The sequence below is a fragment of the Lycium barbarum genome, chromosome 5 (genome assembly GCF_019175385.1).
Source record: "Lycium barbarum isolate Lr01 chromosome 5, ASM1917538v2, whole genome shotgun sequence".
Classification (NCBI taxonomy): Eukaryota; Viridiplantae; Streptophyta; class Magnoliopsida; order Solanales; family Solanaceae; genus Lycium; species Lycium barbarum.
This window is the reverse complement of record NC_083341.1, coordinates 109,567,065-109,639,153: the sequence shown is the minus strand read 5'-3', so window position 1 is coordinate 109,639,153 and position 72,089 is coordinate 109,567,065. Positions and strand designations below refer to the sequence as shown.

The window sequence follows — 72,089 nt, the reverse complement described above, 5'->3', positions numbered from 1 at the left end:
AATGAAATTTGTTGAAGAATATGTGGATTTGATCTACAGATTGGCCTCTAATATTTAGTATTCTATTATGATGAATGAGATCATATATGGGTTCTTTCCCTCCACCATAGGACTGAAACAATGGGACCTTCTATCCCCAACTTTGTTTATTATTGTTGCTGAATCTCTTACAAAAGTTCTCAACCATCTCCATGATAAGGAGGGCTATAGAGGCTTATTTATGAATCAAGTAGGTCCTCATACCAATCACCGTGTTATGTTGATGACCTGGTCATCCTTAGTTCTGGTGACAAGAATTCCCTAAAAATGATCACGTTGAAACTGAATCAGTATGAAGCAGTTTCTGGTCAAGAAATCAACATAGATAAAAACTTTTTCTTAACTCTGCCATGCCTCAAAATCCACCCTAGGCGTAACATGCATCTGATGCTATGAACTACACCGGAAACACCTTATAAAATTAATAAAACGTCAAATCTCTTTCGATAATCTTTTAATAAATACGAAAACCATCATTAATAAATTAGATGAAAGAATGATCATACTTTGAGATAACCCAGCGGAAGTCAAATCAAATATTCAGTAAATAAATGTGGCAAAATGCCCAATAAGTCACACAAGACTCCAACACACTACCCACAATCTGACAACTGTCTATGGAGCTTCTAAGATAATAAAGAGTGCCTGAAAAAATTGGGACGCAGCCCGAAACTAAAATACGAAAAGTAAATATAGAATGGTGCCCCACGAATAATCATGTGGTCTCACCGAATAGTCTCGAAAGCAGCAAGTTCTCGTAGGTCGTAGGCGTATCACGAACCTGCTCCTCAACGATACATAACATACCATAAAAAACAACAATGGTATGCCTAAGTACTGAGTACTCAATGAGTGTCTAAGGGGCAATAGTTAGCAAAACAAGATATGATAAATAAAAATCAATAAAATGATATTAATGAAAATCACAGTTCAAACAAAGGAATAAAGTAAGTCAGCAACATTAAAGAGTCATCAAAGAATCCAACAACGAAGGACACATTAACTTAACTCCTTACCATTTACCAGGCCAAGTATTTCACTTACGGATTCACTATCACCGCAAGCCACTCACAGGTAACAAGATACGAAACAAGCCACTCACAGGCTAATCAAAGTACCAAACAAGCCACTCACAAGAAAATCAATCAATCGATACTCCAGGTTAGGAAACCACGGAGGCTAATCGTCCTCTGGACTAGCACAATAATATATACTCCAACGGAGGCTAATCATCCTGTGGACTAGCACAGCAACAAATCCACCGGGCGACATACCTCGAAGGTCAATCATCCTCTATACTGACACAACAATAGATACTCCGGGCTAGGAGGCAACAGAGGTCAATCGTCCTCTGGATTGACACAGCAATACTAGTATCGATACGTTAGGATCCATAATGGTTAACCGTCCTCTGGACTAGCACAGCTTTCCCATACAGGCCCAACACACAAACAAAATACAAATCATAGCATATTATTAAATCATCAATCATGGCTTAGAGCCAAATCTCACTTCTCAAGTCAACATCTCAAAATAGAGGCATTTCAAGTCATAGTCGATTTAGAATCTTATTTAAATCTCTTATTCAATCTTTAAGTTCAATAGATCCATTCAACAGCAAAACAAGTTTTAAGGTCCAACCTTTAGAAAAGTGAGTTCAATCATCCAATAATGAATAAAACGAGTTTCACAAAGTAGTACAGTTCGTACAAGGTTCGATGCGGGCTTGACCCTACACACGCATGACCTTGTTTAAAAGAAATAATCTTTAATTCCAAAATAACTTCAACCACACAAGAGTTATAATCATGTTCATATTCCAAAGGAATATTTCAAGTCACAAACAATCATCCACACGTTTCAACAAGATAACATACTTCAAAGAAGGGTTTTGAAAAGTAGACATACTTCAAGAAAGATTTTTTAAAATCTAGACATACCTAAAATCCTGCACAAATGCACTTTTCTAGATTCAATAATCACACTACAATGGTTTTAGATGATAGATATTAGAACTTGAATAGTTTCGTGAAGTTTTCTTGGAATTTCGAAAACTAGGGTTTTTCGCAAGCCTTAAATATTGTTCTTGAATCTTATGGAAATCATTGGTGGATTATAACCTCTTTGTTTATTCTATACTAGTTCAAACATCAATAATAAACTCATAAAATTAAGATTCTTACCTTTTGATGGAATGCCACACGCCTCTCTTCTTCCTCTTCTTGAAGTTTTCAAGAACCTAGGGTTTGGAGAGATGATTTATGATCAAGAAGAGATGAACTTTGGTGTATGATTGATGGAGATTGAGTATAGACTCACCTTAGGGTTAGACAGACGTTTTCTAGGGTTCTTTTCCTCAGAAAATAGGTTTAAAACGAAGTGGGAAATAACACAACGAAGTAGGACTTAAAGTGTTATATCCCGTATTTTTGAACCTCGGAGCATCTGCTGGGGTGGGGCCCACATACCGAGATTTTTTTTTGGAACATCTGAAAAGTCATATGAATCACATATGTAAAGTTAAACACAACTCATGAAGTACCTTTGGACCAAATCAAAGTGGAAACCCTCCAAACGAATATTTTTAAGAAAACGTTTTCGGGTGACCTGACTTTGGGGGGCAAAAACTGTATTGTAAGTTTGGAATTTCGAAACTACCTTGAAATAGAAGTTGTAGATAATTGAATTAGCTTTCCATCCATAGGTCGTGGGTTCCCAGGTGACGTCGGTACAAGGAGATATGAACGTTTTAAGGTCGAAAGGTCAGTGGGCTAGGCCCAACTCGGGACCAACCGAGTTGGCCCAAAAAAATGAAAAAAAAAAATATTCAGGCCCAAGTGAGGATCCATTCGGCCATGGTCCATAAAAAGGATCCAAGCCCATGAAATTAAGTCATGTGGTCAATGAATAAAAGACCACTTAATCATCCAAATTCCATAGAACTTTCAAGAGAAAGAATAGGAGGAAAAACAAGAGAAAAACAAGAACAAAAAGAGGGCATTTTGGGTTTGGCCATAGAAAAATCACCCCTCAAAATCTTGCCTCTAAAATTATTTTCTTGTTGAATTCCTACTAAATTAAGTGTCCTCTACAACTTGGTGTAATTGTTTTGGAAGAAGGAGCACTTATTTCTTCAAGTTGACAACTTGTTCAAGTGAAGAAGTTTGTAGAAAAAGGTAAGAATCAATTCCTTTTTCTTATGTTATGAAGGTTTGTTTATGTTGTGGTATGTGGAAATGAGTAGAAATTATGGAAATAAGGAAGTTTGCAAAGTGGGTATGTATATATATATGTAGCCATGGGTGTATATATGTTGTATACATATATGAGTTGAATTTTATGTTGCATTCTAGTTGTGGTTATGATGGAAATTATATTGGGAATGAAAGTTGAATGAATTTTGGTTGAAGTTGGAATGTAGATGATTATGTCACTTTAGAATAATTTTGTGATATTATGGAAATGAAGTTGTTAAGATGTGAATTGTGATTATGGTTGATGAATTTGGAAGTTGGAAACTTGTTATGAAGTTGTATGCCAAAGATTTGATGTTTTGCATAAGTTATGATTTTGGCGGAAGATTGTATATCATGTATATCGAGTGTATATCTTAAGGAAAACGATATGAAATGTTTCTAGAACTATATGGTGATGATCATGATGGTTGTTGAATATGAAATTATTGATCTTAGTTGAAAGTTGGGTTGAATTGAAGATTATGTCAACTTGTGAGAAAAATGACTAGTTGAAGGATATTTGTGTTTTTAATGTTCATTGTTGATATTGTTGTTGTCGTTTGGGTTGTTGTTGATGATTTATAGCCGAGTTGAATTCTCGGGGTGTCATATGTATAGGGGAAGTGCTGCCGAAATTTCGGTAGCCAAATATGCTTAAAGTTGAAATAATGGCATTAATAATTCACAATTGGTAAACTTGACCAATTGCAGTTTTTCGACGAAACGGGAAGTGAGTTTGGAAAGGCTTAAGGAGCGCGAAAGGTATGTAAAGCAACCCCAATTCTTCCCTTGGCATGCCCCTAGTGTGTTAGGGTCGGATCCGGGCCTCGAAGGACCTCTTGGCCCTCGGAATCCGCAAGACAAAATTTCAGTTTTTCCTTCAGTAGAATTGAACCATTTTGATACGCTTTTTCTGAAATTATGCAATTTTGCTCTAAATTATTCAGAAAGTCATAGAATGTTTGTATAACCTTTTTAGGTGATACTATATGCTTAGAGGGCACAATTTGAGCCCGCCGCATTGTTTGTCCCAAGGCGGGCCCGCTATTTACGGTTTTGCCCCTAATGTGTTAAAGCTTCCTTTTTAAGCGATTTTTGAAAGAAATGTTTTAATTACCCTACTAATCGCTTAACGAATATTATTTTAAATATTCTGTTAAATATTATAAATTATTTTGACACTCGGAATGACTTCGGGAAAGTTATACTTCTGTAATTTATTATGATATCCGAAATACATTTATTATGATTCCGTCCGACCCCATTGGATTTGTTTGTCTTTGATACGCTTCATCGAGTCTTTGAAAACATTTATTATATTTTTAAATTGCATTAGTCTCTCACTACTCCATTCGTGGATGTCCCAATGTTTCCCACACTGAGCCCGGGCCAGGATATGTTGTCAAGCGTAATTCTCTGCATTGTTCGCCGCGTCCCGGTGTGAGGGGGCAGGTATACGCGTACATGGGTCTGTGGAGTATGATGTGTCATGTCCGCCTATTCTGATCTGATCTGTATGGCCATTTTGATATGACATTATATGATACGGGGCCACGCCCCTTTTTCTGATTCCTCTGTATAGTGGCACCAGCGTCGGGAGGGTGGCCACATTCTGTCTGCCGAGTCCCGTGTCAGGGACCGGATATGATATGATATGATATGACATATGTTTCTCTACGCATTCTGTCTGTTTTGGAAATATGCATTTGACACTCTGGATTCTGTACTCATTTTCTGTAACCATTATGATTTGACTTCTGTGATTCCGCTTTACATATTCAGTACATATTTCGTACTGACCCCCTTTCTTCGGGGGCTGCGTTTTCATGCCGCGCAGGTACAGACGACAGGTTTGCTGATCCACACGTTTAGGATCCTATTTCTGCTATTTGGGGCGCTCTCTTCTACAGGGCCCATCTTTTGGTACAGTCTGTCACTGCTATCTGGATATGTACTTTGTTCAGGGTATGACGGGGCCCTGTCCCGTCTTATGATTATGATATGTTCTGTAGAGGTCTGTGGATACATCTGTGTGGGTTCTGTACATATGTTTGGGATATTCTGTTCTGTGATGGCCTTATCGGCCTATGTGTGCCAAGTCTGCTTTTCTGCTAAGTTCTATAGCGACCACTAATATTATTATTATATTATTATTCTGTTAATATGCTAATTTGGGGTATCGGGTACGTATAGGTGCCCAGCTCGGGCACTGGTCGCGGCCCACGGGGTTGGGTCGTGACAAAAGTGGTATCAGAGCGGTTCGTCCTCGGAATGTCCACAGACCGTGTCTAGTAGAGTCTTGTTTATCGGTGTGTTGTGCACCACACCTATAAACAGGAGGCTACAGGGCATTTAGGATACTACCCTTCTTTCTGTCTTAGATCGTGCGATAGAGCTGTGTTATCAGGATAACCCCTTCATAACGAGTGGCTATATTAGCAGATATGCCTCCAAAAAAAGCGACAGCGGCCCAAAAGGCCAAGTCAGTTGCCGTAGGAGAGACTAGCCGGGTCCAGAGGACTACCAGGGCCCAGGTATATATTGCTCCGGAGACTTTGCCCCAGACAGAGGCTTCCTCTACACCGCCACTCGTGGAGGAGATTGGGGCAGCCGTAGCTGCAGATCGGGGGACGGCTCCACTGCCAGCTCCCGCAGTTCCAGTACCTGAGCCTCCAGCTCCACGGCCAGGCACTGAGGATCAGTCTATGAGGGAGGCAGTCCAGTTGCTGACTAGACTTGTGGCAGGGCAGGTTCAGGGGCATGGACTGGGAGGTGACCGGGCAGTCAGGCGTGATAGTTCGAGAGCCCGTGAGTTTTTGACTTGTAACCCTCCAGAGTTCTTCGGGACAAAGCCCGAGGAGGATCCTGAGGAGTTTATTAGGAAGATGCGACGCACTCTAGATTTGATTAATACTTCCGAGACAGAGTCAGTCGCGTTAGCTTCGTACCGGTTATATGATGTGGCAGCAAACTGGTACGAGTCATGGGGGCTATCCAGGGGGGACGGCGCTCCTCCAGCAGTTTGGGGCGATTTTTCTCAGGCATTTATTGGACATTTTCTGCCCCCAGAGTTGCGACGAGCCAGATCTGATAGATTCTTATTATTGAGGCAGAAGGGCCGCAGTATCCGGGACTACAGTTTGGAGTTTGATTCCTTGGCCCGATATGCACCTACTGTGGTGGCTACTATGGCGGACCGGATGCACAGATATATTATGGGGCTGGATCGGTATTTTGTTGATAGCTGCTTAGTATTGGCTGCTCAGCCCGGTATGGACATTACCCGTATCCAGGCCCATGCCCAGGGCATGGAGGATCGGGGCAGAGGAGGACACCAGCCTGACAGGGGCCAGGATCGGAGACAGCCCAAGAGGGCCAGGTCATCTGGAGATTTTCGGGGCAGACAGCCCCAACAGCCGCAGCAGCCTAGCAGATTTTCATCTCAGCCGGCGCAGAGCGCGCCTCGCCAGCCTATAGGTCGCAGGTTCGAGAGCCCAGGGTATTCAGGAGCAGGCCAGAGCTCCAGGGCTTCAGGTTCGCGGACAGATAGGGGTTCTGGTCAGATGAGGCCACCCAGGGTTCAGTGTTCTTTTTGCGGCAGATACCATACGGGAGAGTGCTACAGAGCCACCGGTGCATGCTTTTCTTGTGGTCGTCAGGGCCATTCTGTGAGATATTGCCCGTATAAGGGTAGTTCGGGTGGTGCAGCGCAGCCTACCGGATCAGCCGCTGGGTCTTCATCTTCGTCAGTGGCTATGCGCCCTACGGGGCAGGGTATTTCGGCACCAGCGGGTCGCGGCAGAGGCCGTGGTGGAGCTTCTGGTATTAGCGGTCCTTCGAACCGTATTTATGCTTTGGCCAGCCGCCAGGATCAGGAGGCATCTCCTAATGTCGTTACAGGTACTTTATTGGTCTTCTCTCGGTCTGTGTATGCATTAATTGATCCAGGTTCGACTTTATCATATATTTCACCCCTTGTTGCTGGAAAAATTGGTATTATGTCTGAACCTATAGAGCCATTTGAGGTAGCCACACCGATAGGGGACTTTATTATAGCGAAACAGGTTTATAAAGACTGTTCTGTGATTGTATGTGGCCGTGATACTAAGGCAGATCTGGTAGAGTTAGATATGACTGAATTTGATGTTATTATGGGTATGGACTGGCTAGCTTCCTGTTATGCTAATGTTGACTGCCAGAATAAGGTGGTTCGCTTCCAGTTTCCCGGGGAGCCAGTTTTAGATTGGGCTGGAAATACAGCATCGCCGAAAGGTAAGTTTATTTCATACATTAAGGCAAAGAAAATGATTAGAAAGGGTTATATCTATCATCTGGTACGGGTGCAAGACTTGGACGCAGAGACGCCGACACTTCAGTCAGTCCCCGTGGTTAATGAGTTTCCAGATGTTTTTCCCGACGAGCTTCCAGGTCTTCCTCCAGAGCGGGAGATAGATTTCTCTATTGACTTACTCCCAGACACTCAGCCTATCTCTATTCCTCCGTATAGAATGGCGCCTGCAGAATTAAAGGAGTTGAAGGAGCAGCTGAAAGATTTGTTGGATAAGGGCTTCATCAGACCTAGTACTTCGCCTTGGGGAGCCCCGGTATTATTTGTGCGTAAGAAGGACGGGTCGCTGCGTATGTGTATTGATTATCGGCAGCTGAATAAGGTAACTATAAAGAATAAATACCCCCTCCCCAGGATTGATGATTTGTTTGATCAGCTGCAGGGCGCTAAGTGTTTTTCGAAGATAGATCTTCGATCCGGTTACCACCAGGTGCGAGTACGAGAGGCCGATATCCCTAAGACAGCTTTCCGGACCCGATATGGGCATTACGAGTTCAGGGTTATGTCTTTTGGGCTGACAAATGCTCCCGCAGTATTCATAGATTTGATGAACCGGGTATTCAGGCCATTCTTGGATATGTTTGTAATTGTATTCATTGATGATATCCTGGTTTATTCTCGGTCTGAGGCGGAGCACGCAGATCATCTGACATCGGTATTAGGGGTACTCCGGCATCAGAAGTTATATGCGAAATTTTCTAAGTGCGAATTCTGGCTGTCTTCAGTGGCTTTCTTGGGGCATGTTATTGCAGCTGATGGTGTCCGGGTGGACACACAAAAGATTGAGGCCGTGAAGAATTGGCCCAGAGCTACGACGCCCACAGAGGTACGCAGTTTCCTGGGGTTAGCAGGCTATTACAGGAGATTTGTGGAGAAGTTTGCTTCGATTTCAGCGCCTTTGACAAGGCTGACTCAGAAGGGAGCTAAGTTCCTGTGGTCTGACGCTTGTGAACGGAGCTTCCAGTTGCTGAAGGAGAAGCTGACTACAGCCCCAGTTCTGACTCTTCCAGAGGGACCGGACGGGTATGTTATTTATTGTGACGCTTCTGGCATGGGGTTGGGCTGTGTATTGATGCAACATGGCAGAGTTATAGCGTATGCTTCCCGGCAGCTCAAGCAGCATGAGAAGAATTATCCTACCCACGATCTGGAGCTCGCAGCGGTAATTCATGCTCTGAAGATATGGAGACACTATTTATATGGCGTTCATGTAGATATCTATACTGATCATAAGAGTCTCCAGTATATTTTCAGGCAGAGAGAGCTTAATTTGCGACAGCGGAGGTGGCTGGAGCTTCTGAAAGATTATGACGTGGATATTCTGTATCATCCGGGTAAGGCTAATGTTGTTGCCGATGCGCTCAGTCGGAAGTCTATGGGCAGTTTGGCCGATTTACAGCCAGACAGGAGAGAGATAGCCCGTGATATTCAGCAGTTGGCTAGTCTCGGGGTTCGTCTGGCCGATTCTGGAGATACACGGATTTCTGTTCGAGGGGTTTCTGAGTCATCCCTCAGGGACGATATTAAGCGGCGTCAATACGAAGATCCTGTCTTAGCTCAGTACAGGGACACAGCCTATGATAAGGAGAGGACTCCGTTCGAGTTTTCACCGGACGGTACTTTGTTATACAGAGGCAGGTTGTGTGTACCTGATATTGCAGGCCTTTGGCAGCAGGTTATGAGCGAGGCACATTATGCTCGCTATTCGGTCCATCCTGGGTCTACGAAGATGTACCATGATCTCCGATGCTTATACTGGTGGGACGGCATGAAGCGGGATATTGCAGAGTTCGTCGCCCAGTGCCCTAATTGTCAGCAGGTCAAGATTGAGCATCAGAAGCCGGGTGGACTGTTGCAGGAGATGGAAATCCTGACTTGGAAGTGGGAGGTTATTAATATGGACTTCATTACAGGTTTGCCTCGCACTCCACGGAAGTATGATTCCATCTGGGTCGTTGTTGATAGGCTGACGAAATCAGCCCATTTTCTTTCCGTCAGGACTACTTATTCCGCCGAGGATTATGCCAGGCTCTATATTAGAGAGATTGTGAAGCTTCACGGAGTTCCTATATCTATTATTTCTGACAGAGGCGCCCAGTTTACGGCGCGTTTCTGGAGGTCGTTTCAGGAGGGTCTAGGGACTCAGGTGAGTCTGAGCACAACCTTTCATCCTCAGAGCGACGGACAGGCCGAGCGCACTATACAGACGCTGGGGGATATGTTGCGGGCCTGCGTTATTGATTTCAGAGGCAGCTGGGATGATCACTTGCCATTGATTGAGTTTGCATATAATAACAGTTACCATTCCAGCATCCAGATGGCTCCGTACGAGGCTCTATATGGCAGGAAATGCAGATCGCCAATTGGCTGGTTTGATATTGGCGAGTCAGAGTTGATTGGCCCAGATATGGTCCAGCAGGCCGTGGACAAGGTAAAACTTATTCGGGAGCGACTGTTGGCAGCCCAGAGTCGACAGAAGTCATACGCGGATAAACGGCGTCGACCGTTGGAGTTTCAGGTAGGCGATTGGGTATTCCTGAAGGTATCGCCTATGAAAGGCGTGATGCGGTTCGGCAGAAAGGGTAAGCTCAGTCCGCATTATATTGGGCCTTATCAGATTGTTCGAAAAACTGGAAATGTCGCCTATGAGCTAGATTTGCCATCTGATTTGGAAGCGGTACATTCGGTATTTCATGTCTCTATGCTTCGTAAATGCGTCGGTGACCCTTCTAGAATATTTCCTGCTGATGATATTCAGGTGACGGAGCAACTATCGTACGAGGAGCAGCCCGTATCTATTTTGGATCGTCAGGTAAGGAGGCTTCGGAATAAAGATGTAGCCTCTGTTAAGGTACTGTGGCGGAACGATAATAGAGAGGAAATGACATGGGAGGCCGAAGAGGAAATGAAGAAGAAATATCCTCATTTGTTCTCTATACCCACAGGTAACCTTAAATCCCTGCTTTAATTTATTCCAATATCAATCGTGTGTCATATGTGATGTCTGTAAACATGAACTCCCCCAAAGTATTTTCAAACCCTATGAGATTAATTTAACATTCGAGGACGAATGTTCTAAAGGGGGGGAGGATGTTATATCCCGTATTTTTGAACCTCGGAGCATCTGCTGGGGTGGGGCCCACATACCGAGATTTTTTTTTGGAACATCTGAAAAGTCATATGAATCACATATGTAAAGTTAAACACAACTCATGAAGTACCTTTGGACCAAATCAAAGTGGAAACCCTCCAAACGAATATTTTTAAGAAAACGTTTTCGGGTGACCTGACTTTGGGGGGCAAAAACTGTATTGTAAGTTTGGAATTTCGAAACTACCTTGAAATAGAAGTTGTAGATAATTGAATTAGCTTTCCATCCATAGGTCGTGGGTTCCCAGGTGACGTCGATACAAGGAGATATGAACGTTTTAAGGTCGAAAGGTCAGTGGGCTAGGCCCAACTCGGGACCAACCGAGTTGGCCCAAAAAAATGAAAAAAAAAATATTCAGGCCCAAGTGAGGAGCCATTCGGCCATGGTCCATAAAAAGGATCCAAGCCCATGAAATTAAGTCATGTGGTCAATGAATAAAAGACCACTTAATCATCCAAATTCCATAGAACTTTCAAGAGAAAGAATAGGAGGAAAAACAAGAGAAAAACAAGAACAAAAAGAGGGCATTTTGGGTTTGGCCATAGAAAAATCACCCCTCAAAATCTTGCCTCTAAAATTATTTTCTTGTTGAATTCCTACTAAATTAAGTGTCCTCTACAACTTGGTGTAATTGTTTTGGAAGAAGGAGCACTTATTTCTTCAAGTTGACAACTTGTTCAAGTGAAGAAGTTTGTAGAAAAAGGTAAGAATCAATTCCTTTTTCTTATGTTATGAAGGTTTGTTTATGTTGTGGTATGTGGAAATGAGTAGAAATTATGGAAATAAGGAAGTTTGCAAAGTGGGTATGTATATATATATATGTAGCCATGGGTGTATATATGTTGTATACATATATGAGTTGAATTTTATGTTGCATTCTAGTTGTGGTTATGATGGAAATTATATTGGGAATGAAAGTTGAATGAATTTTGGTTGAAGTTGGAATGTAGATGATTATGTCACTTTAGAATAATTTTGTGATATTATGGAAATGAAGTTGTTAAGATGTGAATTGTGATTATGGTTGATGAATTTGGAAGTTGGAAACTTGTTATGAAGTTGTATGCCAAAGATTTGATGTTTTGCATAAGTTATGATTTTGGCGGAAGATTGTATATCATGTATATCGAGTGTATATCTTAAGGAAAACGATATGAAATGTTTCTAGAACTATATGGTGATGATCATGATGGTTGTTGAATATGAAATTATTGATCTTAGTTGAAAGTTGGGTTGAATTGAAGATTATGTCAACTTGTGAGAAAAATGACTAGTTGAAGGATATTTGTGTTTTTAATGTTCATTGTTGATATTGTTGTTGTCGTTTGGGTTGTTGTTGATGATTTATAGCCGAGTTGAATTCTCGGGGTGTCATATGTATAGGGGAAGTGCTGCCGAAATTTCGGTAGCCAAATATGCTTAAAGTTGAAATAATGACATTAATAATTCACAATTGGTAAACTTGACCAATTGCAGTTTTTCGACGAAACGGGAAGTGAGTTTGGAAAGGCTTAAGGAGCGCGAAAGGTATGTAAAGCAACCCCAATTCTTCCCTTGGCATGCCCCTAGTGTGTTAGGGTCGGATCCGGGCCTCGAAGGACCTCTTGGCCCTCGGAATCCGCAAGACAAAATTTCAGTTTTTCCTTCAGTAGAATTGAACCATTTTGATACGCTTTTTCTGAAATTATGCAATTTTGCTCTAAATTATTCAGAAAGTCATAGAATGTTTGTATAACCTTTTTAGGTGATACTATATGCTTAGAGGGCACAATTTGAGCCCGCCGCATTGTTTGTCCCAAGGCGGGCCCGCTATTTACGGTTTTGCCCCTAATGTGTTAAAGCTTCCTTTTTAAGCGATTTTTGAAAGAAATGTTTTAATTACCCTACTAATCGCTTAACGAATATTATTTTAAATATTCTGTTAAATATTATAAATTATTTTGACACTCGGAATGACTTCGGGAAAGTTATACTTCTGTAATTTATTATGATATCCGAAATACATTTATTATGATTCCGTCCGACCCCATTGGATTTGTTTGTCTTTGATACGCTTCATCGAGTCTTTGAAAACATTTATTATATTTTTAAATTGCATTAGTCTCTCACTACTCCATTCGTGGATGTCCCAATGTTTCCCACACTGAGCCCGGGCCAGGATATGTTGTCAAGCGTAATTCTCTGCATTGTTCGCCGCGTCCCGGTGTGAGGGGGCAGGTATACGCGTATATGGGTCTGTGGAGTATGATGTGCCATGTCCGCCTATTCTGATCTGATCTGTATGGCCATTTTGATATGACATTATATGATACGGGGCCACGCCCCTTTTTCTGATTCCTCTGTATAGTGGCACCAGCGTCGGGAGGGTGGCCACATTCTGTCTGCCGAGTCCCGTGTCAGGGACCGGATATGATATGATATGATATGACATATGTTTCTCTACGCATTCTGTCTGTTTTGGAAATATGCATTTGACACTCTGGATTCTGTACTCATTTTCTGTAACCATTATGATTTGACTTCTGTGATTCCGCTTTACATATTCAGTACATATTTCGTACTGACCCCCTTTCTTCGGGGGCTGCGTTTTCATGCCGCGCAGGTACAGACGACAGGTTTGCTGATCCACACGTTTAGGATCCTATTTCTGCTATTTGGGGCGCTCTCTTCTACAGGGCCCATCTTTTGGTACAGTCTGTCACTGCTATCTGGATATGTACTTTGTTCAGGGTATGACGGGGCCCTGTCCCGTCTTATGATTATGATATGTTCTGTAGAGGTCTGTGGATACATCTGTGTGGGTTCTGTACATATGTTTGGGATATTCTGTTCTGTGATGGCCTTATCGGCCTATGTGTGCCAAGTCTGCTTTTCTGCTAAGTTCTATAGCGACCACTAATATTATTATTATATTATTATTCTGTTAATATGCTAATTTGGGGTATCGGGTACGTATAGGTGCCCAGCTCGGGCACTGGTCGCGGCCCACGGGGTTGGGTCGTGACATAAAGAAAATTCAGAACCAGAAAAATAACCCTATCCATGTTGATCCGCCGTTACGGATCCAGCACCTAATCATGTTGGTTTGCAGCTATATTTTTGCGTGCTGGGTCTGCAACGCACGCCTAGCACATATTTTCGACAATCGACATTTGCTCAGTAAAACGATCATATATCCCTGTACGTAGATCCGTTTGAGCCCCACTTTACATGGTTGGAAAGGTATTTCAGAGACCTACAACTTTTATGTTTTAAGTTTTCTCAAATTCCCAATGAAAATACCCTAAAACTTGCCATAAGTGCACACTATCTCTGATTTAGACGAAAAAAGCCCTTAAGAACTCTACTTTTTGGTTTGACTTCAAAAAGACAGTTTATCACCCGAATTCATCCCGAATGGATTCATATAACTAACATATCAACTTCATACTGGTTCTTTATACATTCACACTTAACTCGGATTTACGGGGTGTTACAAACTCCCACTTATGCAGTTGAACATAGAAGAAGAAAAAAAGGAGAAGAATGATTAAAATATTACTGGATTCAAACATAATCATGAAAGTACCTAGTCGCCTATTTATCAGGGAAGAAAGGGGATTTCTTATTTTTCAGACATTGCTAAATCAGTGGTGAATATGATCAAAGGCTAGCAAGGTAATCTACTGTGTAGTGGAGGTATATCAACCTTAATCAATCATGTTATTCAATCCCAGACCGTTCATATTGTGGCTGTAATATCCCCTTTGAAAATTGTTTCGGTTCACTTGGAGAAATATTTCCCAGATTTCTTTTGGAGACAGTGATATGCTAAATACATATATCACTGGAGCTCTTGGATAAGTATGTACTATCCTACAGGAGAAGGAGGTGCTGGGATTCAAAAACCTTACAGATATTTGCTTATCATTTAGTGCTAAAAGATGGTGGAGGTTTAAAGGAGATGACAACGTTTGGTCTCTATTTCCCAAATCCAAATACTGTTGGAGAAAGCATGTGGAGAGAATGATTCAACTAGGCTAATCAGCTGCTTGGAGGGATCTCATGAGAATGAAAAAAGAGATTGAGCCTCACATTCTACGGAAGATTAATAAAGAAAGTATTTCTTTTTGGTGGGACTATTGGATTAATGTTGGTCCTTTTGTCAACATCCTTAATATCCAAAACTGTCCAGGAAAACAACTTGTAAAAGGTTGCATGAAGAAAAATGAGTGGGATAGAAATTTCATTAATAATCTGGATCCCGCTCATATTGCTCAAATTATTCTGAAGGTTCCTATTGGGAATATCAACAAGAAGGATAAAATTATATGAAACCTACCACTACTGGTAGTTTTTTGTGTACTAGCGGTTGGGAGATCTTGAGACAATCGAAGGTGCCTCACTTTATATGGACTAACCTCCGGAGTAAGGGTGTTCTTTTTAAAGCTTTCTTTGTTGCATGGAGAATTGTGAAAAGAAAGGTGTCATTGGATGACATAATTAGCAATTTTGGTATCATTGTAGGCATCAAATGATGTTATTGTAGAATCTAGTTGATGAAACTATTGAACATGCTTTCATTTTTGGTAAAGTTGTTGCCACAATTTCGCTGGTCCTCTTGGAGTCAATACAACAACCTATAATGTGACTGAGATGATCCACAATTGGAGAAATACCACCATCAAGAACTTTCAACAAAAACTTCTGATCCAGATTACTCCCATATACATCTTATGGGAACTTTGGAAATATGGAAATGCTACTAGATATGGCACTAAGAAGCAGTCCATTTCTTGGACTTATAAGGAAATTTTAAGGCAGATCCAAAGCTTTATGAGGAAGAGAGGCATTCTCTTTGACTATACATGGAGCTAGAGAGAGATTTGTAATGAAGTTGAAGATAGGAAACCTACCTTTACTAACAAAATGGTGATTTGAGAAAAACCACCTGATGACTGGTTAAAAATTAACACTGATGAAAGCAACAACAGTAGAATGAATACAAATGGTATTGGTGGGGTTGTTAGTAACAGAAATGGTGAGATCTCGATGGAATTTGTCAATTCTCTATTGTTCTGCACTAACAATATGGCAGAAGTGGAAGCTGCAGATCATGCAATCCAGTGGTGCATAGAGAGCAGAAGGGATAAGTTTATCCTGGAACAGGACTCCATGACTGTGGTAAACATGCTCAAGGAAACTTGTCTCCTCCTTGAAACTTATAGGACAAGATAATGAAGATGAGGAAGGACTTAGAACCAAAGCACTGCATTATTCAACACTGTTTCAGAGAGGCTAACCAAATAGCTGATGCTCTAGCCAAGCTTGGTGCAACTTTCTGTCTCAATCAAAGAGTCACAGTGTACAATAATCTCAAAAGTTTTCCTAAACATGCCATTGGACCCAACAAAATGGGCTCAATTGGAATGCCTAGCTTCATAATCAGGCAAACCAAAAGAAACAACAACAATTGTCCAAATGTTTAATATTATGCTGCATCATATGATTAGGGAAGTTCAGTCCCACTTTTTGCTATATAATGTATTATTTGTATATAATGTAACTTAAGGTCCTAACTAGAAAACTGTAAGGATGATACAGTACGAGACTTTAGTAAGCTTAATTTTTGTATAGGAATTTTCTTGACAAATTCTAACATAGGATCACAGGAGGTAATGTGACATGTCCCCCTCCTTCATGATTTTATCTATTGGATTCTATTATACAAGGTAGCCAAACCCCCCAGCTCTATCAGATGTACTTAATTTGAGGTGAATCTAGTTTAAATAAAATAAAAAATTATTTTCCGGTGAAAATTACCTCAAAATTTCCTACTCTAATTAAAATATAATTTTAAAACTTTTAAAGACCCAATTAACCTATCAATGACCTGATCCCACCGACAACTTAATTTTTTATAAACAAACTGTTAAAAACCTCCTCCCCATTACCATTTTTGTTTGCGATATTATGTTCTCCTCTCTTATTTTGATTTTTAGTAACAAGAGATATTTAAAGAATATATGTTGTATATTACCTCAAAAAATTCCTTTTGTGGCTTTTATTTAAGTACTAATTTTTGTAACACAAACTTCTCTTAGAAGAAAAGAGAAATAAGAAAATTAAAATGAAAAAAGTAGAATGTACGTAGGAGATTGGATTGCTCATTTGTCGTAGCAAACCAAATCGAATAGGAAAAAAAAAGAGAAGGGAATCAATGTGACAAATTAATGTGCACTTCCAAATATATTCATTTTTTCAGTTAGCATATGTCTTCTTTTATCTTATTTGTTTTGTAAAATAATTACATAAAATCTACTTATGAGATTCAAATTTCTATTTATAAAAAGTAAAAAAAAACGGGATCAGGTCGGAGCATGATACTTTATATAGTTGGGCACTTTTTAAAATTTTTAATTATAATAAGAACTGTTCGGTTAAAATAAACGAAGGTGACGTTGTCTAATTGGCCGAACGGAAGATCGACATTTTCATCGGGAAATGGTCAAAATGACCTTTTATGAAAATTAGTATAGTTGAGCCACTTATGATTAGAAATATTTTTGAAGACTTTCGATGCAATAATACTATAAACTCAATGGGCTTATGTAAAACTAATCCCACTTCTTACAAAAAAAACTCATTTGAGATCTCCAAAACTTCTAACAAAAGATTGTGCTCAACTTTGGTGTGTGTATCACATTTAGGGGAAACGTGAAAGAAAGGCTAGTTTCTTGTCATGTGAAAAGACAAACGTTAATTAGTTGGGGAAACTTAGATTTATATATATATATATATATTTTTTTTTTAAGCAAAACCAATCAGCAGACTGCTGTTGGTGTTTTATTCCAAAATAAATCAAGTATTTACAGAAAAGAAATAAAGAAAAATACTATATATATGTGTGTACTCCGCAACCATAAACTTGTTGCTTGAAAAAGGGGGAAAGAAGTTCCGAGTTAAAGAATTCGGATTGTCTAACTCAGGAAACCAATTTTTGCAAAGTGATGGACACAAATTAAAAGTCCTAAAATCAGTTACCTAAAATGGACTAAAAGGAAAGACAATAATTAAAGCAAAAGTAGTAGTAGATGCATGTGGAAGGAATTGAAGCCTTAGTACAAATGTCAAAACCATGAAATTAGTTAAACAGCTGTGACAATGACACAACAAATCAAGTCTAAAAACAATGTCATTATCAACTTTCTATTATGGTTTGTTAGGCATGCTGTTTCGTAGTTTTGTAATGTAATGAGTGTTGGGATTATAAATCAAGCAACAAACAAAAACATGTTGGGTTTTGATATTGGTGAATGGAAAATGATGGGATGAAAAGTGAAGGGAATGTAAAAGATCCCTGTTGCTTTGGGAATGTAAAAGGTTTCTTTTGCTTTGGTTAAAACATTTGTCTCACATAGGAAAAAGAGAGGAAAAGAGAGGTGTATATATTACATTACACCTTCTCTAGCCCCTAAAAGGGTTGAGGGGGCAAGGACCCCTCGCGCCATCGTCGCTCGCTCGGCTCGGCTTCGGCTTCGTCAAAGATTGATCGATTATCTTTTTGGACAAACTTTTCTTTAATTATTTAATTATTTATTTATTTATTTAATTAATTAATTAATTAATCCAATGCGGATCGACCCTGACCCGCGACTTGTGACCGACCCGGTCCGTTTTTTCTCTTCCTGGATATTTTCGAATTTCCCTCCAAAAACCTGGTGACTGATCTGAATGGTTGCAAACATTCAGAATTAGTACCTCCAACTGCTATAAATTCCTGTTTTGTTCCAGAATTCAGTACGTATTTTTCTGCGCTCAAAAAAATAAAATAAAACCTTTCTCTCCAAAACTCTCTTGTTTTATTCTGTGTGATACACTGCCGTTAAGTGGTTCGCCGCTACCGAAATTTGGAGTACTACTATTCTGGTAAAATAATCGTTCTATCCTGGGAGGGGATATTCCATCAACCTCGAGTACTATGAGGGGAATAATTTCCTTAAGGACACACTTTGAACTAAGTGGGCTCGATTATATTCTGAAAATATTTTTTATTTTTCCAACACTGTTTCTGTTCATTTTCCAGTTTCTGTAGTTTACTGGTTTTAAGTATTTTACTGTTAAGTATTTTATACTGTGTAATCTGTTTTACTAAGTGTTTTACAGATTGTGTTGAAACGTTATTTAAACCTATACAGATTATTTTGCGAACAAAACATACTAAAAAAGACATAATATTCTAGTTATATGGTTGGATCAATTGATCTACATATGAAAACTAATCTAAAAGCATAAAAACTATTTGAGAGAAAAATCTCCCCTATACAAAACTTTTTAAACGACTACATTGTGGGTGTTATGGTGTTCTCTAGTTGTTAGAAGGAGGTCTTCAATTTATAGATGTCCAAAACTTTTCCTCCAAGAAAAGGATTACTCAAATATAGAAGATTTATATTTTCCTTTTGAAAAAAGTAAAATCAATTATAGTAAACTCTTTGTCCTTCCTTTAAGAAAGGGTAAAATCCAAATATGGTAAGAAAAGTAGGGCAAAACCCTAACAAATCTCCCCTTTTGGCCTGGATTTTCTTGACAAAACTTGATCCGCCTTCTTCACGTAATCTTCATTACTGCTGCTTTCCACGGTTAAAAATAAGATTAAAAATACTATGGGTTAAAAATTGGTTTAAAAATATTTTGCTTAATTTTTAAAGATGCAGCAACAGTGATATTGAAATTGTGATTGAAATTCATCTTCACATATAGTACTCCTGGATAAAATCTTCATTATCGTGAAATTGGTTGCTCTTGATTTGAAACCGCTTTGAACCTGTCTTGAATCTCAAACCATTGGCTCTGATGTCACTTGTTGGGATCAAAATAGTAGGGACAACATGCGGAAGCTAACAATTTCAAACCTTCAACAACGATAAATCAGGTGACAAAGAAAAACATACTAAAAAAGACATAATATTTTAGTTATATGGTTTGATCAATTGATCTACATATGAAAACTAATCTAAAAGCATAAAAACTATTTGAGAGAAAAATCTCCCCCTAAACAAAACTCTTTAAACGACCGCATTGTGTATGCTATGGTATTGTCTAGTTGTCAGAAGGAGGTCTTCAATTTATAGATGTCTAAAACTTTTGCTCCAAGAAAAGGGTTACTCAAATATGGAAAATTTATAATTTCCTTTTGAAAAAAGTAAAATCAATTATGGTAAACTCTTTGCCCTTCATTTAAAAAAAGGTAAAATTCAAATATGATAAGAAAATCATGATAAAACCCTAACAATGAGAGTTTCGGAAAAAAGATCGTCGAAGAATGTGGACTGGCCCTGATTTCGTCGGTGGGATATTGTTACTTGTCTTTGTTGAAGATCAAAGATCTACTGAGTGAGTGTAAAGAATCTCTAAATTAATTACTTTCTAATAGTAATGTGTAGAAATAAAACAGACACGCCATAAACTAATCAGAATATTTTATTTAGACACTCAAATTAAGTCATGTTCCAGTTGAACACGTCAACTCCCTAATAAAGTGTTTCTATTAGACTCTTTCAGTTCAAATTTTGAACTTTTTTTTTTTGCTTGTATTTTGATTTGTCTATTAGGTAGTTAAGTTAACCATATAAAATATGTCATCTCCATTAATTATAGGTATTCTCCTCATAAACCGTAAAATCCATGCATTTTTTACTTGAGGTTGATGCACATAATTAAAGAAAACGGCATATTTTATATGGTTAACTTAACTACCTAATAGACAAATCAAAATATAAACAAGAAAACTTTTAAAGTTTGAACCGAAAGTGTCTAATTGCAACACTTTATTAGGACTTGAGGTGTTTAATTGAAACGGAATTTAGTTTGAGTGTCTAATGAAATATCCTGATAATTAAGTTTAAAGAGTTGGTTGTGTATTTAAAATTGGTCTCTCTCTCTCACACACATTAACGTCCCTTTTGACCCAATAAATCTCATAAATTTGGTCTATATGATTATCAAGTATTTCCTCCAATCCAAAATAATTGAGGTTTTAGACTTGAGTACATGAATTATGGAATTCACTCACTCCTAAAATTTAAGAGGTGCACTGACTAAAATACTCCTAATTAAGAGAGGCTTTGAAACTAGAATAAGCATTAAATTTGTTTACTGAATTAAGAATGTGGCAAAGCTAAATTTCGAAAAAGAATGATATACCTTTTTGATAGACAAACCTAGATTATTTTGGACCAGCTTTTAAAGGCTAAATCCTCAATTATTTTGGACTGAAGAGAGTATAAAAAGATGTATACTATCTAAACTCCAACTTTATCTGATATAATAAGCCTTTAACTTTTCCCTCCATTTTCGGTGTAAAATTCGTCCAAAATGGCATTTGAACTTTGTAGGAAATGTTTGAAGTGCACATGCCCAATACTGTTAAGGAGGAGGCCCAACAAAAGCCTCCTTGATGCCTGCGGATCAAGTTTTATTTAGGAAAATTTACTTGTCATAACTATCTCTAAGACCTATTTATGAATAATAACTACCTTTTATTTTATTTATTTTTCGTGGCTAAAATATTTTCTTAAATTACCAATCGTAACTAGCGTACTGTATTTCATAAGTTTCTCTTTTGAATTGATTTTCTCTCACCTCCCAAATCTATTTGAAAATCTATCTTCTTCCCTCTCCTACCTTCATATCTGTGAGATCTACTTCCCATATCAGATTTGAAGTGTGAACGTTGGTCTTGTAGAGACTCAAACTCGGCTTTACAAGTATTGCAAGACCACCTTTGCTTCACATTTGAAGTGGGTAAGAATCGGTGTTGGGATGTCTGATGAGATTCCTCCGACAAATTTGGAATTTTTTGTTGATGACCTATTATTCATAGTCCCTTTGTGGGTGGAATCGTCGTCGTGGATGGCCGAGACTGATCGAAATTTGGAAAAGAATCATCGAAATATACCTCAGAAGTTGCAGAGTCGTGAGGAAGGAAACTTAATGGCTTCGCGCATTCCCAAAGAAGGCGACACCTCGAGAGGGGTTACAAGTGCCAGTGTCGTGCTAAACAAAGGAGTTAATACTATTTTTAATCAAAATTTTAATAAGGGTTATGGGAGGATATGGATCCTGGTCCGTCTAATAGGGTGGCGGCTGTGGTGGTAGAAGGAGGAACCTCCATCTCCATCTTGTCAACGTTGATTAATCTAATTGAACAAGCTGTGATAAATTTTGATGAATTTTGTGACGGGAATGGATTCATCTTTTCGTTTGTATTTATTTGTATAGAGTGTATTTTTTTTTTTTGCATTTGCTTGTATTTCGTAGGAGAAAATGTGTATTTGAATAATCAAACATCCGTATGCAGTGTATGTTTTTTAAAATGAATTGAATAATCAAATACACTCGAATACAATGTATTTTTAAAAGAATTTGAATGTATTCATATTTTTTGGTGTAAATTTAGTGGTATTTTGTATTTCGCCGGAGATCCGACCGGTTTTGATTGTATTCTTTCTTTGGCTTCATATGTTATTTGAATGTACATAGTGTATTTGAAATTTTATTGAAATACATTCAAATACGGTGAATGATAAAAGAGAATAATGTTACATTATGAAAGATATAATCGCAAGACGTGATTTGTGGGATATATTATTATGTTTTTCATTTTTAAAAGATCCCATCCAGATATGGACCTAGAATTTCGCCCAAAAAAAGGGGGGAAAATACATGTATTTAACAAGAAGGAAATATATTCATAATAGCCCTAAAGGTAGCTACGAATGGTAAATATGAAAAGTAGCTATAATTGGTTAGAATCTTGTAAAATATGGTGGTTTTTTAAAGTTTCCCTTTTATTTATACAGAAATTTTCACAAATGACTATAGTTTGGGCAATGTTTGCAAGACGTAGTAATTACCGTTTGTAGCTTCAAAGTTTTTGCCGTCAAGTGTATTTTGCTGTATTCAATTCGGCTATATTCAATTCAGTTATATTCAATTCACTCTACTTAATTCGGTTGTATTCAATTTATTGTATTCATTCGTACCTACTTTTACACTGTATTCAAATCAGTTGTATTCAAACAACAAAAATATAAAAAATACAGGGATATTTAGATGTATTCAATTCATTATATTTATTCATAGCTACTTTACACTATATTCGATTCACCGCATTCAATTCGGCTAGCTGTATTCAAACAATAAAAATTAAAAAAATACAGGAATTTGCCGAAAAATATCTCCTTTAAATACATAAATACAAGCGAAGATATAAAATATAATGTATTTACATTCAAAATTGCAGAGTACACTCAAATACGACCATATTTTAGAATTACAAGAAATAAAATACAATGAGCAAGGTCGGCCGGAAAAACAGTCGGTCTAGTTGATGCTGACGAAGACCGTGGAAGTGACGACCACAGCCAGAATTGGAACTCGAAATCGTCGTAGATCTAGCCATTTCTCAGCCATGGTCATTGATTAAGCACCAACGAAAATCGACTCTGGCGAGTGCGAGGTGATGATGACGGCAACGTGATGACTACAATGACATGTTGACGACTGCGACAAGAATGGTGTGATGAAGACGACAACTAGGACGAAGTGATGACGACGACAACGATGATATGAAACTCGAAATCATCTTCATCTTCTTTCACTCAAGAACCACCGTCATCGGAAACCTGCATATGTTCAAAATTCTAGGAGATAACGGTGGAGGTGATGACGAAGACGAGGGCGAGGACGAAGGACTGGTGAAGAGATTGCCGTTGGATATTGGAGACGACGGCTGCGGAATGAAATTGTTGAATGGTGGTGGAGGAATTAGAATTAGCAGAAGAAAAGAGGAGTGAGGTTTAGATGTGAATTTGCTACGAAAATGCATAGTATAACTACGACAGGTAATTAAATTGAAATTTAACTACAGTAGGTAAATACCTCTTACATGTTACTCACGCAATGTAAAATTTGTTCATTTATATTTATACTCGGTCCATTTCTGTAAATATGTATTCTTACATTTGTATGGACTGATATTCTGTAACGACTCGTTTCGTCGTTACTGTGAATTCCGAAATATTCGTGGCGTTGACTTCTTGAGACATACTTGGTCCATCTTGCATTTCTGAAAAACCGTTAACTCAATCGGGAAATCGTACGAATTGCGGGTAAAGGAATAGGATCTGGGCCACCCAGACCCAGTTGTGCTGCTGCAGCGTCCTCAATGTCGCCTTAGCGGTGGCGCAGCAACGGATGGGTTACCGCAGAAGCGGTATAGACAATTTCCTTTGAGGACCGCTCCAGCGGTGACACAGTCGCAGAAGCGGTACCGCTGGAGCAGTGACTCAGATCACTCCAGCGGTTACGAGCAGTGATTCCCCCTATTTAAGTGACATTTCGGGAATTGGGCTATTTTTTCATAACCCTAAAGAGTCCAGCCGACCTTAGAGCCCTTATGGAGCCAAAATTTATATTTTGTTGGGAACGGTAATCCCTTTAACTCCTTCCATTCATTTCTTCCTATTAATGTTTCTTATTAAGACCCCCTCATCTAGAAACCACAAGAATGGGTATCACAATCTCCTATGACTTAAAAAGATGATTGGGTAGTTCTTCATAATGTGGGTTCCATTGAATAATTCCCTCTTGTTCATCACCTAGAATGGTTACTAAATTAGTTTCTCATTTTCCTACTAGATTATAAATGGGTCTCTTCCTTGAATCTTAAAATGAATTTCTCAAAGATAAGCTTAAAGTGACAATTTGACCTAGCTAGTGGCTTAGAATAGTGTCATTAGTCATGAATGGCGGTTGATTGATCATCTAGTGTTGTGTAAGTGAATCTAGAGGTAGGATAAATTCTCATATCTACCTTATCAATTCGAAGTCTTTTATAAGAGTTCTAACGGTGATTCCTATTTTGGGTCTCATGATGGTATTGAGTTCCTTCGTGCAGATTACTACGTGGTGAATGAATTGAAGAATGAACAGATGCTCGTGGCACCTGCTTGGCTTTGAGGTATGTTACGACTTTCCTTTCGGTAGACTCCGGTTAGTTTTCCATATTCATGTATTAGAAGGAATGGAGAATGCATGTGTAGCAATTGGAGATTTGGGATGAAACCTTAGGATGGTATTATTGTGCGACTTGGTGTTCTGCTTGTGATGTTGGTCCTGGATTGGACATATGGAGACTTGGTGCAATTGGGTTTAGATGCTCTACTTAGGCAATGACGTGTGCTTGGTTCCGAATATGGATGCCTTTTACTTGTTGATTTATCTCGTAGACCGTCCGTAAGATCAGTTATATGTTTGGCTTCCAAAGGATGTAGACGAAAAGATAATAAATGATAAGTCAACTTCTAGACTAAAAATGAATGGCATAATGATATATGATTCTTGTGATACTGTTGTGGAATTGACTTGTGGTTATTAGAGGGAAGGTAATGATTTAAGGATCTTGGTGTTATATTGAGCGGTAGATATATAACTTGAGTTAGTCACTCATCATGTTTATTTGTGAATTCTTTTACTGGTATGTGTTTCTAACCATTATCGACCTATGATACTTACTCAGTACATGTTGATTGTACTGACATTGCTCTTGCTACACCCTTTTCGGGGTGTAGAGTGTTTCAGGTGATTGATTGCGACATGTTCGGAAATGCGCGGTGTCTATCTTGATGGCCTCCTCCCACTTCATTTCGGGATGGAAGTTGGTCTTGGAGTGTTGTTATAATCTGGATCAATTAGTCGCTCTTGTACTAGTCTAGACCCGGTCATGGGAAGTCGGAATGAGTCTGTAATTATTTTACTGTTGCAATCGTTTCAATCTTGAGTTTATTGAATGAATTGATTTCGCTGTTAATTAAGCATATTTATTGGATTAAGCAATTTGTCTTTACTGATCGATGCATTATTTAATTGAGGGTTCGCCTACCGAGGATGGAAAGGATAGGTGCCCGCGTGATCCTAATTTGGGTCGTGACATATTATTTTTGGGGATCAAAATAATAAGATAGTTCTCAATTCTATCTCTAGATATTTCTGGAATCAGGGCTTACTCTATTTATGTTTAGGTAATTGTATTTTTATTCACATCAAATGTGGGATACAATAATACGATAATTTGTATATATAAGATAATATTGATATCAACAATGTTGAATTTAAAATGGTAACCAAATGAAGTATAAAATAGTACAGTTTCTTATACCAAGATTATTTTCGGTAATACTTGTAAGAAACCAAATAAGAGTTTGGATTTGTGAATGGTCATCTTGTATATCTCTTCAACATTGTGAAGGTGAGCTTACAACTTAGGCTAGATTTAAAGGCAGATTGAGGTGGGTCATTGGCACATATGTTCCTATTTTGTGGTGCTCTTTAATTGGTGCTCCTCATAACAAATAAATTTTTCGCGAGGCATAAATTTATATTTTCGCATCATAATATCTCACAAGTTATGCCTTGTCGCATGACTAAAGAACTTATGCCCTCATTGCTAAAGCGAAAAAAAATAATTGAAGTCCAACCCATTTGAAGGTCAAAAATTAAAGACCATCCCAGTTGAAGGTCAAATCTTGCAATTTTTTCTTTATCAAGGCTGATATCTTGAAGAATGGCTTGGTCACTCGACATACATTTGGGTATTCTGGTAAATGCGGTTTTGTGTGAGAGAGAGAGAGAGAGGCGGGGGAGGGTGGGGGCAGGGACGGAGCCAGCCCTTCGGGTGTGGGTTCGGTCGAACCCAGTAACTTTTGTCCGAGCCATATATTTGTATTAAAATTTTTGTCAAATATATACAAATTATTAATTAAGAACCCAGTAACTTTAAAGAATTAAAACCCTGAACCCACAAGGTTCGAATTCTGACTCCCCCTCTGCGTGGGGGTGGGGTAGGGGGAGTGTTTGTAACTGGGTTGAAGGTAATGGGGCCTAGATGTATACTCTTTCTTTACAAAGATGGATGGGCTTTTAACATATTTGACCGCTCGGTCGAAAATAGTTACAGTTGCTAGTCAAATATACAAAAGATATATACTCTATGAATTATGTGTAGCATATGTATATTTTAATATGATAATGGATACCAATTTTAGCTCAAAATATGTGATATACATTATTTGTGCACTAGCATATAATGAATAAATGGGTGTATACATACTATATACATATTATTTCAATAATACAGTAGAACTATATGTATACTAATACTAATAATATGTATCCATATTATTCCATGTATACCTATTGCATTCTGTATGAAACCCGAATTGATCTTCTCGTCTCTCTTTGTTCAATCATACAAGGAAATGACAGAAATGGAGTTATATGAGAAATTTGACATTTTATGAGGGGATATACTCCATAATAGAGAGATATTGGGAAAAGATCTGAAAAACTTTGGGGAAAGTAATTGAATAAAATTTTAAGAACATAGAGGAAAATTTAAAAACTTTAAAGCTATTTTAATGAAAAAAAGTTTCGGTCGTGAGATTAAATTTTATAACCTGAAAATGGTTGTGTACTACCGGATGCCAAAATCTTAAACTATGCTTTATTATGCCATTTAATATGGGTCATTCGCACTAATACCCTATTGGTAAACTTACCTGAATAGCTACCCTTTAGTAGATCCTTACCTCTAGTAGCTATCTTTTCAATATTACCAATCATAGCTACTATTTAATGAACATATGTATTTTAACGGGTGTATTTGTTTGTTTTCAAATACATAGTGATTTTTTTTTTGCTTTGATATATTTTAGTGATTTTTTTTGTTATAATGTATTTTTGTGTCTTTTTTTTTTATGCATTTCAGTGATTTTTTTTTTTTTTATTTTAGTGGCTTTTTTTTTTTATGTATTTCTTTGATGTATTTCAAATATATTGTGTACATTCCAACCACATATGAAGCCAAATACATTCAAATTTTCATGTATTTGAATGGATTTCAACAAATACATTCAGATACAAGACAAAAAAATTCAAATACATGACAAATACATTAAAAAATAATGTGTTTGGCTATTAATAAAATACACTCAAAAATAAACTCAAAAAATATAAACACAAATACATTAAAAAACAGTGATTTTGTGAGATGTAGATTTTTTGAATGTATTTGTATTTGACTTTTAACAAATACACACAAAAATACAAAAAATACACACGGCCAGATCTGAGACACCACCACCACCAAAAACCCTAATCTCTCCACCACCACCAAAATCTTAAAAATTCCTAAAACTTATGTAGTATCTGATTGCACCTTTTGTCTATTTAGTAGAAAAACGTTAGCTGCTAAGCCAAAGCAAAAATAGTGCAACAAGAATGGCTACAACAACCACCAACACCGCACTATTGCCACCGCAATTTGGACAGCAACAACGCCGCAATAACCAGCCCTCTTTATTCACTCCATTCTTGTTCAACAACAAGTCAGCTGCTACATAGAGGGGTGAGCACAGAGGGAGAGGGAGAAGAGAGAGAGGGGTGGGGCGGCTGTGGTGATGGTGGTTGAAAGAAGGGGAGAGAGATTTTTTTAGGGTTTTGAGAAATGAAAAATTGAAATGGGTAGTGATTGGGAAAAAAAAGATTTATTTATTTGGGTATGTATTTTTTATATAGCTACCAATTGTAATTTAGAAATGTTAATTAGCTACTAAATATGATTAAATAAAAGGGTTGTTAATATTAATAATTAGATCTTAAAAGAAGTTATAATGAGTAAAAATTCCTACCCTATTTCGGGGGCGGTCTTTAATTTTGCCCCTCAAATTGCTCGTTTTTAACTTTTCCCTTCGGCACTTTAAGTGGCCGAAAATATCTCTGAGATTCTGGATTCGAACCCCAGCAGAGTATAAAAGAAAAATTGTAAGGCAGGATTTCATAGCAAATTTTGCCTATTCAGACAAAAATTATGCTTTAAGGCATAAGTTCTGTAGTATCCTACATAACTATGCCTTAAGGCACATATTCTATGTAAAGTATGCCTTGTCTGGTATAGTTTTATAGAAACTAAGTTATACTACAAAACTATGTCAGAAAAGGAACTACATAGAATATTGAACTATGCCTTTCCAATACATGAGCAAAAGCTATGCCTTAAGGCAAGATTTCATAGTTATGCATTTTCAATACTACAGATTATGCCTTAAGGCATAACTTTTTCTCGAATAGACATAATTTGCAATGAAGTCTTGCCTTGCGATTTTTTTTTTCCTATGCTGGGATCGAACTTGTATCTCTAGTTTCATAGATCAGCGAATAAGAGTACTTTGGTCCACAAATTCCAATCCATATGAAGGACAATCCGCCCAATTTTTTGATTTAATATGCCAACTTGTAATACAGTGCCAAATTCTCTATTACAACTTTGTATATTGACGACTTTCTAACAATTGTTACCTAGTTGGACTTCCAACTCCCAAATTAATAATGTTAAAAAGAAAAATTATCCTCAATTTTGAGTAATCTATGATAAACTTCTCTGGTTTTAGATAGAACATTAAAGGAAAATATGCACTTTTGACCCCTCAATCACTGATAACTTATGATTTTGTTCCTTGTGATATTCTATTAAATATATTTAATATAATACGTTTTATTTTGGTCCCTTTATAAAGAAATGTGCTATTTTATATTACCCTCAGTATAAATTTAAGAACACATGTCGGTAATCATATGGTCTAACACTTATTAATTCATTAATTTTATAAATATTTATAAGTAAATATATATATATATATATATATATATATATATATATATATATATATATATATATATTTAATTAATTACATGTTAAATATATTTTACCAGATATTACAAGAACTGAAATAAAAATTTATTAATTTTTGACGGACTAAATGCACAACCTCCCTTAAAATTAGTCTCAAGATTATTTTGGCACTTTAATTAGCAAAAGGTATATAATAAATATATAGTTTCTTCTAACTAGGTATAAATTCAATACGAGGTTTTAACATTATAATTGGACTCCAACTAAAGAGTAATTTTATCTGTGGGAGAGAAAATACTCCAAATGTTGAGTCATCTAAATAGTAACTTTATCTCGTTTTTGACATAAAAGAGCTCGAAATTCTTTTGGTGGTTTAGGAACTGTTGGCACATGCATCTTTTTATTTGACTAAGGAATAAGTTTTATGCAAAGTTGCTAATGTTAATGATGGAGAGCTTGAGATCTCGTGATCAAATTTCACCATTATTTTAATTTTATATCCTGTTTAGCCCAAGCTTTGAGAAGCTAAAAGTATTTTTTTATTTAAAAAAATTTAAAATGTTTAAGGTGTTCAACTAAAAATAAAAAATACTTTTAAGCAGCCATAGAAACAGAAATTTATCATATACGTGCAAAGATGTATGAGAAGTCACTCTCAAATGCATGATATTGAGTTGATGGAACTTTCGTAGGTATATCAAGATGATCCATCAACATTCACCGATGGTCCATCACAATTTATGTTACAAAAGTCCACAAATTAATTAATGTCTATCCTTCCTATTATCCCCATGAAATGACTAAATGTATGATATATATCTCCCCATCGAGTCCCCAGCTGTACCAACCCCTTCTTCTATCTTGCACATACATTTTTCCAACTTTTAATTGCAAAAATTGAATGCTTCTTAATAGGGCTTTCCAAAAACGAGCCTCCCACGTATGATCAAAAAATGAAATTGATATTGTTCATATATTCATCACTATCTTCGAAAGTCGGTGGATTCATTAAGAAGCAGCAGGACAGCCTTCAATAGCATTTACAATGGTTTTATTGCTCCAACTGGAAAAATTAAGTAAATTTACAAAACAGTCAACACTGCGCACCTACCTAAGAGTTGCAAAAATAAACCCCACAACTAATATAAAATAATTTATTTATCTTTCATTTCGAAAACCAAACTAATTATACTAGATGTTGTGATACTTCTCATTTTGTAAGTGTAAGAGTCTTACTCTTCCACAGTATTCAATATTAGATAGGTCACTGTATATGCACCATTAACACGACAAATTGTACAAATGCAGATTGTCGTATAAAAGAATTTATAATTGTCATTGTACTGATTAACGTTATAAGTAGTTTATCTTGATTTAACTTGCATTTCTCATTTTTATGATATTTAAAGACTCGATGCTAATTGTTGAAAAAAAAAAAAGAACTCTTTAGCACCTCAGATGTACGTAGTAGTTCTTTTATCTTTGTTGTGTGAACTCACTCTCCGAGTTTACAAAAATAATTTTGAAAAATGAATATGGCCTATAATAAGTAGGACATTCTTTACTCTTACTCTTCTATTCATTTATTAAGCTCTACATACAGGTTAGGGGTTTACATGGACCGGGTTAGTTCAGATTTTTTAAACACCAAACCAAACCAATTGCGTCGGGTTTTTAAATTTATATAACAAACCAAACCAATAAAATTCGGGTTTTTCAACCTCGGGTTTTCTCGTGTTATTCGATTTTCACGGGTTTTTCGGGTTTTTTTTCGGAATAGTCTTGATACAAAACATATAACTTTTACTTCAAATATTTCTTTAGTCCTAGTAAGGTACAACTATATAATTAAGGTGTTTCTTAAGAAAATAACACAAAATGTGAAAAAAGTGATGACATTGTATTAAAATATTTAACAAAAGCTAATAAAATCGGTTAAAATAAATATTGCTAATTAATAAGCCATAAAGAAAATGATCATAATCTAAAAATATTAAGTCATGCTAAAATAAGTACGACAAATAAGTATTAATTACATGACAGAGAAAAAAAAAATAAGTTATGTATTTTCACTCTCTAAATCAATTATGCAAAACTAAATAATAGATATCCAACATTATTGTCATTCCTAATGGTAAATTGAATTTCTTTTGTTAGCATTAGTGCTGAGTTGGTTTTGGTTTGAACTTTATTTGAGTTACTAACATCCATAGGATATAAAACTTATTGGCGTTCAAAATTCTAAGTTCAAGCTTGAATAATACGATAATAGATAAAAAATTACGAAAAAATTTAAGAAATATTTATAAATTACATTACAAATAAATATTTTTATGTATAAAATATTTTTAAAATTGAATACATGTAATGTCGGGTTGGTTTGGTTCGGTTTGACTTTTTTTAGTTAAAACCAAACCAAACCAATTATGGTCGGGTTTTTTTTTTCAACACCAAACCAAACCACTAGTCGGGGTTTTTTCTCGGTTTGACTCGGTTTATCGGTTTGGTGCGGTTTGTCGGTTTACTTTGTACACCCCTAATACAGGTTTACTTGTACATCAAGCAAAGATATGTAATGATCCTGACACCCTTTGTGAATACCAAAGTGTAGTCCAACTTAAGTCTGTTTTCTGCCATCCTCTTCTCTTCCCATTTCTTAAAGTTTAATCGATGGTAAATATTTCCCTATCAAATTGTCATGGCTATTGGAGTTTCTTATTACTTTAAGTTTGTCAAAATGATAAAACTATGCTACTACTAATTATACTACTTGATTGTGTGTGAAATTATAAATGATGGCTACTGCACCAAAAAGGAACCTGAATTATTAGCTCTTATCATGATTTTCTGTTATTTGATATTGCTTATGTGCTATATGTTATGACTTATGATCATCAGCGGGTAATCTTAGTGTTTAATTTTGGATACGCATTTGAATGTGATATATTTCCATGGGCCATCAACCCTTTTGGCCTTGAGACTGTAAATCACTGGATTAATCTTCTGAGAAGGGTTGGTGTAATATTTCCAATATCCAACAGAGCAACCTCTTTTCATGTTCTCTTTGTTTTTGTAAACTTCTTTGCCTATTTCATTTAGGCCACAACAGCAGCGCGCTTGAAGAAAAGACTTGCATATGTGTCTAGTTTTTTGTCCCTCATCACGAAGGGACGTGGTGGGATGGTGAGATCCAACAATAACTAAAGGTTTCATTTGAATCCGTGAAATTGAGAACTTAGTGCTTTATGCCCTTAGATTATTCGCGCAACATAAATCAGTCAAATATCAACGGCATAAAGCAACATAAACAAGGATATATTTGCCACTTTTTTTTTTTGTAAGTCAATTAACCTACTTTCAGAGTTAAACTGAACACAAATTCATAACCACCTATAGGAAATGTATTATAAATTGCAACTTTCTTCTCATTAGGGGTGAATAAAACTATTAAATATCACACTAAGATTATCTAGTTTGACTCTCATGAGGTGAAAAGTCGTAGATTATGTCTTGATAGGAGTATGTATAAGGAAAATATTATAGACTTATGATATGGGAACTTTGCATAGCTAAAACAAGTAGGTATCAAATTATAAGCATCAACAATTTAATTAGAAAATTATACTCTTCATTTGATACGGAACAAAAATTAGAAAATACGAAAGAGGGATAAATTAACACAGCAAAAAACATATTATATTCACTATTTTCTTTGCCAATTTACACGACTCCCTAGTTAAAGGTGGCATAATAACTAATTTTGATGAACCACTTTGTTAGACTTAAGAATACAATGGAAAGAATAATAAAAAGGACACCCCATTCACCCAAAACTAAGAAACCAAAAAAGAAAAAAGAAAAACGAAAAAAAAAAAACATGTACCTTTTTTCCCCCCTCTTTTAAGGACAACGTTGGTTTCTTCCAGGCCCTCCATAATAAAAATAATTACCCCAAACGCGATTAACTCCTCCTTGAATATCATAACAATTAGGATGATCAGCCAATACTTTGAGATTAGACAATGGTATTAAACTATTATCCCAATCCACCACTTGCAAATTCCTAAAATAAGAAGCTTTCCCAAAACCTTCACCAGCAAAATGTCCACTTCCCATTTGTGTGGATGTGTGAAATCCATTGCTCCTACTGTTCACTATTTCACCTCCAAATTGTATCATACTTGCTGAACTCCTAAGGTGTGTGAATAAAAATGATGGCCAATATCCTACTAATACTCCTGATCCAAACTCCAGCCACCAATGTCCATGCTTTGGATCCTGCACCAAATAATTCAAAATATGTTGGTTATTCTTGATGTGTTTCTTGAAATAAGTGTAACTGGTAATTGATTGCACTTTCTACTATCTTTCTTAACTTGTAGTTCAGTCAAAATAGATTATAAGCACCCGCCACAATCTCAGTAAAATAGTCAATGAGTATGTAATACTCATGATTGAGAGTATTATTTTCTCAGAGTACGTTTTTAGTCTAGTCTACGGTCACTCACGAATGAATGTATAAAGAGCTCAGTGTAGGAAGGACGGTTAAAAAAATAAAGTCAAATAAATCACTATTTCAATTCAAATTGGAAAAAATGGAGGCCTATTAAAAAATCAAATAAATCACGAATGGTTAAGGTTCATTTTCATATTAAAAATTAAGGGAAAAGATGTAAAGATAAAACATGTAGCCAAATTGTTGTTTAAATTAAAGCCTTTTAATTGGAAAGCCTCAAATTTGATTGCTAAAGTAAGGTTAATTAAAGATACATATTAAGTCAAAGGATGAGATTTTGAGAGCTAACTATGAAGTGGGGGGCAAAGTGAAAAATAATAACACAAGTGGACGGGTCAGAGAAGGCTTTTGCTTGAGAAAGAAGAGTCAAGAGAATCTTACAAAGTGGGGGAAAATAAAAAAGCACAAACAAAATGATTGTTTCCACTGAAAAATATACGATGAATGAAACTTTAAGATTCCCCCTTAGGTATATACATACACACATGCAAGCATGATGTAAATTCATGTCAAATGCTTTTTCCTTTTCCATTTTAACCCTTATATTCTTTAATTTTTGGTTAATGAAACGAAGGGTATTTATTTACTGAACCACCTATTAAATGATATTATCATTTTCTATCTGCAGGAATAAGTAAATACAGGCCAAATGAAGTTTTTTCTTAAGTAACATTGGACCTGTGGACAAATCAGTAAGTTGGCTAGCTAGTATAAAAGTACTAAAAGAGAAAAGTAGCAAGAAAAGATAAAAGGCCAATAGAAAAAGAAAAAGAGAAAAGACAATACCATCGATTCTAGTAGATCAGTACCCGTTTGTAATGAACCCCCTTAATTTTCTCAATTCTGATTTAAATCTCATTTTATTAGTAAAAAATGCCACCAAATTAACAAAATTGCGCTTTCGGAAGAAATAAAGGAGATATACACAAATGATGTTTATTACCGTAGAAAGCTTAATACTTTCTTGATTGAATTATGCTCTTCTTAGTTTTTGGTTGGAGGAAAACGATCTTAAATGTCGTATTAATTAGTTGGATTTTCGAATAAATTAACCATCTACCCAAAAGAGAGAAAAATAGCAAAGTTTTTAGAAAATACAAAAATAAATAAATTTACTGCCTATATTTTTTCTTCAGAGAAATGTGACTACCTTCCAAATCATGATGCTGATATCATATTGGCCACCACTATAAGAGGATGTTGGTGAAATTGCTGCCCCAATTGCTATTTTATTATTGGTTTGAACAAATCCTGAACACAGCAAATTGTAGCATCCTGTGGCTTGGTATGCATCACTCTGAACAAATCATTAAAACAAAAAATAAGAAATAATTTCTACCAAAGAATTTAATATTTTCACTTTAATAGGTGATGTTCTTCTAATTAATTATCATAAGGACTAATAATACAAATGCAGTATGTAAAATTAAAACTTACTGTCCAGTAGGTGAAAAACCTTGGATAATTGTCCCCATATAGCTCTGGGCTTACCTGTTATAATTAAATGAAATAAATCAATAATTTAGCTACCTAAATTCTGTTAAAGCATTGCAGAAAAAGATTTGTTGATATTGAAAGGTAGCTGAAGATTTAATGGCATGCTTTAAATGACACTAAAGAAAATGGTTCACTCTTCGAGTACTATTCTCACTTCCATGCCAGTACATGTCACATTTAAATTGAAGAAACCGCGTTTTTCCATCAAAGTGCTCAAAAATTAATATCTTCAACAAATTTACATTTTTTTTTTTCAATAATATTTTACTTAATAAAATCTTACATATAAGAGGAATATGAAGAAATACCCAATTGAGTTAGCAGTGACCTCAATTACAGTTTGAATCGTGACCTTTTGATCACTGAATTGTAAACATGGGGACTATTATAGGGGAATTAACTTGTTAATAAAAGTTTAAATGTTTTAAAGTCATATTAGGTACTATTTTTTCTATTTAAGTTTGAAAAAAAAAAACTGTTACATATTTTCCTGAGTTATCGTATCAGAGGACTTGATAGGGGAAATTGTTTATATTTTGTTGATCAACTTAATTTATTAGTATAAAAATTTCTCTACATTATCAGTGCACATAACATGAAATGAAGAAATAAATAAGAACATGCCTGCCAACCAGCTTCAATGGTGTTGAGATCATCACCAAATGAACCAGAAATAACCCACATTTGTGATAAACTGAATTCATATTGGTTGGTAACTTTAGGCGCCCACACGTTTATACTTGCTTTTGCACCATAATATTGATCTCCAGTTACATATCCAACTGCATGCTGTTTTTCCAAAAATTGAAATAGAAACAAAATCTAAGAGGCACAAAAAAGAAAAAGAAAGACTTATTACTTAAGAAAATTAAGAAGAAAATAATTTAAATGTACAAGTATTTTATTTTGTGAGGAGGAATAGATACCATCTCAAAATTGCAATTCTTGATTTTTGATGATAAAGTTTCTCGGACTATTATTTGAATATAGAAATAGATGAATGGAGATTGACAAAGTAAAGGCCTTTGGAAAATAGTGAAACCAAATTTGGGAAAGGAGAAAAAAAAACATGAAAGTCGGCATGAACCAAAAAAAGTAACCTGCCAAATATCTAAATCACAAAACCATGTTAAAGTAACCATTCACAACAAAATCACTTAAAGTTCATGAAATTTTATTCTGAAAATAGAATAGTTTGATATATGAAAATAAATGAGGCATTTTTTAAAAAAATAAGCTAAAACATGTTTAGAAAACACAAACCTCATGGCCATTACTAGTAGTGTCTCTACGAACTGATCTTCTAATTTTTCTACCAAATCTTCGAATTGAACTAGCTCTTAGAATGTCTTGTTCTTTTGTTCTTCGAACTGGAATAGTTCCTTCTGGACATGTTTCTCCAGAAAAGCTCCAAAGTTGGAAATTTTCGAACTCCATTGAATTTGAGTTGTGCCTTGATTTTGGCCTCTCAGGCGGTTCCTATAATATAAGACAAAATTTTCAAAAGCATTAACACTTTGAAATATTGAATACAAGTCTAAAAAACTTGAGATGAATGAGATTCCTCTATCTTGAATCAGAATTTTAGAGTTAGGCCTAAAGTAGAGAAACTCTTGGCAGGATGCGTTTTCTCTTTATTGAAATGAGGAAGTAGCCGAGCTATAAGAAATATTCCGGCCACTAAACCACGTAAAGATTGAGAAATAGAACCATTTTAATCATGGACTCGACATGGCCTGAATTTGAATTAGTGGACCAGTAAAAGGTTAAACCAAACAAAGAAAAGAAATACAAGGTGAAAATGAGGGATCAAAATTGGTTTACCAATGGCTTTTGGCCCTTTAACTGAGGGTGATCAAAAGCTGGTTGTTGATGAGATAATACACAATCTATAAGATCTCCGTCAGGACTCTGCATCACAATTCAGAGAGCTATTATATAGGATAGAAAAAGAAAAAGAAAAAAATGAGAAAATGGAATTGGAAAGAGTTGGGAATACCTTAATTGTCTTGAGAGAAGGCTTATTGATTTTCATAAGATGAGATTTAATCATTTTCATCTTGTGAAGCTCATCACCTGGCTTAAAAGTTTGGTTGGCTAGGTTGAATTGTTCTGTTTCTATTGACAAAACAGGACAAACAGAGAAGATAAAGAAGAGGAAGAAAACAAAAATGGAAATGATTGGTGAAATCTTGGAACAGCTAGAAGCCATAACATAAATTCTTGTGGAATTTCTTGTTTCTTCTTCTTGTAATTCTTCCTCTATTTGTTCTTGTTGTGATATACCATATTGGCATTGTCTTGTTGTGTAATGATGAAGAAAACACCAATTATTTTCTTCACTACTTGCCAATATTGGTAGCACTAGCACAACTCCCAGCAAATCCATAATTTCCAGACTACAATTCAAGAAACCAAAGGTCTAGTACAACATGTTCATGACTATTTTCACTATTTCCAAGAATTGTCAAAACTCTAGAATAAATTTAAAAAATGGAATTAATTCTCTTCTTCTCTTTCCCTCCTTCTAAATTCTGAGTCTTGTCTGACTAACAGCAACTCCCAGGCATGAGCTAATATAAAATGTACAAGAATGGGTTGTGCACTTGTTTTTAGAGTTTCAATTTAACTCCATGTGGGCTGTGGCCAAATAAATACTACTGTATTGAGTTGTGATCAAGACATGTACTAGTACTTAGTAATTCTTTAATTTTTTCTTAAATGAAAATGAAGAAGGAATTAATTGAGTGGAGAGAGAGACTAAAATGAGCTTCTTGGAGGATGGAGTTTGGTTGGGGTTGAGGGGTTGGGGGGTAGGGTAGTGGGAGGAGTGTTTCCAGTCTCCAATACAAAGACTGAAACTTTAGCTTTTCTATGCAAATTTTATAAGTGCATAATGTTTATAAGGGCTTGGAGGGGGGGGAGGGTAGTGGGGGCGGGGTGGGAGGGTAGGGTGAGGGGGGGGGTGTTTCTGGTTTCTGTTATTCTTTACTTGGGGTTTGAAGACAGATAGGAATTAGAATTACACTTGATTCTCAAAGTTCTTTGCTTTAGGTGTTTCTCTTTCTCACTTCCCTAGATGTTCTTTGTGTCAGCTTCTTGTTATTTTATTTTTTACCTGCATTCCAAAATCTTATTATATATAATATATTCAGAGATTAATTTTCTATACTGATAATGGAATTTTTTTTACAGTCACATTGAGCAAAAAATTTATATAAAAGGATTCACAAAATATAGCAAATATCACAACTACGATTTAAATCTCTGACGAATTAAATTTTGAACCCCCTTTACTGCTTACTAAATTATTTTCTTATATTATGGAAATTCACCAATTTATATATAACTCAAAAAATTATCTTTGCCCAATTTGCATAGCATAATTACCTGCTCTCCATTTAGCACTGCATCTGACTACACGTAAGCATCCAAAAAATAAAGTTAAAATCGAGGACTTGAAAAATAAGATATTATCTGTTAAAATATGCTAATGACGAATATATGATATAATCTTGTAATATTTATTATCACGATATATAAGTTAAATCCTATCCATTAAAGGGTATTGTTAGTACAAAATAACAAGGCATGCACGCCTCCGGTTTTTCTTTTCATATATTTTTACGTCATTAATAGTTCCTATATTTTTTAGGGATGGAATTGGATAGAAAATAACTAATACTCCAGTATAAGTTAATTACTATTGCATGGGTTGCTAATTTTACCTTTTAAATGTTGTCTTTTTATGGAGTGTACATAAAAGTGTTATTCGTATTAGAGGGATGTACATGTATATAATTTGTTTATAAAATAAGAAGGCACGCGCGGCTGTAATATCTAGGGCATCCCATGCATGTGCATGCACGGCCCCCTCCGCTTATATTTCGGGCTCCGTTCTTTTCCTTTTCTCTTTCGAATTGTTTGGGGCAGCTCCATAAATATGAAGCACATGTTGATTAAGCCCTCATTTGTTGGTTTAAGCAAACTTAATGCTCATGGGGTCATTTGCACGATTAGCCTAATATCATTAGGTTTGAGATTCAAATTCCTTGTCAGTAAAAAAAAAAATCGAAAGACAGAATTTCGTAGCAAAGTTAAACTTATTCGGGTCAAAGTTAGGCTCCAGACAGAGTTTTACATGCCTTGAGAATTCTAACCTCTGTCTTGCGATTTTTTTTTTTAATTGAGCTGGGGTTTGAACCCAGAACCTCGAAATATTAAGCGAAGGGCAAAAATTAAAGACCACCAATTTGAGGGACAAAAATTAAATACCACCAATTTGAGGGACAAATATTAAAGACCAGTGCCTTTGAAGGGCAATCCGCATAAAAAAAATGATGCTTATGGCTCGAATTGCGCATATACTGTATCAAAGAGGAGTATTAATATGCTGGTACGTATGATAAGATTACGAATTTTGAATTCACCTCTATTTAACAAAGGAAAAAGGATTAAAAAAAAAGTATGAGAAATATAGTAAAATTGTCCTTTTTTTAACTTTGGTCTCGAATATGACCTTATTATTAGTGCATTGGTTTAAATTTGCCCCTCAACTATGAAAAGTATATAGAGCAAATTTGCCCTCTGTTCGACTTCGATCCCAAGATAATTATTTATTAGTACATTGGTTCTATGGGTATTTAATAAAATCTTCAGACGAGACGGTGTGCCCAAACCACCATTTCCCGGAGCGAGCTTCATCCAATTATGCCATACTTTATGTTTACACGTTAGTACGTTGATTCTAGGGGTGTTCCATAATATTTTTAGACGAGGAGGTGTTGCGTGACATTGCTTCGATTAAGGTTCATCTGCCCTTGATGGTGCCCTACCGTGTTCAAAGCCTCTAATCAAAATATAATATTACAATAATTTAATAATCTTTTAACTATTTCTTTTACTCTGTTTCATTTTATATGACACTCTTGTCATTTTAAATTATTTAAAAATTGGCATTTTATTATATTTAAAAATATTTTTAACTTTAACTTTTTATTTTAATTAAATTCTTTTATAATTAATCCTAGAAATGTCATAACATATTTAAAAAGACAAGTTCTAAGAATACTTTTAGTATGTATAATTTTTTTTATAAATTTCTTTATTAAATTTTATCCTCAGTCAAACATCATCATGTAACGATGGAGTACTATTCTTATTGGATTCAATTAATGACAGACTATTAAACATGGAAAATTGTCAGTAAAAACTTACTATGCCCGGTGTTTATATAAACAAGATAATTTAACCTCCATAGCTAAAATTTATTATGAAAATACATATCATATAATTATGGTTAACTAACAAATATGTATATGAAAGCCGTGTATTCTCCTTTATTTTGTTTAATGAAAATATCAGGTATGAATAATTTTTTACCGAATATTACTAGAAGATCAAAACAGAATTAGTAAATCTTAACAATCTTAACATTATAAATTAGGAAATAAGCATAATTGTGACATAAAAAGAAGAACTGATAGACTTCTAGACTGAGAGCTTTTGAAGAAGGGGTGAGTAGACATAAAACCATTTATTGAATTTAAGTCAGGCCGCTATAAGATAATAGTCTTCAAGCCCAAAAGTCCATTAAAAATTTCTTGGAGGCTACTCTATCCTAAACCATGAAAGCCTACACTCAAACAAGCCTTAAAGTAAGTGACATCTGTAGACATAAAAGATTTACTGAATTTGAGTTGGGCCTCTATAAAATAATTGCTCAACATGATTTTCAAGTGCAAAAGTTAAGGGTTACCCTAAGCTCTAACTCACACCTATAAGAGGCGCACAAGTTCCCTTAAAGAAGCATCTAGAATATTTCATAAATTCTTTGGTATTCACAAAGAAATCAAGACATCAAACATTGTCTTTCTCTAGGCCGAAGTTATCAAAAAACATTCTCGTCAAGATCGACTCGAAATATCGAGATGCTTCTTTATGTTAGATGTTCTTGGCGATCAAATACATCACAATGAGGTTCACATCATTCAACATTCGAAAAATATGTTATTAACTGTTACACCTCTCGTTTTCGTCGCAAGAGAGTCCTTGGTTTATTGGTGGTTATACCCTTAGTATGGAGATCCACACCCGAATTGTTGAGATATTAAATGCCTTACTTCGCATGTACCGAAGCACAAGTATATGTTCTTTACCAAACGATAGGATTAGAGATTAAACGAATCGGATCGACGCGATTTGGAACGACTCAGGAAAAACCTGCAGAACCAGTCGCCTTTGATGGGCCATCGATGAGCCGCCGCCTCTGAACTTTCAGGTGGCAGGTCGACGGAGCACGTCGACGAGCCAACCCATCCGTCAACCCCCATCGCTGGAACTTTCTAGTTCCACCTATATATATATGCAACCCTACGTTTTAATTCATTATTTTCCATTCCCCAAACTAGAGAAAAACCCTAACATATCTCCTCTCAACATTTCCATCAATTAGTGAAGTTCTAGCAAGATCTGAGCCCGTGGACCCGAGCTATTGAAGGGAAAGTTGCTCCTAGGGTTCCATTGGAGTTATTGAGCTATGGAGTTGGAGTTTAAGCTTGAGTTTTGGGAGTTCTAGCTTCTTCAAGGTATGTATATGATTCCTATCTTTATTATGGAGTGATTATCAAGAGTTTTAGTGATTTCAGGTGAGGGAGGTGGTGTTATAGAGGTATAAACTAGTTTGTTAGTATGGTTGCCTTATGGGTTGACTTTGATTAGACTTTTGGAGAGATTCTTACTTGTTTATGTGGTCATATGATGATATTGTTGTTGTTGAAGTTATTGTTGGTGTTTGGGATGAATTGGAAATTGAGGGATTGTTAAGTTTACAAAGGAGATGCTGTCCAAAATTCGTTAAGTTCCTTTTGTACTTGAGTTGGATAGCAAGTGATAGAAATGATCTAATTGTGGCATATGTTATCTTGATTGTAGGCTTTCGAGTTCGAGAAGTAGACGTTGGGCGATTAGATACTGTCACGACCCGACAAGGGGGCCGCGACGAGCACCCGGTGCTATCCCACCCGAGCACCCCTTGACATACTTTCACATAACATCTAGGGGAGCCACATAGTAAAAACATACATTTCTATCCATCAATCATACTAGTCCCCTTTGGACAATAACCTCTTTATATCATCACAGGCATCTATGCCACATCAATATACATGGGCCGACGAGGCCAACAAAATGGTATATAAAATATAGGCCGACAAGGCCAAACACATCTAACCACATACACATGTCTACGAGCCTCTAAGAAGAGTATAACATATCACATAAGCGGGACAGGACCCCGCTATGCCCATAATTATGTACACAAAAGAATAAGTACCCAAAAGCTATGGCTCCGAATGAAATGGAGCTCTGCTAGGTGGTCTCTGAGAATACCGCTATGGATCGAGCCTGTCTCCCTGTGCACCTGCGGGCATGACGCAGCGTCCACAAACAAAAGGACGTCAGTACGAAGAATGTACTGAGTATGTAAAGCATGATAAATATCAATGTAGAAACATAATGAACATCATAAGAAATAGCACAAGATGGGAGATGGTAATATTATCGCCATGGGCACTTACTTGCCTTTCATAGAAACTTTCCATTCTAATGTGTGTTTGTGCTCGTACCTCAATATCCATATCCGTTCCATATTAGTACTCGTATTCGTATACATACCCCTATTTACATTCATATTGTATACATAATCACACCGCGTACATAATCATATCATATACATAGCATTTACATAACATACCCGACTTCGAAGGTTCGGTGTTTCACGTACCCGACCATAGCTAGGCTCAGTGGTCATACATACCTGGCCAACCAAGGCTCAGTGTTACACATACCTGGCCCTACCAAGGCTCAGTGTTATCCATACCCAACTGCAGTGGTGTGCACGCGTTACGTAAACATACTTACATATACATCTATACATATACTACCCGGCCATATAAGCTCGGTGTTTCATAGTAGCCATACAAGGGCATACATACATATAGCTCATAAGCATCTTTACTATTATCATTACTATCATCATCGTCATCGTTATCATCATCACTATTACCATTATAGTCGTCCTCAATATCATCATCACTATTATCATCGTTCATCATACTTACCTTTATAGGCTTACTCGTCATACGAGGAACTTAGTACAATCATAGCATATCAAGAATCGTGAGCTTAATAGCTCGGAAGATCGAAACATTTATGAGACATCATAGACTTATGGAAGATTTAGATGTTTGGCCAAAGAACCATTCCTTATTAAAGAAGGGTTAGCCTTACATAACTTTTCGTTCGACAATTTACCACTTGCACGTTCTCTTTCAACGGTTGCGTTTATACTTTCATTAAAGTCATACTACTGTTAGAATCGACAACTAGCACACATGGCTAAAGCTAGAGAAAATCGGACAACATCTGCTTTATTTATACAACATTCCTCCATATCGTAATTCAACTCCCAAACGTCAACAATACATTCACAATACCATAACAATGGCCATTAATCATTTACGTTAACCACATTATCTAAATTTCTTAATTCGCTCCCAATTCACCCATATTCATGGTCATATCACCCGACTTCGTCCATTCATATACAATGTCCATTTTCATGATCTTAACATCATTTATAACACATTCATATCACAACACAACAAGAATCATGGTTCAATTCAAACTATCCCTCAAAATGTCACTATTCATCATTCATGACCCATTTTTCTATACCCATCTAATGTCCAAGCATTTTAACTCTCAAATACCTTAAACAACATATAAATACCATAAATCTTACCTTAGATGTTGTAGGAACGAGTCTTGGTCGAAATACTTCACTTGAGCAAAAACCCTAGTTTTCCTTTAATAAGATTTTCTTGACTTGAATAATCTTAATGGGTTTCCTTACACTTGATTCACTTGATTTGTGTTGTTGATGACTAATAATCCTTGAAATCTTGTGGAATAAATGTATAGAGATGTTTTAGAGAGAGGGGATGAAATGTGGAAATGAAATAATAAACTTGGGTCTCTTATTTAATGACTTAAAATCTGGTCTGGAGTGAACAACACAGTGGTTGTAAACTTGGTTTACGGTCTGTATTCCAGTTTACGGACCGTCCTTCGTGGTCGTATTTAGTCATAACAGAACCAGAAACTCAGGCTGAGACGTGGTGATTTACGGGCCGTAAACCACTTTACGGTCCGTATTTTAGGTCGTATTTAACCATTTGATTATTTGGCAGAAAGTTGAAGTTTTGGAAGCCAAAATACGACATGGCAGTTTACGGACCGTATACCACTTTACGGTCCGTATTTCATTTTACGACCAACTGGCCAGAATGCAAACCTGAAACTTTTCACATTTCCAAAACCTATAATTAGTCATTGTGGAGCATAACCTACCTTTCCTTGCAATTACCTTTGAAACCTTACTTAGGGTCATCAAACGTCGTTCCCTTCTCATCAAAACATCATATACTCGTATTCTTCGTTAGTCTATTCACTGTACGTTCACTGGGGAATTCCCGAGGTGTAACATTCTCCCCCCTAAAGAACATTCGTCCTCGAATGTTAAAGTCTTCGGGGATTCTATAGAAATTTCGCTAGAGTTTCCCCTATAATATGGCACTACCAACCTGCCACAACAAACCAAAATATCACCGCCTCACGGGGCTACGTCACAATATCAACATATCTTTGGCCACACACGACCAAAAGCATGAAAAGGAAATCATACATACCTCATACCGCTGATGTTTCATCCTGAATCTCTCCCAAGGGCTGAAATAAATGAGGGTATCTGGATGGCATACTTTCTTCCGCTTCTCATGTCATTTCTTCTCGTTTACTGCTTCTCCATAAAACCTTAACTGAGGCCACTTCTTTGTTTCTAAGCCTCATTACTTGCCTATCTAGTATGGCAATGGGCATTTCTTCATAAGTCAACTTTTCTGTCACTTGCACATAGCTTATTGGAACGATCCTAGTAGGATCTCCAACACATTTTCGAAGCATCGAGACATGGAAAACTAGGTGAACTGACTCCAAATACGGAGGTAGATATAATTCGTAGGCCACTTTGCCCACTTTGCGCACAATCTCATAAGGTCCAATGTACCGGGGACTAAGCTTCCCCTTTTTGCCAAACCTCATTACACCTTTCATCGGTGACACTTTCAAGAATAGCCAATCTTTCACTTGGAACTCTAAGTCTCTTCGACGGTTATCTGCATAGGACTTTTGACGACTTTGGGATGCTAACGACCGATCTTGTATGAGCTTGACTTTCTCTATGGCTTGCTGGACCAAGTCTGGCCCTATCAGTCTAGCCTCTCCTGTTTCTAACCACCCAATCGGGGATCTACACTTTCGCCCATACAACGCTTCGTACGGTGCCATCTGAATGCTAGCATGATAACTGTTATTGTAAGCATATTCAATGAGTGGAAAATGATCATCCCAATTACCTCCAAAATCTATCATACATGCTCGCAACATATCTTCAAGAGTCTGGATGGTGCGTTCAGCTTGCCCATCGGTCTGCGGATGAAATGTCGTGCTAAGGTTCACTTGGGTCCCTAAACCCTCTTGGAAAGACTTCCAGAAATTAGCTGTAAACTGAGTCCCTCTATCAGAGATAATAGATACTGGAACACCATGGAGCCTCACTATCTCCCTAAGACAAAGCTCTGCATAATCTTCTCTGACCGGTAAAAAATGAGCTGACTTGGTGAGTCTATCCACAATCACCCATATAGAGTCATACTTACGTCGAGAACGGGGTAAGCCTGAAATGAAGTCCATGTTAATCACTTCCCACTTCCAAGTTGGGATTTCTATGGCTTGCAACAATCCACCCGGCTTTTGGTGCTCGACTTTCACTTGTTGACAATTGGGACATTGAGCTACGAATTCCGCTATATCTTTCTTCATCCCATTCCACCAATATATAGACTTGAGGTCATGATACATTTTCGTCGCACCGGGGTGAACAGAATAACGGGAACAATGAGCTTCCCTCAATATCTGGTGGCGTAGACCTGCCACATTGGGAACACATAATCTGCCTCGACATCGGAGAACTCCGTCTCCTGAAATATCAAATGATGACTCCTCTTTCTGAGGGAGTGTATCTCTGTACTGTATTAGCATGGAATCTTCGTATTGTCGCTCTTTCACTTCTGCTACTAGCGACGAGACTGCTAAATTCTGAATAGTAGCTCCCCTGCTACCTGAGTCCATTACTCAAACTCCTAGGCTAGCTAACTGCTGGAGCTCACGAGCCATTTCTCTCTTCTCTGGTCGTACATCACATAAACTTCCCATCGATCTGCGGCTAAGAGCATCAACTACAACATTTGCTTTTCCAGGGTGATATAAGATATCAACGTCGTAATCTTTTAGAAATTCTAACCATCGTCGTTGCCGCAAATTCAACTCTTTCTGGTTGAAGATATACTGAAGGCTCTTATGATCTATATAAATATCCACATGGACACCATATAAATAATGTCTCCATATCTTTAATGCATGAACCACTGCGGCCAATTCTAGATCATGGGTTGGATAATTCTGCCCATGTTTCCGCAATTGCCTTGAAGCATATGCAATCACCTTACCATGTTGCATCAATACACAGCCTAGCCCAACACCTGAAGCATCGCAATATACAACATATCCTTCCAATCCCTCTGGAAGTGTCAAGACTGGGGCAGAAGTCAACCTATCTTTCAACTCTTGGAAGCTATGTTCACAAGCATCTGTCCATTGAAACTTTGCCGATTTCTGGGTCAACTTTGTGAGTGGTGTTGAAATAGAAGAGAAACCTTCAACAAATCTCCGGTAATATCCTGCTAAGCCCAGAGAGCTACGAACCTCCGTAGGAGTCGTGAGCCGTGGCCAAGTCTTCACGGCCTCAATCTTTTGACTGTCTACTCGAATACCATCGGCTGCCACAATATGCCCTAGAAATGCCACCGAGTTCAACCGAAACTCGCATTTGGAAAGCTTTGCAAACAACTGTCGAGTTCGAAGGACTCCGAGGACAGTACGCAAATGATTCGCATGTTCTGCCTCGGATCTAGAATATACCAAGATGTCGTCGATAAATACGATCACAAATAAATCCAGAAAAGGCCTGAACACATTATTCATCAGATTCATAAATGCCGCCGGCGCATTAGTTAGCCCAAATGACATTACCCGGAACTCAAAATGACCATATCTTGTTCTGAAGGCTGTCTTAGGGATATCTTTCTCCCTAACTCTCACTTGGTGATACCCGGACCTCAAATCTATCTTTGAAAACCATTTGGCACCTTACAATTGATCAAATAAATCATCAATCCTCGGAAGAGGATACTTGTTCTTAATCGTCACCTTATTCAATTGCCGATAATCAATGCACATTCTTAAAGAGCCATCTTTCTTTCGGACAAACAAAACAGGTGCTCCCCACGGGGATGAACTAGGCCTAATAAAGCCTTTTTCAAGCAAGTCTTTCAATTGCCCCTTTAACTCTTTCAGTTTTGCGGGAGCCATTCTATAAGGAGGAATGGATATAGGCTTCGTGCCTGGCAACACTTCAATGGAAAAATCAATCTCTCACTCGGGAGGAAGGCCTGGAAGCTCTTCCGGGAACACATCCGGAAATTCATTTACTACGGGAACTGACTGAAGAGTCGGCGATTCAGCTTCTAAATCTTGAACCCGAACTAGATGATAAATGCAACCTTTCGTGATCATTTTTCTTGCCTTTAGATAGGAAATAAACCTACCTTTTGGTGACGCCGTGTTCCCTTTCCATTCTAAGACTGGTTCTCCCGGAAATTGAAAACGAACCATTTTCATTCTACAATCAACATTGGCATAACAAGAAGCCAACCAATCCATGCCCATAATAACATCAAAATACACCATCTTTAGCTCATGCAAGTCAACTATAGTACGACGGTCACAAATCAAAACTATGTAATTTCTATATACTCGGCTAGCTATTACCGATTCACCAACGGGTGTAGACACCTCAAAAGGTTTAATCGATTCCGGCTCGACTCTAAATCGACCCGCAACATACGGAGTAACATATGACAAGGTGGAGCCCGGATCAATCAAAGCATATACATCATGAGAGAATACTGATAATAAACCTGTAACCACATCAGGAGAAGACTCAAGATCTTGGCGTCTAGCCAAAGCATAAACACGGTGCTGAGGACCGCTAGAACTGGAAGCTCTCCCCTACCTCTACCATGGCCGATCGGCGCATGTGAACCTGGCCCCACAGGGCGTACATATGCTGAAGATCCGGCTATCGACCCTGAAGGCTGGGTCCTACCTCTACCATGAACTGAGGGGCAATCACGCATGATATGGCCTGGTCGACCACATGAATGGCAAACATCCGAACCTGATCGGCATTGACCCCAATGCAACTTCCCACACTGGGAACATAGTGGCACGGGCGGCCTCGCCTGACCCGAATCACCTCTAAACTGGGATCCTGAAGAACTCGTACTCGGCCCTGCTCGAGCAGATCTATCAAATCTCTGGCCTGAAAACCGTGGAGGTGCACTGGTCATAGAATAGCCTGGATGCCTGGGAAACTGCTGCCTATGCCCACCTCTAAACTCACTCATCGGACCTGAAGATCTGGCCCTCTTGCCATGGCCCCTATCTTGCTCGCGTTCACTTCTTTGCTATTGCAAGCTTTCTTCTAAGTTCTGAGAATGGGCTTGAATGCGCGCAATATCCATACTGTCCTGAAGGGACGCAGTTAGGCATCTATCCATCAAGTGTGGCCCTAGGCCTTTCACAAATCGGTGCACTCGGTCACCCATGTCCGCTACCATGGCCGAAGCATACCTAGCCAAAGAATTGAAGCGGAGACTATACTCTAGAGCACTCATACTACCTTGCCTCAAATTTAAGAACTTATCGGCTCTAGCTCGCCGAACTTCTGGAGGCATGTAGTGTCGGAAGAAAGCATCAACAAACTCTTGCCATACCAGGGAAGGTGCATTGGCTCCCCGTGAAGCCATCCAAACCGTATACCATTGGATCGCGACATCTCTCAATCTATACGACGCTAACTCCACCGACTCGGTGTTCGAAGCATGTATCAATCGTAGCGTCCTCAACATACCATCGATAAAATCCTGAGGGTCCTCCTTTGGCTTTGACCTAAAGAATTCCGGAGGGTTCAAAGTAATGAAGTCAGGGGCCCTTGCACTAATAGCCCTATCACCCTGCCCTGTAGCTGAGTCTGGGCAGCAACCAACTGGGTAAGCAAATGTATGGCCTCCTTCACATCTTGGCCTGAAGCATCCGGTGGAGGAGCCGGAGGTGCTGGAGTTGGGGCTGAGGGTCCCTCACGCTCCTCAGTAATGAGCTCTATCTGGGACGACTGAGATTGAGCCGCATTCTGGGACTCACTTTCCTCTACTACAGGTGGCGGTGCTCTTTCAGCCAGCTTTTCTACCACCGTCTTGCCCTTTTGGGCTGCTGTAGCTTTTCTCTTTCTAGGCATTTCTGAAATACACAACACCCGATTAAGGAACAAGAATTTCTTATATCATAGCTCTATCGCATGATTCTTATGAAGAAAGAAGGTCATTTATTCCTAAAATGTCTGCAGCTTCTTGTTTATAAGTGTGGCGCGCAACACACCCATAACCAAGACTCTACTAGACACGTCTCATATACACACCCTAGGACTGAACTGCTCTGATACCACTTTTGTCACGACCCGACAAGAGGGCCACGACGAGCACCCGATGCTATCCCACCCGGGCACCCCTTGACATACTTTCACATAACATCTAGGGGAGCCACATAGTAAAAACATACATTTCTATCCACCAATCATACTAGTCCCCTTTGGACAACAACCTCTTTATATCATCACAGGCATCTATGCCACATCAATATACATGGGACGACGAGGCCAACAAAATGGTATACATAATATAGGCCGAAAAGGCCAAACACATCTAACCACATACACATGTCTATGAGACTCTAAGAAGAGTATAACATATCACATAAGCGGGACAGGACCCCGCTATGCCCATAATTATGTACACAAAAGAATAAGTACCCAAAAGCTATGGCTCCGAATGAAATGGAGCTCTGCTAGGTGGTCTCTGAGAATACCGCTATGGATCGAGCCTGTCTCCCTGTGCACCTGCGGGCATGACGCAGCGTCCACAAACAAAAGGACGTCAGTACGAAGAATGTACTGAGTATGTAAAGCATGATAAATATCAATGTAGAAACATAATGAACATCATAAGAAATAGCACAAGATGGGAGATGGTAATATTATCGCCATGGGCACTTACTTGCCTTTCATAGAAACTTTCCATTCTAATGTGTGTTTGTGCTCGTACCTCAATATCCATATCCGTTCCATATTAGTACTCGTATTCGTATACATACCCCTATTTACATTCATATTGTATACATAATCACACCGCGTACATAATCATATCATATACATAGCATTTACATAACATACCCGACTTCGAAGGTTCGGTGTTTCACGTACCCGACCATAGCTAGGCTCAGTGGTCATACATACCTGGCCAACCAAGGCTCAGTGTTACACATACCTGGCCCTACCAAGGCTCAGTGTTATCCATACCCAACTGCAGTGGTGTGCGCGCGTTACGTAAACATACTTACATATACATCTATACATATACTACCCGGCCATATAAGCTCGGTGTTTCATAGTAGCCATACAAGGGCATACATACATATAGCTCATAAGCATCTTTACTATTATCATTACTATCATCATCGTCATCGTTATCATCATCACTATTACCATTATAGTCGTCCTCAATATCATCATCACTATTATCATCGTTCATCATACTTACCTTTATAGGCTTACTCGTCATACGAGGAACTTAGTACAATCATAACATATCAAGAATCGTGAGCTTAATAGCTCGGAAGATCGAAACATTTATGAGACATCATAGATTTATGGAAGATTTAGATGTTTGGCCAAAGAACCATTCCTTATTAAAGAAGGGTTAGCCTTACATAACTTTTCGTTCGACTATTTACCACTTGCACGTTCTCTTTCAACGGTTGCGTTTATACTTTCATTAAAGTCATACTACTGTTAGAATCGACAACTAGCACACATGGCTAAAGCTAGAGAAAATCGGACAACATCTGCTTTATTTATACAACATTCCTCCATATCGTAATTCAACTCCCAAACGTCAACAATACATTCACAATACCATAACAATGGCCATTAATCATTTACGTTAACCACATTATCTAAATTTCTTAATTCGCTCCCAATTCACCCATATTCATGGTCATATCACCCGACTTCGTCCATTCATATACAATGTCCATTTTCATGATCTTAACATCATTTATAACACATTCATATCACAACACAACAAGAATCATGGTTCAATTCAAACTATCCCTCAAAATGTCACTATTTATCATTCATGACCCATTTTTCTATACCCATCTAATGTCCAAGCATTTTAACTCTCAAATACCTTAAACAACATATAAATACCATAAATCTTACCTTAGATGTTGTAGGAACGAGTCTTGGTCGAAATACTTCACTTGAGCAAAAACCCTAGTTTTCCTTTAATAAGATTTTCTTGACTTGAATAATCTTAATGGAGTTCCTTACACTTGATTCACTTGATTTGTGTTGTTGATGACTAATAATCCTTGAAATCTTGTGGAATAAATGTAGAGAGATGTTTTAGAGAGAGGGGATGAAATGTGGAAATGAAATAATAAATTTGGGTCTCTTATTTAATGACTTAAAATCTGGTCTGGAGTGAACAGCACAGTGGTCGTAAACTTGGTTTACGGTCCGTATTCCAGTTTACGGACCGTCCTTCGTGGTCGTATTTAGTCATACCAGAACCAGAAACTCAGGCTGAGACGTGGTGATTTACGGACACAGTTTACGGGCCGTAAACCACTTTACGGTCCGTATTTTAGGTCGTATTTAACCATTTGATCATTTGGCAGAAAGTTGAAGTTTTGGAAGCCAAAATACGACATGGCAGTTTACGGACCGTATACCACTTTACGGTCCGTATTTCATTTTACGACCAACTGGCCAAAATGCAAACCTGAAACTTTTCACATTTCCAAAACCTATAATATGTCATTGTGGAGCATAACCTACCTTTCCTTGCAATTACCTTTGAAACCTTACTTAGGGTCGTCAAACGTCTTTCCCTTCTTATTAAAACATCATATACTCGTATTCTTCATTAGTCTATTTACTGTACGTTCACGGGGGAATTCCCGAGGTGTAACAGATACGCTTTAAGGTAGGTTAAGGCTATCCTTTCCTTTATTTTGGCATAATCCTTATGATATGAGCGAACAGACGAATGAACGAGCTTCCGTATTACTCTAATTTTAGAAGCATTAGGAGTACCTTAGCCTTTGATGTTCCTATACCCCTTGTTATAATTGTTCCTTCTGTTCTAGGGTCTTGAGATTTCATATGTTGATGATGTTAGCTCAAAAGATGTCTATCGGAGGTAGTACGACCTTATGTCACTCCGAGAGTTCTATTTACTTATTTTACCTATGCATTTCATTCATTTATACATATGAACATTGACCTATGACCAGAAGGCGTTATATACGTGTATATTATATGTATATGAGGTAAGGAAAAAGGGATAGGCGCTATATACGCATTACCACCTGATCAGCTAGTGCACAGTGATGATGATGATGATGATGGCCGCAGAGAGGCCGATGGGATATGGTATATGGATCAGGTTGTACGTTCCTCAGCACTAATATATATATATGGATCGGGTTGTACGTTCCTCAGCACTAACAGTTATACTATGACCTATGCATATCATACGCCCTCAGAGGCACTTTCAGTTATACAGAATCATGCAAATATTCTCAGATGTTTAGTCCCAGACGCATTCAGATATTGAGATTAGCTTTCATGTTTCAGATGTCTTTCATATTCTTATGTACTTGTTGTTCTTATGCCTTACATACTCGGTACATTTTTCGTACTGACTCCCCTATTGCTCGGGAGGGGGGAGGGGCGCTGCGTTCATGCTCGCAGGTTCAGGTAGGCAGACAGGCGGACCAGCTCAGTAGGACTTCAACTCAGCGGTAGTCAGTGCCCTCCACTTTATCCGGAGCCGTAGTTCGTTTGTGGTATGCTATTTTTGACATGTATATATGAGTATGACGGGAACCCTGTCCCGTCCTTTCTACAACTATATATTCCAGTAGAGGTCTGTAGAGAGTTATTGTAGATGTCATGTGACGTAGCCTTGTCGGCTCCCATTCTTTTGGGTACAGTATATGTAGTAGCCTGGTCGGCTTGCACTGTTCTTTTCAGTATATGTGTATATATATATGCACAGATGTTTGAGAGTTCTTAATGCATAGTTCTTGGTGGTTTTCAGTTATGACTCAGATATGGGCCACCCTATTTTTCCGTGATAGCTAAGCAGGTGTAGGGATGTTTGGTCAATAGAGGTCAGGCACTCGTCACGATTCATCAATTGGGTCGTGACAGAAGTGGTATCAGAGCAGTTTCGTCCTAGGGTTGTACAGACCGTGTCTAATAGAGTCTTGTTTATGGGTGTGTTGTGCACTGTAGACACGTGATTTTTGACCCTCCCCGAGGTGTTTCACCTTCTAGTATCTAAATTTTCCTTTAAATATGGTTTGGACATTTTGTTCGGTTTTATTTTTGTTTAGTAGGTCTTATTTGAATATTCGAAAATCACAAAAATAGAGTCACAGTTTAGGATATATGTTTAGTTGCATTTTTTTTTATTATTAAAAAAGGAAAAAAAAACATTTTGTTAATCTATTTTTAGTTAATTTCCAAGTTAAAGATTGTAATAAAAGTGTATCGAGTAACTGAGTATTTTTAATCTTGCTTTTAAATTAGGAGTAGTATTTTTTAAATCAACAATAGAACTAATAGTATATTGCCACTTGGCAAAATTTCATTCTTCCTTCCCAAAATATTTTTTACACATGGACATTTTGGAAAAAAGAAAAAGAATGAACACACTCAAAACCCTATACTTTGACACACTATAAATAGCTAAGGATAGAAACCTGATAGAAGGAGACCTAGACATCATACTCAACCGCCACTTCCATTTTCCACATTACACAGACTCAACCAAGATCCTAACCAAAAGAAATCAGCCGCACACTACAAACACCCATCAACGACCATGTGAGCTCTACAATAAGATGCCATTTCCTTCGTTCTTCTTCTCTGACGCCACGTCGTCAACAAACACCATCAAACCACCAGCCATAACTCAAAAAAAGGGAACATCATGAAAACCAGTCCAAACAGCCACTGCCCAAAATCACCCTGAATACCACCACACAGAACCGTCTTTACTCCAAAATAGCTTCCTTGAAGAGGTCAAAGTCGAGTTCATCCAAAACAGTCCATTTGTGGTCAAGTTCTAAGCTTTCTGGTTCGAGAGGTCATTTGAGGTTGTCGTGCACGGTTGGAGGTTTCCTCTACGGTTTCATTTCACGTCAAAGTTCCGATGGTCGGAGTTGATGTAGCTATTTATTTAGAAGGTTCATTCAATAGGATAAAGACGTCATTTTTGCTAAAAATGAAGGTCTATTCTTTCCTTGGATTTTCATTGTGTTTAATATTCGTTTTGGGTGCTGTGTTATGGATGCGGAAGCATGTAAAATCGTTTGTTTTGATATAAATTAGATCTTAGGCCTGTGGGGTGCTCTATATTTGACATAGCCTATTTGGGTTTGGGGATAAAAATCAGATTTTTGAGTTTTTGTTTCTTTGCTTGCTTTTGAAAGTAAAATTGTACGTAGGTGTTAATTTTCTTGGTATTTAGCTCACTGTTTATAAAAGTTAAAGGTAAGACATTGATATCATTGGCAAACACTAGTAAAAAAAAGGATAAAGAAACAGATAGTGTTTTAGCCAAAGAGTGAATTTAATATCATGCTTTGTCATTTGATTAGCTGTTATTCGAGCTTGGTGAACGATCATTTGAGGGTTGAGTGTTTAAGTCATTTGGTTTCTGTTTCTTTAATAAATATTTAGCCGTGATTAATTTGTTGAGATGAATTGGCTTTGAGTTGCGGATTTAAAACGCGGAAAAGAATAAGTTAGGGCCTATACGTAAGTTTAAGGCCCAATTAGTTAATTTTTAGTGCAAGATGAGCGAGATGAGATGCAAATTTATTTCAAATCCCGTTGTCAAGTATAAAAGAAAAGAGTGGTAAAATCAATTGTAAGAGAGCGAGATGGGTTGCGAACATGTTTCAAAACCCGTTGTCAAAGAGTGAAAAATGACTAAAAAAATATACCCAATTAATTTTTAAAGTCTCGGATTTTAGAGACAAATAATTGCTCTTGACGCTAGATGAGCTTTAGACACGTTTCAAGATGTTTGTCTCGATTAAGAATGCAGTTACGCATCTTATTTCGAGACAGTTTTTTAATAACTCGAGGATGCGGTTACGCACCTTGGCCAAACTCGTTTTAATAATTAATCCTGTTACGATTGAGACGCTTAAACAACTCAAGGATGCGGTTACGCACCTTGGCCAAACTCGTTTTAATAATTAATCTTGTTTCGATTGAGAATGCGGTTACGCATCTTATTTTTGAGACGCTTAAACAACTCAAGGATGCGGTTACGCACCTTGGTCAAACTCGTTTTAATAATTAATTTTGTTTTGAATAAGAATGCAGTTATGCATCTTACTTTGAGACGCTTAAAAGATTCGGAATGCGGTTACGCATCCGGTTTAAGACCAATAAATGTTCAATAAAAAAGTACGAGCAAATCAAGGGTCAAATACATAATATATTCAAAGATTAATTTAAGCTAAGTATAAGTCGATAAAGCGACCGTGCTAGAACCACGGGACTCGGGGAATGCCTAACACCTTCTCCCCGGTCAACAGAATTTCTTACCCGGTCTGCTATTTTCGCGGACCATAATAAAAGAGTCATTTCCTTTTGATTAGGGATTCATAAGGTGGCTTGGAACACCAAAATTCAATTCCAAGTGATGACTCTGTAAATAAAATAATCTCTTTTCAAAACCGTCACTTCAAATGAAAAAACCCTTTAATAATAAAAACTTGCGCATTTATAGCGCGGGGGCGCAAAAAAGGGGTGTGACATGCACCACACCTATAGACAGGAGGCTACAAGACATTTAGGATGTTGTCATTATTTTTCTCTTAGATCGTGCGATAGAGCCGTGTATTAAGAGTTCACCTTCTAATTATTTTTTCTGATTTCAGCGATGCCTCGAAAGAAAGCTACAGCTTGCCGAGAAGGGCAAGGGAGTGGCTAGTGAGGCTACTGGCCGTACTCAACGGGCTACCAGGGCTCAGGGCGAGTCCCCGAGGGAGACCCTATCTCAGACTTCGCATACCCCGCCTTCAACACCTGCCCCAGTCCCCCAGCCAGATGCACTGGGTCAGGATATGAAGGATGCTCTACAGTTGTTGACTAGATGTGTAGCCGCTCAGGCTCAGCGTCAGGGAGTTGGTGTTGATCAGGAAGATCGAGCTAGTAGTGCAACGGTTAAAAACTTTCTTAGTTTAGATCCTCCAGAGTTCTCCGTGTTGAGGCAGAATATGGACTCCCAGGACTTTATTGATAGCATGCAAAGAACTCTGAGGGTCATGCATGCTAATGATGTTGAGTCAGTGGAGTTGGCTTCTTATAGGCTCCGGGATGTTGTAGCGCAGTGGTACCGGATGTGGGAGTTATCTAGGAGAGAGGATGCCCCTCCAGCCATTTGGCAAGAGTTTTCAGACGCCTTTATTCGTCATTATTTTCCACCAGAGGTTCGGCAGGCCCGAGCAGATAGGTTCTTGCATATCCAGCAGGGCAGTATGAGTGTTCAAGAGTACAATGTATATTTTGATTCATTGGCTAGATATGCCCCAGCTATGGTGGCTGAGATGGAGGATCGAGTTCATCATTTTGTGGCTGGTCTAGGGCCACATTTGATTGATGAGTGTATGACAGCAGTGTTACAGCCGGGTATGGATATTTCCCGCATACAAGCATATGCACAAAATTTGGAGGATCGTAAGCGTCAGCGGAGGATAGAGCGTAAGAGCGACCGGGCCATGGTAAGAGGGCTAGATCTTTAGATATTGCTGGTGAATTCAGAGGGGGACAAAGACAGCAGTATTTCCGGTATCCATTCCATTTAGCCGCCAGTGCACCTCCGTGGGTTTCAGGCTAGAGGTTTGATCAGTCTTCTTATTCCGGAGCAGGACAGAGTTCTAAAGCTTCGGGTTCTCAGACCCCAGCAGGACGTGGTAGAGGAAGGAGTGGAGCATCTAGTTCGAGCGGTCCTTCAAACCGCATCTATGCATTAGCCGGTAGACAGGATCGTGAGTCGTCTCCTGATATTGTTACGGGCATATTATCAGTTTCCTCATATGGTGTATATGCACTGATTGACCCAAGTTTCATCTTATCATATGTTACTTCATTTATTGCTGGAAAGTTTGGGATAAAGCCTAAATCAATTAAACCTTTTAAGGTGTCTACGCCAGTTGGTGACCCAGTTATAGCTAGGCGAGTGTATCGAGGTTGTGTAATTATAGCTTGTAACCGCCATACCATAGCAGACTTGATTGAGTTAGATATGGTCGACTTTAATGTTATTATAGGTATGGATTGGTTGGCCTCTTGTTATGCTAATGTTGATTGCAGAACGAAGGTAGTCCGGTTTCAGTTTCCAGATGGGCCAGCCTTAGAGTGGAAGAGAAAGGCTGCTTCGCCGAGGGATAGGTTTATTTCCTACCTTAAGGCAAGAAAGATGATTAGGAAAGGGTATATTTATCACCTAGTTCGGGTTCAAGATGTGCAAGCAGAGTCACCGACCTTTCAGTCTGTCCATGTGGTTAATGAGTTTCTAGAAGTGTTTCCAGATGAGCTTCTAGGCATTCCGCCATAGCGGGAGATTGATTTCACCATCGATATATTACTAGATACTCAGCCAATATCTATTCCTCCTTACAGAATGACACCTGCAGAGTTTAAAGAATTGAAGGAGCAATTGAGGGATTTACTTGAGAAGGGCTTCATTAGACCCAGTATATCGTCGTGGGGAGCGCCGGTTTTATTTGTAAGAAAGAAGGATGAATCTTTGCGAATGTGTATTGATTATAGGCAATTGAATAAAGTGACTCTAAAGAATAAGTATCCACATCCGAGGATTGATGATTTATTCGACCAGCTACAACGTGCCAGATATTTTTCAAAGATAGATTTGAGATCGGGATATCATCAGGTTAGGGTGAAGGAGGAAGACATTCCGAAGACGGCATTCAGGACTAAGTATGGGCATTATGAGTTTTGTGTTATGTCATTCGGGCTAACTAATGCTCCAGCTATATTCATGGACTTGATGAATCGTGTATTAAGACCCTTTCTAGATTTGTTCGTGATTGTGTTCATAGATGATATTCTGGTTTATTCATCGTCAGAGGCCGAGCATGCAGATCATCTATGAGCGGTGCTTAGAGTTCTTCGAGATAGAGAGTTATATGCGAAGTTTTCTAAGTGTGAGTTTGGCTGAACTCTGTGGCTTTTCTTGGTCACATTATTTCAGATGAAGGTGTTAGAGTGGATACTCAAAAGATTTAAGCTGTGAAGAATTAGCCAAGGCCCATGATACCAACAGAGATACGCAATTTCTTGGGTCTGGCAGGATATTATAGAAGGTTCGTAGAAGGATTTTCTTCTCTTTCAGCCCCGTTGACCAAACTGACTCAGAAATCAGCTAAGTTCCAGTGGACGGATGCATGTGAGCGGATTTTTCAGATATTGAAGGACAAGTTGACCTCAGCATCTGTCTTGGCTCTTCCAGAGGGAACAAATGGCTATGTGATATATTGTGATGCTTCAGGTATTGGATTGGGTTGTGTATTGATGCAACATGGCAAGGTTGTTGCTTATGCTTCTAAGACAGCTGAAGAAGCACGAGAAGAATTATCCAACCCATGATCTTGAGTCAGCTGCAGTGATTTATGCCTTGAAAATGTGGAGGCACTACTTGTACGGTGTTCATGTTGATATCTAAACCGACCATAAGAGCCTCCAGTACATCTTTAAGCAGAAGGACTTAAATCTTCGTCAGAGGCGATGACTAGAGTTGTTAAAAGATTATGATGTTAATATTCTGTACCATCCTGGAAAGGCTAATATAGTAGCCAATTCCCTTAGTCGTAAATCCATGGGTAGCTTATCATACGTGCAGCCAGAGAAAAGGGAGATAGTCTGCGAAGTTCGTAAGGTAGCTAGCCTTAGAGTTTGGTTGCTAGACTCATGTGACACAGGAGTTACTGTTCAGGACACAGCGGTGTCATCTTTGGTAGCGGAGATAAAAAAGCTTCAGTACGAGGACTCTATTTTAGTTCATTATCGAGATACGTCACCTCAGAAAGAAAAGACGCCCTATGTGATTTCAGGGGATGGAGTACTCAGATATCGAGGTAGATTGTGCGTTCCTAATGTTACAGGGCTTCGTCGGCAGGTTATGGGGGAAACCCACTATTCTCGTTATTCTATTCATCCGGGCACAACAAAAATGTACCATGATCTCAATGAAGTTTACTGGTAGGATGGCATGAAGAAAAACATAGCGGAGTTTGTTGCTCAATGTCCGAATTGCCAACAAGTTAAGATAGAGCACCAGAAGCCCGAAGGTTATTGCAGGCTATGGAGATTCCGACATGGAAATGAGAGGTAAGTAATATGGATTTCATTAAAAGTTTTCCTCGTACTCTGTGGAAGTATGATTCCATTTGGGTCATAGTTGATAGGCTTACAAAGTCAGCTCACTTTCTACCTGTCATAAATACTTATTTAGCTAAGGATTATGCGAAGCTCTATCTTAGAGAGATTGTATGACTTTATGGTGTTCCTACAGCCATTATTTCAGACAGAGGGGCGTAGTTCACAGCTAACTTCTGGAGATCTTTTCAGAACGGATTGGTCACTTAGGTGAGTCTTAATACTGCATTTCATCCGCACACAGATGGACAAACTGAGCGTACTATACAGACACTAGAGGATATGCTGAGAGCGTGTGTGATTGATTTTCGAGGTAACTGGGATAATCATTTGCCTCTTAGTGAATTTGCATATAATAACAGTTACCATTCCAGTATTCAGATGCCCCCTTATAAGGCTTTATATGGGTGAAGATATAGATCACATATAGGATGGTTTGATGTTGGAGAGAATCAATTAGTAGGCCCAGATTTAATACAACAAGCGGTTGACAAAGTGAAAATGATTCAAGAAAGGTTGCTAGCGGCACAGAGTCGGCAGAAATCCTATGCAGATAATCGGCGCGCAAGTTGGAGTTTGAAGTAGGCGATTGGGTTTTCCTGAAGGTCTCGCCTATGAAGGGAGTGATGAGATTTGTCAATAAGGGTAAGTTCAACCCTCGATACATCGGGCCATATAGAATCATTCGTAAAGTGGGTAAGGTAGCATATGAGTTAGAGCTATCTTCTAATTTAGAGTCTGTACATCCAGTGTTCCATGTATCCATGCTCCGTAAGTGTATAGGAGATCCTTCGAGAGTTGTGCCAATAGAAAACCCAGTGGCTAAATTGGATAGACAAGTTCGTCGATTGCAGACGAAGGATGTGGCTTCCGTTAAAGTACTTTGGAGAAATAATAATGTTGAAGAAATGACATGGGAAGAAGAAAATGATATGAAGCCCAGATATCCACATCTATTCTCATCCTCCAAGGAGGTTCAGACTTCAGGTATGTGATATACTTATGGCTATTTTATTTTGGTTCGTGTGAGACTATGGTTGTTACCGCTTTGTGTAGCCCTGTAGGGCACTATTTTGGGTTGCTATGTACAGAGGGGATTGGTATAGTTACAGGGGAGACTCTGCCGAAATTTTTATGACCCATGACTTGTATGAACATTCGAGGATGAATGTTTTTGAGGAGGGGGGGGGGGGGGGGGGGGGAGGAGAATGTTACACCTCTCATTTTCGTTGCAAGAGAGTCTTTCGTTTATTGGTGGTTATACCCTTAGTATGGAGATCCATACCCGAATTATTGAGATATTAAGTGCCTTACTTCACATGTACCGAAGTACAAGTATATGTTCTTTACCATACGATAGGATTAGAGATTAAACGAATCGGATCGATACGAGTTGGAACACTCAGGGAAAACCTGTAGAACCAGTCGCTTTTGATGGGCCGTCGACGAGCCGCCGCCTCTGAACTTTCAGGTGGCAGGTCGACAGAGCAAGTCGACGAGCCGACCCATCCGTTAACCCGCATCGCTGGAACTTTCTAGTTCCACCTATATATATATATGCAACCCTACGTTTTAATTCATTATTTTCCATTCCCCAAACTAGAGAAAAACCCTAACATATCTCCTCTCAACATTTCCATCAATTAGTGAAGTTCTAGCAAGATCCGAGCCTGTGGACCCGAGCTAGTGAAGGGAAAGGTGTTCCTAGGGTTCCATTGGAGTTATTGAGCTATGGAGTTGGATTTTGAGCTTGAGTTTTTGGAGTTCTAGCTTCTACAAGGTATGTATATGATTCTTATCTTTATTATGGAGTGATTATCAAGAGTTTTAGTGATTTAAGGTGAGGGAGGTGGTGTTACGGAGGTATAAACTAGTTTGTTAGTATGGTTGCCTTATGGGTTGACTTTGATTAGACTTTTGGAGAGATTCTTACTTGTTTATGTGGTCATATGATGTTATTGTTGTTGTTGAAATTGTTGTTGGTGTTTGGGATGAATTGGAAATTGAGGGATTGTTAAGTTTACAAAGGAGATGCTGTCCAAAATTCGTTAAGTTCCTTTTGTACTTGAGTTGGATAGCAAGTGATGTAAATGGTCTAATTGTGGCCTATGTTATCTTGATTGTAGGCTTTCGAGTTCGAGAATTAGACGTTGGGCGATTAGATACGCTTCAAGGTATGTTAAGGCTATCTTTTCCTTCATTTTGGCATGATCCTTATGATATGAGCGAACAGACGAATGAACGAGCTTCCATATTACTCTACTCCTAGAAGCATTAGGAGTACCTTAGCCTTTGATGTTCCTATACCCCTTGTTATGATTGTTCCTTCTGTTCTAGGGTCTTGAGATTTCATATGTTGATGATGTTAGCTCAAAAGATGTCTATCGGAGGTAGTACGACCTTATGTCACTCCGAGAGTTCTATTTACTTATTTTACTTATGCATTGCATTCATTTATTCATGTGAACATTGACCCATGACCAGAAGGCATTATATACGCGTATATTATATGTATATGGGGTAAGGGAGAAGGGATCGGCGCTATGCGCATTACCACCTGATCAACTAGTGCACAGTGATGATGATGATGGACGCAGAGAGGCCAATGGGATATGATAAATGGATCGGGTTGTACGTTCCTCAACACTAACATATATATGGATCGGACTGTACGTTCCTCAGCACTAACAGTTATACTATGACCGATGCATATCATACACCCTCAGAGGCACTTTCAGTTATACAGAGTCATGCAAATATTATCAGATGTTTAGTCCCAAACGCATTCAGATATCGAGATTAGCATTCATGTTTCAGATGTCTTTCATAATTCTGATGTACTTGTTGTTCTTATGCCTTACATACTCAGTACATTTTCCATACTGACTTCCCTATTGCTCGGGAGGGGGGGGGGGGGGGGGGAAGGGGGGGCTGCGTTCATGCTCGCAGGTTCAGGTAGGCAGACAGGCGGACCCGCTCAGTAGGACTTCTACTCGGCGGTAGTCACTGCCCTTTACTTGATTCGGAGTCGTAGTTCATTTGTGGTATGCTATTTTTGACATGTATATATGAGTGCGACGGGGCCCTGTCCCGTCCTTTCTACAGCTATGTATTCCAGTAGAGGTCTGTAGACAGTTGTTGTAGATGTCATGTGCCGTAGCCTTGTCGGCTCCCATTCTTTTTTTTACAGTATATGTAGTAGCCTGGTTGGCTTGCACTGCTCTTTTCAGTATATATGTATATATATATGCACAGATGGTTGAGAGTTCTTGATGCATAGTTCTTGGTGTTGTTCAGTTATGAGTCAGATATGGGCCACCCTATTTTTCTGTGATAGCTAAGCAGGTGTAAGGGTGTCTGGTCAATAGAGGTCAGGCACTCGTCACGACTCATCGGTTGGGTCGTGACATTAACGGCCCTCGATCAAATAGAAATGTAGGAGAGGAATAATTAAGGGAATACGCAGGAATTATACTCACATTATTTTTAAATAAAATCACTTTCTTTTATTTGTTTTGCAATTACAGTTTATTTAATTTTCCATACTTATGAAAATTTGTTGCAAATAGGGTGCATCTTGATCGAATCCCATATCGGAATGAGAGAAAAGTGAAGAGCTTTATAAGGTATGTCACAAGTTCACATGCCTTTGGGCTCGATAATGGCATGTCCCGATGAAAAAAATTGTGAGGTCTGTTGGGACATGCAAACAATATGTGCCATGGGTTTAGATTGTGGCAAATATCACTACAAAAAACTGAAATTAGCTAAAAATTCCGTCACTAATTTGCTCGTAGCCAGCATAATTTTTTTGATTATTCGTCGTGAATCCATGACTAAAAGAATAAGCACCGCATTTTACTCTCAGCAGAAGAATTTTTTTGTCGCTAATTTCTGTGTTTTCAGTAGTGTATGGCATCAGAGCCTGAAGCTTCCTCAATCCAATAGTGGGGCAAACTTCAAGGAAAACAATCCTTGGGGGGGGGGGGGGGGGGGGTTGTATGTGACATCCATGACTAATGGCAGAGCTAAAAGCCGAGATATAAATTCGGCTGAAACCAATAGCTTTAGCACAATCCACCACACAAAACAAGTCAAAAATCGAGAGCCAAAACTGACGGGTGACCTCAATTTTTTGACTAAAATCGACGGACTCAATAACGTAGGGAAATGGTGGGTCGGTTTTAGAAAACCGACGAATGCTGTCGGGTTCCTTAAATTAAAATCGATATAAATATTAAATCCGTCGATTTTTATAAATATATACAAAAATTAGTAACTTGGAATCGAACCCAAATATTTACTCTGACACTGAACAATTCTGCCACTAGGCTACCCATGTTCTTTGATGAAATACTTTCTTTGTTTTTATTTATCCTCTACAGCTGCAATTTTGCACTTCAAAACCGACGGAGTCCCTTGATTTTAATATAAGAAATTAAAAAAACCGACGATACACTTTTGGTTTTCTTTAAAAAAAAAATCTATAGTTTCTGCTCATTTTTGCGCGAAAAGTAACCGACGGACGTCCGTCGTATTTCTTAAAGTCCATCGGTCTTCGTTAACAACTTAAAAAATTCATTGAAACACTGACGGAGTCCGTCGATTTTTAATGATTTTTTAGTAGTGAGCCTTATATTTATATTAAAAAATTGATTAAATATGTAAAAAGATTAATTCAGAACCCAGTTAGTAACACCATATACTGCTACTATAGAATTCAAAACCCATAAAATGCAAGCGGTCAAAGAAAAGGATTGCGAGACTTCTAGGCTAACGAGCTTTTGACGATAGAGCGTTCATCAAAATAAGAGAAAAAGTGAAGCTTTTATAAAGTATAACACAAGTTCACAATTTCACATGATACACATGTGTTTTTAAGCTCGATGATAACATGGTGTGAGAAAAAATTCCTTAATGTCTGTTAGGTCAAAGCAAACAATCTGTGTAGCAGACACTTGATTGGTAACACATATTTTATCTACTGCTTGGTTGTCATGCAAATCTAGAGAACTTTTCACCAAAAATATTTAAGTTTGATTCCTATTCGTTAGTTGCCCACCATGAATGTTTTTCCACCTCTCTCTTTGTATATGTCAACGATTTTTTAAAATCTGACATAGCGAAAGTTACGAGCATATACACTTGAAAACATCCTTTTCTTATTTTTCTGCGGCCTTATTTTTCTTTTATATGATAGCACATAAAATTATCTAAAACATTAAAGAAAATGCATCACTATTTACAGATTTCCTTGAAACTAATTATTGGCTACTCTTACTAGTTAATTACTTAGTGGAATAATCTTCTATCATTCAAAATATAAATCATATTTTATATATGAAGAAGAAGGACGTCGCAAAGGACAAGAAAGGGCATAAACATTTTTAATTAATTTAAATGATATTCTTTGGTTTCATTGTATAAGATTACTATTTAGGAAGGTAAATGGTTTTACCTTTCAGGAAAATTTTCTAAATACTTTAATAAGCATAAAATGATTATCTTAAATTTATGTACTTCATATCGAAATTAAAAACTTAAGACTCTTAACCTGATCCTTTCATAGAGTGTATACTACTATAATATTTTATGATGTCAGTTTTTGATATCATTTTGCACATTTTGTTTGAAGGTGGATCAAACAATTTTGGGTTTGAAGTTTTCTTGCTGACGTTTCTTTTGAGAGCAACTAGTTATTTGTTCTTGGAGTAGGCAAGATGAATGTTTTTCTTGAAAGCATGCAGTTTGGTTATAGTAAAAAAAGAAAAAAGTTTTTGATATCATTAATTGTTTAAAGAAAATTCAGAAATAGACCAGTAATTGCACTCGTTAATTTACAACCACCATTGTCAGATATGATTATGTCTGACCAGCTGCATAAATTTGGGAATGAGATTAAATTTTTTTGCTGTCTACATCAATAGTTTGAATATTAAATGCTTGGATTACTAACTTATTTATCTATGAATAACTATCGTATATAATATTTGTCTATTTTAAATATCTATGTTATAGGCATTACAAATACCATTTCTAACCACCATGTTTTTTCAAACTTCCAAAATTTACTTATTTTGAGAAGTGTTTTTGTCAAAATTAATTTTTTTCTTTTCTTTTTAAAAGTACTACTTTGGAGAGTAGTTATTTATGTTTGACTAATCAATTTCAAAAGAATCTTTGTCAATATTAGAGCAGTAATTTATGTCTGGAAAATTTTTCAAAAGAGCTTCCCAGAAAAACTACTTTTTTTACCTTCTGACAACTTACATTTCTAATCAAAAGCGCTTATTTAAAAAAAATAGCACTTTTAATTTCAACTTTGGCCAAACAGACTATAAATAACCTGACTATTTTGAATTAAGAAATCATATCATTATAACTCAAAACTCTTCATGAATGTGCATGTTCATAATGATTAATACCAGGCGCTCAATGTTTAATAATTATGATACTCAATTAATATGCTAATACTGCAGGATTTCAGCTTAAATTCCTTTCTTAAACATGTAATATAAACAATACGAAAGTAATAAAACCAGGGAAAGTTTTCCGTGAAAGATCGAAAGGCTGTTAAAGTCCGAATTGCTTTCTGAAGAGGGGACATCATTTAGATTTTTGAGTAAGACAGGGCCATTACCCCATAATTACAAGACCCGGCTCATGTGGGGTTTAATTAGGATAAAATTTACAAATAGCCACTTTTCAATCTTAAACGGTTGAAAAATAGTTATTGACATGAAATTTTAAAGAGATGATTGTCAAAAACACATCTGAACTATCACTTTTTCTGCGAGTTTCACACCCAACTATCAACTGTTCATTTTTCTTACATGAACTATCACCATCTATGTATTAAAACACACCTAGTTGAGCATATAGTGATAGTTCAGATAGAAAAAAAGAACAATTAATAGTTGACCTAGTGAGTTTTGCAGCGTGTTTTAATACATGGATGGCGATAGCTTAGGTAGGGGAAAAACAACAACTGATAGTTAAGATGTAAAACTCGCAAAAAGTGATACTTTAGGTGGGTTTTGACTATTACCTCTATTTTAAGTTCAAATGGTGACACTTCATAATAATAGTTAAAATTTTATAATAGAGATTAGTTTTTAAAGACAGGATCGAAAAGCGGTCTCTAGACACTATATCTACGTTTTAATTATCTAATTATTATTTTTCTATTCGAAATGACTAAAACCAATTTTAGAAATAAAGGACTAAATTAACTAACCGAAGTCCTTTTGAGCCCATGGAAAAAAAAAAAAAACGAATGTGATTTCTGTGTTTCACGATGTAGTTATAATTCAAAACAAAATTATTAGACACCGAGGAATTATACAACAACAACAACATATCCAGTATAATCTCACATGGGCTCTATGCCCCCATCTTGGGAGGTAGAGAGGTTGTTTCCAAAAGACCCTCGCCTCAAGAGAAAGCACGATAAAAAAAGCCAGACAAGGATTGAAGAAAGTAAAGAAGTCATGGCAAAATATTATAGATAGGTAATATGAAGAAAAGTAACAGTAAGTGCTGCAAACTAATACGATAATCGAAGTACAAGAGACAACAGATAGTAACAGGGAATCGAAGGACAAGAAACTACACAGATAATACTATACCTACTAGTATATATGGAAGGATACACGCTCTACTACCTACTAACCTTATACCCTTATCCGCGTCGTCCACAACCTCCTATCTAAGGTCATGTCCTCCGTAAGCTGCAACTGCGCTATGTCCTACCTAATCACCTAGCCAATACTTCATCGGCCTACCTCTAAGGTCATGCCCGAACCATCGCAACCTCGCTTCCCGCATCTTGTTCTCCACCAAGGCCACTCTCACCTTGTCCCGGATAACTACATTTCTAATCATATCCTTCCTAGTATGCTCACACATCCATCACAACATCCTCATTTCCACCCCTTTAACTTTTGGAAGTGAGACTTCTTGACTGGCCAAGACTTCGTCCCATAAAACAAAGTACGTCTAACTACTACTTTTTAGAACTTGCTTTTAAATTTTGGTGACACCTACTTATCACACAAGACTCCGGAGGTGAGCCTCCATTTCATTCACCCTAACCCAATACGGTGTTAACATAATCATCAATCTCCCCGTTTTTTTTTGGATAATGGGCCCAAGATACTTAAAACTTTCTCATTTTTGGATGGCCTATACCTCAAGCCTCACTTCTACGCCTTCCTCATGTGCTACATCACTGAACTTGCACTCCAAGTATTCCATATTGGTTCTGCTCAACTTGAACCCTTTGGACTCCAGGGTCCGTCTCTAAACCTCCAGCTTTGTATTAACTCTGTCCCGGGTCTCTTCAATTAAAAAAATGTCGTCCGTAAATAACATACACCATGACACCTCACCTTGAATTTCCGCGTCAGTTCATCCATCACTAAGGAAAATAAAAACGGGCTAAGAGCTGATCCCTGATGCAACCCCATCACAACTGGAAAGTGCTCCGAGTATTCTCCCGTTGTTCTTACCTTAGTGTTGGCTTCATCGTGCATGTCCTAGATCACCCTAGTATACGCCACCGACACACCTTTAGCCTCTAAGCATCTCTATAGAACTTCCCTGGGGATATGTCATATGTCTTTTCTAGGTCGATGAACACCATGTGAAGGTCCTTCATCTCCTTGTACTGCTCCACCAGCCTCTGAACAAGATAGATGGCTTCTGTAGTTGAGCGTCCCGACATGAATCTGAACTGGTTCTCGAAAATAGACACACACCCGCAACTCCACTACGCACTCCCACACTTTCATGGTATGAGTTAGCAGCTTGATACCCCTATAGTCATTGCAACTCTGAATGTCACCTTTGGTCTCGTACATCTGGATCACAATACTACCTCTCCATTCTTCTGGCATTTTTAACGTCTTAAAAACGATATTAAATAGCCTTGTCAGCCACTCCAGGCTTGCCTTACCCGCATTCTTCCATAAATCCACCGGAATATCTCTGGCCTGGTCGCTTTTCGCCGACGCATCCTACGAATAACGCCTTTAACCTCCTCAACCTTTATACACCTACAATACCCAAAATCGCAACCCCTTTCAGAGATTTCCAGATCCCCCAGCAGAATGTCTCTGTCCCCCTCTTCGTTCAAGAGTTTATGGAAGTATGGCTGTCATTTCCATCTAATAAGTGCCTCCTCCACTAAAACATCGCCGTTCTCATCCTTGATGCACTTCACTTGGTCTAGGTCACGGGCCCTCCACTCTTTCGCCTTGGCTAGCATGTACAATTTCTTATCCCTGTCTTTATCCTCTAATTCGACATACAAACGTTCAAAAGCTTTCATTTTTTGCCGTCGTAACCGCTAACTTTGTCTCCTTCCTCGCGATCTTATAACTTTCCCTATTTGTCCGTTTTTCCTCCTCATCCTTACTTTCCTTCAACTGCGCATACAACACCTTCTTTGCCTCCACCTTCCTTTCAAATTCACCATTCCACCATCAGTCCTCTCGATGCCTACCAAATCTACCTCTGGAGACTCCCAGTACCTCTTTAGATGCTTCCTTAATGCAACTCGCAGTCCTATCCCATATACGGCTCGCATCCCTACTACTCCCCAAGCCCTCATAGCTACCAACTTCTCCTCCATCTCCTGAGCACTGACCATAGTCAAGTTACCCTATTTGATCCTTGGTCGGTCCGCAATCCTCTTCTTCCTCTTTCTCTTAATCTTAAAATCCATCGCCAAAAACTTATGTTGGGTCGTAAGCCTCTCAGTTGGAAAAACAGGGGAATTCTATGTTAAAGAAGTTAGTCGTATAGTATTTTCGATTCAATTTAAGTTATATGTACTAATTGTGTATGGATAGTTTCATACTACTCCCTCCGTCCCATTTTATATGACACTCTTTTCTTTTTAGTCAGATTTAAAAAAATGACATCTTTTTATATTTAGTAAAAGATTATCATTAAAATACTCATTTTACCCTTAATGAAATGATTTACAGTCACACAAATATCTATGATTCATTTTAGGCCGCAAGTTTAATTTTTTTTTCTTTCTTTCTTAAACTCTCTGCCAAGTCAAACACCCTTACGTAAATTGGGATGGAGAGAGTATCAATGATATTTTAACCTGTTAATTATAGCAAGATATTTATCATTTTTTATCAAATTATTATCTATAAATTTTATTTATTAAGTATCTAATAAATGACTTGATTGTGCTATTTTGTCTCTAATATTGGTGCACACTGCACAGAATTTGAACGTGTTTTGGTTCCAAAAATTCTTTCATGGGTACATGTGAAGAATTTAAGATTAGAACAACTCTACAAGGTTAGCTGATTGATTAGGCTTAATTTGTTTGAGATTGCCAAAAAAAAAAAAAAAACCACAGTTGTTGTTGGTTGACAGATGGATGGCCCCCCACACCAGAATGCAAAGAAACCTGCTAGTTTGTTTCTACTATTGTCCAAGTAAACACTTTTTACATGGTCAAAATTGTTGAGGATCACATCTTTCTAAAAGAGCGAGATTTGGCCTTTCAAGTAGCTAGCTCATATGTACCAACACCTATAAAAATATTGGTAGCAAGAATTTTACACACTAGCTGTGTAATAACTTTAATGATCTCATTATCTTTATTGATCTCTTTCCCCTTCACTAATTCCCCATATGTAATAGGCAAGAAAGCAGCTCAGTTGTTTCTAGCCAAAGTAGAAGGCAGCCATAAAAGAAATTGGAATCGAGGTAGATGGGGTAAAAAAGAAAACAAGTGTAGGACTATGAATTGCTATTCTATGTACTCTCTGTTTAATTCCTAATGAACTTTCTACGTATGCTAAAGCGTGAGTCACAATTGAATATAGGGAACCAACAAAACCCCATGTCAAAATTGAACAACGAGTACACTGTTACAAGAATTTGAAAAGCATTATGTTGTGAGACTTCTTTCGTTAAATGAGTTCGTGAGACTAGAAGGGCAGCCTGGTGCACAAAACATCATCCTGCGTTAGCAGGGTTTGGGAAAGGGCCATACCCCAAGGAGTGTGATGTAGACAGCTAATCCTAATACGAGTATTACTGGTTTCTTAGACGGCATGAACTATAGGTCACATGAATAAAAATATACAATTCCTCACAAGCTTCAAGGATTGGAGTACTGCCATTTAGTTTCGGGTCAAATGATAATATGAAGCCAACAAGTGGTATTAGTCTCAGAATGATTGAGGGCGCAGCAGGTCGACCCATTAGTGATATTATTGTCACATTTCAGTCATACGATATTAAAATTAGAGGGGGATCCATGATTCGAAGTTTATGAGTACTTATAGTAATTTTAAGTTAATATTTATATAATAATTGGGTTCCCAATTTAATATTTATGTATATTTAGTGAATTTTCTAATACAAATATAAATTTAAGCAAAAGCTACTGGGTTTATATGTACCCGTAGATTGAAGGCTAGATTCATCCCTGATTAAAACTTAGACATGAAAATCTAAATCTTACCTGCATAAATGCCCAATATCTTTTTTTTTGGACATAAGATTTACATAAAGTGTTACATGCACCTTTCTAGGGACTCCGTGAGCTAGTTGATGTTTGCCCCACCCACACAAGGTCGCACACTTAGTGGTTAGATATAATATGCAATAACTTAATCCAATAATGGTATTGTCCGCTCTGTGCTTTTTATGCTAATGTGATACAAAGTCATATCAATTTGGTAGA

General features: G+C 37.8%; 1 protein-coding gene across 2 annotated transcripts; it reads right to left on the bottom strand.

Moving 5' to 3' along the window:
* Window positions 1-33,181: 33,181 nt before the first annotated feature.
* On the bottom strand, window positions 33,182-38,377 carry LOC132641118 (protein neprosin-like). 2 transcript variants are annotated; one of them, XM_060358003.1, is made up of 7 exons: window positions 37,520-38,377; window positions 37,345-37,431; window positions 36,784-36,999; window positions 36,145-36,342; window positions 35,461-35,514; window positions 35,174-35,320; window positions 33,182-33,785 (listed from the first exon to the last, which is right to left on the bottom strand). In XM_060358003.1, the coding sequence occupies exons 1-7, from the start codon at window positions 37,907-37,909 to the stop codon at window positions 33,408-33,410; spliced, it is 1,470 nt and encodes a 489-aa protein (XP_060213986.1). In that variant the 5' UTR covers window positions 37,910-38,377; the 3' UTR covers window positions 33,182-33,407. The 2 variants fall into 2 exon arrangements, with proteins under 2 accessions (XP_060213986.1, XP_060213987.1); XM_060358004.1 differs by having other exon boundaries at window positions 36,145-36,309.
* Window positions 38,378-72,089: the final 33,712 nt, after the last annotated feature.

Excerpts from the sequence above, each read along its gene's own strand:
- LOC132641118 (XM_060358003.1), bottom strand. The coding sequence starts at position 37,909 with ATGGATTTGCTGGGAGTTGTGCTAGTGCTACCAATATTGGCAAGTAGT. Across the intron at positions 35,321-35,460 it reads GGTTTTTCACCTACTGGACA|AGTGATGCATACCAAGCCAC; the intron begins GTAAGTTTTAAT and ends TGATTTGTTCAG. Across the intron at positions 33,786-35,173 it reads TCAGCATCATGATTTGGAAG|GATCCAAAGCATGGACATTG; the intron begins GTAGTCACATTT and ends TATTTGGTGCAG.